The 70,877-nt window shown below is 48.5% G+C and overlaps 4 protein-coding genes and 1 pseudogene across 4 annotated transcripts in view; 3 read left to right on the forward strand and 2 right to left on the reverse strand.

Moving 5' to 3' along the window:
- Nucleotides 1-429, forward strand: part of LOC141917285 (olfactory receptor 14C36-like) — a 933-nt gene extending 504 nt beyond the window's left edge. The window contains exon 1 of the mRNA XM_074810390.1: nucleotides 1-429. This exon is cut by the window's left edge and continues 504 nt beyond it. Coding sequence (XP_074666491.1) covers nucleotides 1-429 — 429 coding nt within the window.
- A 19,096-nt stretch (nucleotides 430-19,525) lies between these two features.
- Nucleotides 19,526-20,485, reverse strand: LOC141917264 (olfactory receptor 14A16-like). Its single transcript, XM_074810368.1, has one exon. The coding sequence runs from the start codon at nucleotides 20,483-20,485 to the stop codon at nucleotides 19,526-19,528; it is 960 nt and encodes a 319-aa protein (XP_074666469.1).
- Nucleotides 20,486-23,432: 2,947 nt separating this feature from the next.
- Nucleotides 23,433-31,799, forward strand: LOC141917265 (uncharacterized). Its single transcript, XM_074810369.1, has 4 exons — nucleotides 23,433-23,544; nucleotides 23,642-23,753; nucleotides 25,819-26,593; nucleotides 31,680-31,799. Exons 1-4 carry the CDS (start codon nucleotides 23,433-23,435, stop codon nucleotides 31,797-31,799), a joined length of 1,119 nt encoding a protein of 372 aa, XP_074666470.1.
- Nucleotides 31,800-41,852: 10,053 nt separating this feature from the next.
- On the reverse strand, nucleotides 41,853-45,543 carry LOC141917286 (olfactory receptor 14A16-like). The gene is made up of 2 exons (XM_074810391.1): nucleotides 44,758-45,543; nucleotides 41,853-41,993 (listed from the first exon to the last, which is right to left on the reverse strand). The coding sequence occupies exons 1-2, from the start codon at nucleotides 45,541-45,543 to the stop codon at nucleotides 41,853-41,855; spliced, it is 927 nt and encodes a 308-aa protein (XP_074666492.1).
- Nucleotides 45,544-51,647: 6,104 nt separating this feature from the next.
- On the forward strand, nucleotides 51,648-54,218 carry LOC141917266 (olfactory receptor 6E1-like; annotated as a pseudogene).
- Nucleotides 54,219-70,877: the final 16,659 nt, after the last annotated feature.

The following is a 70,877-nucleotide window of genomic DNA, read 5'->3' on the forward strand; positions in this document are numbered from 1 at the left end:
GGCAATATCCTGGATCAGTTCTGTGAAATCCCCCCAATCCTCAAGCTCTCCTGCTCAGACTCCTACCTTAGGGAATCTGGGGTTGTTGTGGTTAGTGTTTTTGTGGAATTTGGGTGTTTTGTTTTCATTGTGGTGTCCTATGTGCAGATCTTCAGGGCTGTGCTGAGGATCTCCTCTGAGCAGGGACGGCACAAAGCCTTTTCCACGTGTCTCCCTCATCTGGCCGTGGTCTCCATATTTGTTAGCACTGCATCATTTTCCTACCTGAAGCCTCCATCCATCTCCTCCCCATCCCTTGATCTGGTGGTGTCATTTCTGTACTCGGTGGTGCCTCCATCAGTGAACCCCCTCATCTATAGCTTGAAGAACCAGGAGATCAAGGATGCTATTAGGAAACTGGTTTCATGGACACCGTTTAAGCAGCAGTAAACTCCCCATCTCTCTCCACAAATTATTCACAGGATAGTTGTGGTGGTACAATTCTACACCCCACCCCCATTACTTGCTGTGCTGCTCGGTGCTTGGTGTGATTCCAACCTTCTTTTGGGTCATACCAACCTGGGGAGGTAGAAGCCACTAATGGTCAGAAACCAGGGTGTTAAGGTGACCCTTTGATGAATCTGACTCCTGCCCTCCTTTGAAATGATTAAAACAGTCCATCACCTCCTGACAGCTTGGTACATCTGTACCCAGGATGCAGTTGAAGAAAACAATAGCAGAACTGCACATCCATCAAGTTGTTGGCCTGTGCAACTGGTGGAAAACATCAGAATATTTCATCACTCAAGCTGGGCTGGAGTGGAAAAATACCTGATGAAAGTCAGACTTTCCTCTGACACCTCTGCTGTCAGACCAACGGGAGGCCAGGACAAAGTTGATCACTCAAATCTCAATTATCGCGTATTGAGAAATGCCAATGCATTGTGAATATTTACTCCAAACTTGAGAAAAAGGAAATTTTAACTTTGAGCTAGATTCTCTTTCACCCACTTTCTCTGTCTCTACTTGCTAACGGGTTTGGGCATACACAGTTATTTTCACTAGTGTGGGTGCATACTTATTTTACTGGATCCAAGTTTTTTTTTATAGGCTTTGTGTTTGTGAATATGCATGCATTTATACATTGATTTAAAGTACCATATAGTAAGTTAGTGTGAATCTTGTCATTTTTGAATCTGTAGTTAAGTCACTATTTTAATGATAATATATGTTATTGAATTATTTTTTAAATCTTCAATTTGGTTCATGATTAAGTGCTGTTAGTCATTAATGAATCTTGATTTGGTGCTAAAATCATTACCATGTTAATCCTTTTATCCATGACAATGGTCTACACCAGTCCTGAGCTTTGTTTTGTTCTCTTTGTTATTATCTTCATTCTTATTTTTTAAATTATAATGTTCCTGCAGTAATGTTTGGATTCTTCACACTTCTACAGAAGCAGTAACCCACTATGTCTCAACTAGTGCCTCTACAATGGTGTCTAATGCTTGGTCAGAACTGAACCTCTTGCAGTATCTCAGTAATAAAATGGAATCTCCTTGGTGCCACATGCAAACACTGGTCTTTTATTACAATGATGATGTCAGGAGTAGGCTTGAGCAATCATCTCCAAAAGGACTATCGCTTAGGGTTCTGCACAGCTGCATGAGCAAAAACCTCTCAGTCACATTGTGGCCTTTTGGAGAATGAGGATTGAATTTAGGACTCACTCATCAGCATCTCGTGACAGTGGAAGCAATAGCTGGTCACTGAGTGACATACCCAAGGCGGGTAAGACATGGCAGATGTCTTTGTTCTCAAGGGGAAACTGAAACTGCCTTGAGATCTCCCAGGCTCTCCAGGGGCAGTGTGTGTCTGGGGGGGTAGTGAATGAATCCCCACAGAGTGAGAGATCACCCAAGATGGAGTAACTTGTGAGAAATGACTTGTAACTCTCTGTAACAAGGACTGAGAAAAACAGCCTGAGAGAAACAAGGGTGAGAGACAAGACTTGGTAAAGATAAGGGACAGGGGGGAGCAGAGGTCCTCCAAGCCAAGGAATGTCTCAAGCACTCACAAGTAACAAAATGTATCGGGTCTGGCTGAGCCAGAATTGGTTTTCCCCTGTAGCAGCCCTCATGGTGCTGTGTTTTATGTTGGGAGCTGGCAGGGTGTTGATAGCACACTGGTGTTGTGGCTACTGCTGAGTAGTGCTTACACAGCACCAAGGCTCTTTCTGACATTTCCCCCCCCACAGTGGCACGGGGTGGGCAAGATCTTGGGAGGGGACACAACCAGGACAGCTGACCCGAACTGACCAAAGGGATATTCCAGACCATATGACATCTGCTCAAGTATAAAGCTGGGAGAAAGGAGGAAGGGGGTGGGGGTCACCCTTGGCCCTCTGAGGCAACCACTACGCGTATTGGAGCCCTGCTTCCTGAGAAGGCCCGACATCGCCTGTTAATGGGAAGTAGAGAATAAATCTGTTTTCTTTTTTTTGCTTCTGTGCGTGGACCTTAGCTTCGCTTTGCTTTTATTAAAACTGCTGTTGTTTTACCCACAAGGGTTGTTTTGTTTTCCTATCTTATTTTCTTTCCCCTCTTTGCCCTGTTGAGAAAAAAAGGGGAAGGGGGGGAAGTGATAGAGCGACTTGGTGGATACCTAGCATTTAGCCAAGGTCAAATCACCACACAAAACTATAGCCATGGTGTGGATAATGTGGTGTCTGGAGCTGATAGGGCTGCCTGAATAACACGGGATGCAGTTGGAGGGGGGAGCCCTGTGGAGACAGGACTGTTCTGCTCTGGGGAACCTGGTCAAGTTTCAAGGGCCATCTGTCCGGTGAATGACCTTTGCTTCATTATCCACAAAATGCATATTAAGGTTAACACCCCTGCATATGCTAATGGAGATTTACAAAATCATGCTAATTACATCATCCCATGAAAGACATCACCCCTCCCCATACATGGGATATGTAGGTATGTGGGTCAAACTAGGGAACGCACCAAAGGGAAGTGTGTATAAATTGAGGGGGGCGAGGAGTGAAACACAAAAAGAAATGAAGTGAAGAAGACGGATGCATTCTTGAACCCTTGTTGATGGGACCGACGCAGGAACCCGAGCTGGTGATCTGCATTTATCTATTCTCTCTACATATCTTTCTTCTTTATTTTTTCCCTTTTTTCCTTATTACCATTAGGTAACACAAGGCATACTATATCACTTGTGGTAATTTGTTATATATTTAGTCAATTATCATGTATCCAACTCGTACATCGTGGGAAACTAATAAATGTCTTTGCATGGACTTTGAGACTTGTTTCACTGTTGTCCACTCTGCTGGGGATTTACAAATCTAAGTCACTTGTCTCCTTTGTCTGAGTGGGACGTGACATTAAAATTGGTGTCATGGACAGGATCCCCTCGGTGTTGGAAAGTCCTATGAGATATTGATTCTCCATCTGACAAACACGGAGAGGGAAGTAACCCCTCACCTATAAGCTGGGAGAGGTTTGAGCAGTGGCAAGACATGACTGCCTGGGAAATTTCAGTGCCTGACTGCTCCCCTATTCTCAAGAAATTGATGGAGTATAAGACATGTCCTACTCTGCCAGGAATGGTCTGGGCCCACAGTAATTGGTGTAATCCAGAAGCAGTGGCAAGCCATATCACTGGGGCAAAAGTTGCGGCCAGGCAAAGGAAAAGGTATAGTGTGTGCTGTATTAGGGGCAGCACTGACTGCAGCCCAAAAAGATAAACACCTGAACAGGCAAACAGAACAGGAGACAATCAAATCCTTGTGGGATCTGGTATAAACTCTCCAGGATAAATTGGCTGAGGAACTTAACGTTACTAAAAAAAAATAAGTCCTTGCAAGAGCAAATTGGATTTTTACAAAGCCAATTAGGCACTGAACGTAACACCATTCAATGATTCCACACGGCTACATCAGATGCCCTGGACTGAGAAAAAATTTTATGGTCCAAATTAGAAGAGAATGAACAAGAAACAGATCTTGATTCTGTTCTGGATAGTGAACCGGGATTTTCAAGTCTGGCAAAATTGTCTGATAGACCCTTGTATCCAACATCGGAGTTAGAAATCAGCGCAGAAATTTTTTACCCCCAAAATGAGGGGACAACCTTGAGACCATTAATTAAAATGTAGACCACTGATGACCCAGGTGGAGGAGCTCTGCAGGTCACCATTCAGATTATAGTGTTTCCTCCAACTGAGTTTTCAAAAATTCAGGAGAAATATACCAGAAAGCTCAGGAAACCGAGACTGAATAGGTATGGAGGGTATCCTTAACTGGTGGTGACCAAATCTTGTTATCAGAAGATGAGGCCCAGGAGTACTGGGGGCCAGGAGTTTTCCTAATTAGTTATGACCCAAGAAATCAGTGGTCATTAATTCAACAAACTGCCTATTGGGCAGGAGGAATGGACCCCTTGGAAAGGGGGGATCCAATATCTATTGAGACCCCAACCATAAATCATTTGACCAAAAGTCTGCGGAAGGCTGCTTGTCTCCAGTCAATGCATGACAGGTGTTTAGCTCCACAGCAGTCTTCCCTGATGCTATTAATTGCTAACTCTGATAGAATGAATCCTCTGATTCGGGGCCTGCCTGACTCTTTGAAACTATACGCAGTAAAACTACAAGATAGTTTGTGGAATGCATTAGTCCCAAGAGGAGGAAGACAGAATCAGCAGGGGGGAGCTATGACCTGGAGGGAGGTGGCCCAAGAGTTAATAAATTAAGGTAGAAGGATGGGCTTGGCAGAGGGAGCTACAAAATCAAAGACCACGATATGCAGAGTGGAACAGCAGGAAAATCACACCCCCTGTCCCGGCAGGCCTCAGGGGCAAAAAGAAACCTCCTGTGGGCTGAGGTAATCAAACAGGGGATTCCCTGAGATTTAATGAACAGTATGCTTGCTATGGCTTTCTAAAAGGTCATTCGTGCGTGGAAAGGCAAAAGGAAAGTGTGCCCCCAAACTGAACAGACCTCTTGAGACAGTAGGAGGGCAGAACCCTGATCTGGCAACATGGCAGTAATTACCTCCAAGGCACCTACTGCCCCTGAAAAGGACTTGATTGTTCTTGGGATGGGGGTTAACTCCTCAAACTGTGTCCCTGTGGGTCATAATCAGTGTGCTTTTTGCAGGAAAGAAGGGCACAGGAAACATGAATGCCCACAGAAAAAAAAATAATTCTGAATCCTCAGGAACTGAGGGGGGTTGATACTCCTCTGTTGCCTGTGGATGAAGTTAAATAATAATCATACAGTGTTTTTAGAAATGATGTCTCTAGGAAATTTTTCTACTCTGCTTATTCTGAACTTGTAAATAGAATGACAGAATCAGTTACTGTTTGACTGTTGCAGTTTAAGACTGTTGCAATCAAAAGAAGTAACCAGGAGATAAGGGAGTGAGTTACTCCAACTTTGCATAAACAACACATGCCTTGTAAACTCCTTTAACTTTGAAGAGGAGCTAGAAACGGATAAGAGGATAACATCCTGCCCCAGAAGGCACCAAAGGCTGGATGATCATCTGAGAAACATGAAGTCAGCAAAAATCTGTGGTAACTCTGGGAAAGGTAAAGGTGTCAGGGGGGAGACTGAGACCACTGACTCAATTTAAGACAAAAGGTCTTGCCCCCCCACACCTGTAAGGAGCATGAGTGCTAATTGATATAACAAGCAAGGCAGATGGAATGGTAATTATGGACCAATGAGTGTAAATTTAGATAGGCTTTTACTAATCATGTAACAAGATAGATAGGCTGTAGTTCCTTTGTGCAGTGTGCTATCTTTGTGCACATACCACCTAGCACCCATCTCTGTAAAGACATGGAATAAATAATTACCTCTGCTCTGTGTGTGAGGTTGGCTTTTTGCATACTGGGTAATCACAGAATCACAGAATCATTCAGGTTGGAAAAGGCCCTTGGGATCATCAAGTCCAACCATCAGCCCTACTCTACAAAGTTCTCCCTTACACCATATCCCCCAACAGCTCATCTAAATGACCCTTAAACACATCCAGGGATGGTGATTCCACCCCCTCCCTGGGCAGCCTATTCCACTGTCTGATCACTCTTTCTGTGAAATTTTTTTTCCTAATGTCCAGTCTGAATCTCCCCTGTTGCAGTTTAAAGCCATTCCCTGTTCTGTCACTAATTCCCTGTGAGAAGATACCAGCACCAACCTCTCTACAACGTCCTTTCAGGTAGTTGTAGAGAGTGATGAGGTCTCCCCTCAGCCTTCTTTTCCTCAAACTAAACAGTCCCAGCTCCTTCAATTGCTCCTCACAGGATTTATTCTCTAGGCCATTCACCAGCTTCGTTGCCCTCCTCTGCACTTGCTCCAGCACCTTGAGATCTCTCTCGTATTGAGGTGCCCAAAACTGGACACAACACTCCAGGTGTGGCCTCACCAGTGCAGAGCACAGGGGGACTATCACCTCCCTACTTCTGCTGGTCACACTATTTCTAATACAAGCCAGGATGCCGTTGGCTTTCTTGGCCACCTGGGCACACTGCTGGCTCATGTTCAACTACTTGTCAATTAGAACCCTCAGATCCTTCTCTTCCAGACAGCTCCAGTCACACCTCCCCAAGTCTGTAGCCATGCAGGGGGTTGTTGTAGCCCAAGTGCAGGACCTGGCACTTGGCCTTGTTGAAGCTCATCCCGTTAACGTTGGCCACCAATCCAATCTATGCACATCTCTCTGTAGAGCTTCCCTATCTTCATGCAGATCGACACTCCCACTTAACTTGGTGTCATCTGCGAACTTACTGATGATACACTCTGTGTCCTTATCAAAATCATCAATAAAGATGTTAAACAGAAATGGTCCCAACACCGAGCCCTGAGGAAAATCACTTGTGACCGGCCGCCAGCTGGATTTAGCTCAATTGACCACCACTCTCTGGGACCGTCCATCCAGCCAGCGCTTGACCCAGCAGACCGTTCGCTCATCCAGGCCATGGGCAGCCAGTTTTTCTATGAGAATTCTATGGGGAACTGTGTCGAATGCTTTTTGAAAATTCAGGTAGACAATATGCACAGCTTTCCCCTCGTCCAATAGTTGGGTCATCTTGTCATAGAAGGAGATGAGGTTTGTCAGGCAGGACCCACCTTTCATAAACCCATGCTGACTAGGCCTGATCCCCTGGTTGTGCATTATATGACTTTTAATGGCACTCGAGATGACCTGCTCCATGACCTTCCCTGGCACCGAGGTCAGACTGACAGGTCTATAGTTTCCTGGATCCTCCTTTCTGCCTCTCTTGTAGATGGGTGTCACATTTACCACCCTCCAGTCCAATGGGACCTCCCCAGTTAGCCATGATTTCCAGAAAATCATGGACAGCAGCTTGGCGAGCACATCTGCCAACTCCATCAGCACCCTTGGGTGTAACCCATCCTGTCCCACAGACTTGTGTGCATCCAAGTGGTGTAGCAGGTCTCTGACCACCTCCTCTTCAACTGTGCTGACCTCATTCTGCTTCCCCTCCCCATCTCCCAGCTCATGAGGCTGGGTGTCCAGGGAACAGCCAGTTCCACTGCTAAAGACTGAGGCAAAGTAGGCGTTGAGCTCCTCAGCCTTTCCTCATCCTTTGTTACTATGGTTCCCTCTGCATCCAATAAAGGAGGGAGATTTTCCTTAATCCTCCTTTTGTTGGTAATGATTTAACAGAAACATTTTTTTATTATCTTTAACAGCTGTAGCCAGGTTGAGCTCTAGCTGCACTTTGGCTCTCCCTGCATAGCGTCACTACATCCTTATAGTCTTCATGAGAGACCTGGCCCCTCTTCCAAAGACAATAGATTCTCCTTTTGTTCTTGAGATCCAGCCAAAGGTCCCTGTTTATCCAGGCTGGTCTCCTTCCCTGCCTGCTTGTTTTTCAGCACGTGGAACAGCCTGCTCCTGTGCCTTTATGACTTCATTCTTGAAGTATGTCCAGCTTTCCTGGACTCCCATATCCTTCAGGGAAGCCTCCCAAGGGATTTTGTTAATCAGTCTTTTGAACAGGTCAAAGTTTGCCCTCCGGAAGTCTAAGGTGGCAGTTTTACTAACCCCTCTCTTTGTTTCTCCAAGGATCGAAAACTCAATCATCTCATGATCACTGCACCCTAGACGGCCTCCGACCTTTACTTCCCCCACAAGCTCTTCCTTGTTCACAAGAAGCAGGTCCAGGAGGGCACCTTCCCTGTTCGGCTCACTCACCAGCTGTGTGAGGAAGTTATCCTCCACACATTCCAGGAACCTCCTGGATTGTTCCTTCTCTGCTGTGTTGTATTCCCAGCAGATACCAGGGAGGTTAAAGTCCCCCACAAGAACAACGACAAGTGACTGCGAGATTTCTCCCAACTGTTTATAGAAAGCTTCATCCCCCTCACTGCTTTGGTTGGGAGGTCTATAGCAGACTCCCACAGCAAGATCTGCTTTATTGGCCATTGCTCTGCAAACAACTCCCAGTGTATGACATGACAGGCCAAGCATGTGTTTCCTTCTTTATATATTATTTATTAATTTTTCCATTTGTGATGATCTGGTCTACAAACAAATTCCATTATTCTTCCCCTCCTACATCAGTATCCACCCACCTTGTGTAACCCAGGGTCATTGTTTAAAGCAGGAGCCAGGGACTCTGTGTACTTAAGCAAAATAAAAGAACCCATGACTTCTTTGACTTACATCCATCCTTACCAGGGCAGGAATGAATGGGGAATGAAAACACCTTTCTGGCTGCACCAGCTCAGAACTTTTGTGCTGGTCTGGTGAGAGGGGATGACACAGAGGGGCTGCAGACCCTTCAGGATCTGCTGGAGAGAAAAGCAGGGGACGCAGCTTGCCCTTGACCTCCTTTTCCTTGTGCCATGGGTGCCTCCCATCTCTGGGGCTGACCCCTCTCTGCCCTCAAGGAGCTGCTGTGCCCTTCAGAGGGGCTGAGGCTGTGGGGTGAGTGACCAGAGCATCCTGCAGTGGGTACTGCCTTGGGACCATCCCAGACTGTGCTTTGCTGGGGAGAGAGGAGGAGGGAGGGCAGGAGAGGTGGGAGACCTTGAAAGGAGCTGGGCAGGGCTGGAAATTACTGGGGATAGAAAACCATCAGCATATAACTCATACTGTGTGATCATGCAGGGTGAGGACTCACACCAGGGCATTTGTGGTGCAGAGCCAGGGCTTGTGGAAGGCATCAAAGATGTGCAGATGCAGGAGAGAAGAAGCTGGTCTGTGCCCTTGGTGTCATGGACAGACCAGGAAGGTGGCCCAGGGCCTTCATCACCCCCCAGCCTCTCTCACTGGCCATTTCCAGCACCTGCTGCTCACCCCAGGGTTATGGGTGAGGTTTTCTGTGAGACCATCTCCATCCTCCTGCTGGTCTTATTGCCTGGATGGGGAGAATGGCCAGCCCTGCCTGGCCTCTCTCCTGGCCCAGACCCCAACAGACCCTGAAGCAAGACTGTCTGCAAAGACCAGCATGGGACACAGCTGGGTCTGGGCAGGGGTCAGATGCTGGGGGAGATTCCAGAGCAGCATGGCCATGAGGAGAAGGGGCAATGAAGACTGTCTTGGGGGTTGAGCCAGTGAACATTTCAGCTATCACAAATCAAATGGAGGAGCTGATTGGGAAAATCCAGCACGGATTTATCCCGGGCAAATCATGCCAATCTAACCTGATCGCCTTCTTCAACAACATAAACTTCTGTCAGCATGAGGAGAGCAGTGGATGTTGTTTACCTGGACATCAGCAAAGGCTGTTTCCTACAGATTTCTCCTGGACAAATGGGCAAGATACAGATCGGAGCAGTGCTCTGTGAGGTGGGTAGGAAATTGGCTAACAGGCTGCACTCAAAGGGTGGTGATCAATCCTTTATAACTCAGGCTGGAAGCCTGTAACAAGTTGGATCCCCCATGAAATGGTACAGGCCCCCACAGTCTACAACATCTTCCTAAATTATCTGTATGACGGGTTTGAAATCACCCTCACAATGTCTGCTGATGACACCACAGAGGGTGGTGAGGTGGACACGTCAGAAGGCACAGCTATCTTACAGAGAGACCTGGACAAGCTGGAAGAATGGGCCAGCAAGAACAGGATGAATTTTAACAAAGGAGTTTAGCCTGAAGTTTAGCAAAGTCCTGCCCCTGGGTGGAAATAACCAAAGAGCTCAGTACAGGCCAGGATCTGTGTGACTGGGAGCAGCCTTGCTGAAAGGGACCTGTTCCTGGGGGACAGCAAGCTGAAGATGAGCCAGCAGTGCAACGCTGCAGCAACAACAGCCAACAGGCTCCTGGGCTGCATCCGCAGGGGCGTTACTAGCAGGCACAGGGACTGGATCATCCCACTCTGCTCAGCGCTTCTCAGGCTACACCTGGAGTACTGGGTCCAGTTCGGGTCCCCGCAATTAATGAAAGATGTAGAGAGACTGGAGTTAGTCCAAAGGACTGAGAACAGTCATTGACTGGAAGAAACTTCCCAAGGGATGTGGTAGAGTCTCCACCACTGAAGGTTTTCAAGAAACAATTGCCCAGGGTGCTAGATAATCTCATGTAGGCTCTCTTTTGCATAAAAATTTGGACCACATGACCTGTCAAGTTCAGACCCATACTGAGGGGTATGACCCCTTCCCCGTTGTGCCCTCAGCCTCATCTTCCCACCAGTGTGTTACCCATCCCTTTGTCAACCCATCCAGACTGTAATGGCCTAACTTGGGCACGAGAATATTGAGGGACAGCATGTCCAAAGTCTTCCTGATGTGGTGGTACCTGACATCCACTCTTTTCCCCTCCTGCACTCATACAATTACTTCATCAAGACAGCAATCAGGTTGGTGAGGCATGATTTACCCTTGGGAAGTCCATAGTGACTGCATTTGGACACTTTCGTCTTTTAGTTTCCCAGAAATGTCACCCAACATTCCTCACCAAAGTGAACTTGTGCAGCCTGTGGCTCCCTGGGTGGCGTTTCTGGCCTCTTCCTAAGATGGGTGCAACATTGGCTTGTCCTCACTCACGAGAGATCTCTACCAATCCCATCACCTTTCAAAAGAGATATTCCAAAAAAATATTGATCTTCCCTTGTAAATTCATTACAACTCTCTGCCTTTTATACCACACACTTAATTTCTCTGATCTTTTACATATTTGCACCTGTCCAGGATTCAATGACCATTTCTACAGTCACCTTTTCAGATGCAGACTGTCTAGGCAAAGGCCCTTTGCATTGTTCTCCAGTTTTCTTCTCCCCTTACTTTTTGTTCATTCAGATACCTCTCACCTATCCACTTGCTGCTTTGACACCACAGAGTTAAAAGTTTTCCTGTCTTTTAACAGCCTATTTGTCTCCTTAGCCAACTCTTTCATTGTGTTTATCTCTATCTTTAGGCAACATCATTAGAGGCAGCTTGTACTTAGCATATACTTGCGGAGTTTGTTTTACTGCTGATGAAACTTGCTTGCTTTACTTTTCTTAGCTTGTAATTAGGAAAAAGAATCTGTGCCTGTGTGCAGCCAGTTCTCTAAGGAAAGCAGGTGGGAGCTGGTGCAGAGGATCTGTAACCTCCAGCTGCAGACTGCGGTGGAGAAGTCTGATGTAAGGAAAAATCGCAGGAGGGCAATGAGAGAAATGGTGGCGTGGGAAGGTGAGGGGGAAGGTTGACCATTCTGTGTCAGACCTCAAGGAACTGATTTTCGACCTGTCCAGATATCCTTAGGAGAGACCCTGGATCAGTATCTATTGGAGAATGCTGCCATCACCTCTTCTCTACACTGAAAATTAATAAAATACACCCTTGAAAAGACAATATAATTTTTATTTGAAACTCTTTGAAATACTCATCCATAACTACACTAGGAAACTGCTCCAATTATCTGCACAGGTCTTGAAGACTTGGAGAAAATTACAGGAAGAGTCATGGCTCCTCTAGGGCTTGCTTTCTTTTAATGAACCCATTGTCTATTTGGTGCTGAGTCCTTGACCCTCAGGTACTGAGAGGAGCTTGCACAAACCTCTCAAAGACTCCATGTAAAAAGGAAAACCCAGAGTATCTTGAAGCTTTAATGAGTCCCACTGAGGACCATGACCCACAAAGTCTCCCCAGGGACTCGTTACAACTGATAATTGGAAGCCATGATTGCAGGTAGGCAAAAGTAAGTGCAGGCAGCTTAGATGCTGAGAAAACCCAGGGTTTTGTTTGGTGAAGCAGAAAGGCCAAGCCCTGACCCTCAGCCCCTGGGAAGGCAGATTGTGTCCTTCACATATTGCTCAAGGCTCTTTGGGGGACAGTGGGAGGTGGGGTGGGTGACGCTGAGAGAAGGACAATGGTATGACAGTCCCCAGCTCTATAAGGGTTGTGCAAGGGGGCAATGAGGCCCCCGCAGTGCCTTTGGACAACATGTCCCCTCATAGGCCTTGGTGGCAGAGATGATGTCCATACCCAAGGGGACAAAGACTTGGGTTCTCTTGGTGACTCCCAGCCTTGCCAGCGCCCTTTGCCATCTCCACCACAGGTTGTCCTACGTTGTCCCACAGCTGCTTCTGTTTCCCTGCAGGCTGCAGACACCCACCTCGCTTCCTCACCTTGCTCTGCCCCTGGCATTTCCACACCTTCACTGACGTCTGGCCACAATCACACTCTGTTCCTTGAATCAGAGACATGGACTGATCTCATCTGCCTTCTGGATGACTTCTTGTGCCACAGCACTGCCCTTGGAGTGACATTTCTTCCTCCTCATGCCCAGTCTCCACCTTCCAAGCTGCACTGTGTGACAATGTTTCTCTCTCCTGCTGTTTCCTACAACCCTCTGGGAAAGAACCCTTCAAGCAGGGAACCCAACCCATCACCATGATCTCCCTGAGCTGCTGGCCTTTCAGCTTCTCATGTAGACACAACCACCATATTATCTGGCAGAAGAGACATGACAACCCTAAGCCCCCTTTCTGGAGTGAGCCTGGGCCCTTCAGCAGAGGGGATCTCACAGTTGAGGTGCCAGCCGGCTGCCTTCTGCTGGCCTGGCAGAGGCGCTGGAAGAGGGGACCTTAAAAGCACCTCTCCCAGCCCTGAGTCAAGGGCTGACCTACCAGCTGTGATCTCACAGTCCCTTTCTCAGCCATGGTCCTGCTGTGGCCTATCATTCCATAGGCACAGGTGACCTCACAGCCCCCTTCACAGCCATTGGCTTCCTGCTGGATTAGGAGTCCACATGATGCTGTACCCAACCATCACCCAGTCACTGAGCAGATAGAAGTCAGTTTGTTTCAACAGGTTTATCTGAGGGATTTCCTACCAATAGTTGGAGTGGAGAAACATTCCTCTGAGGAACTGCTGTATTTATACTGGTGTATTTCATATCTCTATTTCTGCCTCTCTGGTCTTTCCTCTTCTTCTGTCTATTCTGTCTTCAGAGAGCTCTCCAAGGGAAAGATTCACTGAATCAAAGAGTAACGCAGGTTGAAAGAGACCCCTCAACACCTCGGTACTGGCTCTGGCTGGGATGGAATGAACTTCCCCCATAGCAGTCCCTATCCTGCTCTGCTTCATACTCATGGCTCCAACAGTGTTGATCACACCCCAATGATTTGGCTGTTACTTAGCAGTGTTCACACAGCAGGAAGGCTGTCTCTCCAACCCACCCCGGAAGCTGGTACCCTTTGGGTGGGCAAATGGCTGTGAGGGGACATAAATGGGACAGCTGACCTGAATTGACTAAAGGCATGTTCCATAGCATATGGCATCATGGTCAGCAATAAAAGCTGAGAGAAGGGAGTGCTGAGAGGAGGACGTGACCTTCGTTATTAAGATATTTTTCTTCCAAAGCATCCACTGCATGTACTGAATTCTTACCTCCCAGAAGGTCGCTGGACAGTAATCACAGAATCATCAAATTTGGAAAAGACCTTGAAGATCATCTAGTCCAACTAACATTGTCTGCTCATGGGAAGTCGAGAATAATCATATAATCATACAGTCATAGAATGTTTTGGGTTAGAAAGGACCTTTAGAAAGATTAGGTTAGAAAGATTATTGGTCGGGGACACCTTACACTAGACCAGGTTGCTCAAAGCCCCATCCAACCTGGCCTTGAACCCTTCCTGGGAGGGAGCATCCACCACTTCACTGGACAACTTGTTCCAGTTTCTCACCACACACAAAGTAAAAGATTTCTTCCTAATATCTAATCTTATTCTACTCTCTTTCAGTTTAAAACCATTACCCCTCATCCTCTCTCTACACTCTGTGATAGAGTCCCTCCCCAGCTTTTCTGTAGGCCTCCTCAAAGTACTGGAAGGCCACTATAAGGTCTCCCCAGAGCCTTCTCTTCTCCAGGCTGAACACCCCCAACTCTCTCAGTCTGTCTTCACAGGGGAGGTGTTCCAGCACCATGATCATCTTCGTGGCTTCCTCCGGACCTGCTCAAGCAGGTCTGTGTCCTTCTGATGTTGGGGACCCCCAGAGCTGGACACAGCACTGCAGGTGGTGTCACAAAAAAGTGGAGTAGATGGGGAGAATCCCCTCCCTTGACCTGCTGGCCACACTTCTCTTGATGCAGCCCAGGACATGGCTGCCTTTCTGGGCTGGGAGCGCACATTGCTGACTTACAGTCAGTTTTCCTTTGAAGTCCTTCTCCGCAGGGCTGCTCTCAATCCACTCATCATCCAGCCTGGATTTGTGCTTGGGATTGGCCCAAACCATGTGCAGGATTGGACATGTTGAACTTCATGAGTTTTGCACAGGGCCACCTCTCCAGCCTGTCCAGGTCCCTCTGGATGGCACATCCCTTCCCTCCAGCATGGCGACTGTACCACACAGCTTAGTGTTGCTGGAGAATTTGCTGAGTGTGCACTCAGTCTCGCTGTCCATGTCACCAACAAAGATCTTAAATAGGGCTGGTACCAACACTGACCCCTGAGGAATGCCACTCATGACGACTTTCCTTTTGGAAATCGAGTCACTGATCTCAACCCTTTAAGTGAGACTGTCCAGCCAATTCCTTATCCACTGAGTAGTTCATCTGTCAAATCCATTTCTCTCCAGTTTAGAGACAAGGATGTCATGCGGGAGAGTGTCAAATGCTTGGCACAAGGCCAGGTAGATGATGTCAGTTGCTCTTCCAACTGTTCTGTGGGGGGCAGTAACTGGTGAGACAGGTTTGTGTGCATGTCATGTTGGTGTGTATGTTGGTGGGTGTAACCAGTAGTGAACATCAAACCAGAGCAACCAGGGAGTAAAAGAGGCCTGGGAGCTTGGTATTTTTGAGAGCCTAAGTCTGGACTGGACGCTAGAGAGCTCACAGGATCTGCAAGTAGCTACTGTAGCAGTAAGGTGGCCAAAAGCACCTCCTGGAGAAACTGTGGAGTCTTTGGGGTCAGCTGAGAGGTGAGGGGTCAACATGAGAGGAAAGAAAAACATGGGCAAAATTGTGGTGGGCGGATGTATAGTCACAGAATCACCGAATCATCTAGGTTGGAAAACACCTTGAAGATCATCCAGTCCAACCATTCACCTTACACTGACTGTTCTCAACTACACCATATCCCTCAGCGCTATGTCAACCCAACTCTTAAACACCTCCAGGGATGGGGACTCCACCACCTCCCTGGGCAGCCCATTCCAACGCCCAACAAACCCTTCTGGAAAGAAATGCCTCCTAATATCTAGTCTAAACCTTCCCTGGCGCAACTTGAGGCCATTACGTCTTGTCCTATCGCTTACTACTTGGTTAAAGAGACTCATCCCCAGGTCTCTGCAACCTCCTTTCAGGCAGCTGTAGAGGGTGATGAGGTCTCCCCTCAGCCTCCTCTTCTCCACGCTAAACAACCCCAGTTCCCTCAGCAGCTCCTCATACAACATGTGCTCCAGACCCTTCACCAGCTATGTTGCGCTTCTTTGGACACGCTCAAGTAATCCAATGTCCTTTTTGTAGTGAGGGGCCCAAAACTGAACACAGTAATCAAGGTGCGGCCTCACCAGTGCCAAGTACAGGGGCAAGACCACTTCCCTGTCCCTGCTGGCCACGCTATTTCTGATAAAAGCCAGGATACCATTGGCCTTCTTGGCCACCTGGGCACACTGCTGGCTCATTATCAATCAACCCCCCAGGTCCCTCTCTGACTGGCAGCTCTCCAGCCACTCCTCCCCAAGCCTGTAGTGCTGCTGGGGGGTTGTTGTTGTCCAAAGTGCAGCACCCGGCATTTGGCCTTATTGAAACTCCTCCAGCTGGCCTTAGCCCATCGCTTCAGCCTGTCCAGGTGTCTCTGCAGAGCCTCCCTACCCTCGAGCAGATCAACACTCCCACCCAACTTGGTGTCATCTGCAAACTTACTGAGGGTGCAATCGATCCCCTTGTTTAGATCATCAATAAAGATGTTAAACAGGAGTGGCCCCAAAACCGAGCCCTGGGGGACCCCAATCGTGACTGGCCGCCAACTGGATTTAACTCCATTCACCACAACTCTTTGGGCCTGGCCATCCAGCCAGTTTTTTACCCAGCAAAGCATGTGCCCATCCAAGCCGCAAGCAGCCAGTTTTGCCAGGAGAATGCTGTTGGAAACGGTGTCAAAGGCCTTACTGAAATTAAGGTAGACAACATCCACAGCCTTTCCCTCATCCAATAAGCAGGTCGCCCTGTCGTAGAAGGAGATCACGTTTGTCAGGCAGGACCTGCATTTCATAAACCCATGCTGACTGGGCCTGATCATCTGGTTGTCCCGCATGTGTTGTAAGATGGTACTCAGGATGAGCTGCTCCATCAGCTTCCTGGGCACCAGATCAAGCTGACAGGCTTGTAACTTCCCGGATCAACCTTCCGACCCTTCTTATATATGGGCATCACATTGGCTAGTTTCCAACCTGTTGGGACCTCCCCGGTCAGCCAGGACTGCTGGGAAATGATGGAAAGCAGCTTGGCGAGCACCCGGCCAGCTCCTTCAGCACCCTTGGGTGTATCCCATTCGGTCCCATAGACTTGTGTATGTCTACGTGATGCAGTAGGTCACTGACTATCTCCTCCTGGATTGTGGGGGGGTCATTCTCCCAGTCTCTGTCTTCTGGCTGAGGAGGCTCGATTCCCTCAGTACAACTAGTCTTGTTATTAAAGGCAAAGAAGGCATTAAGCACCCCAGCCTTCTCCTCATCACTTGTTACCATGTTTCCTCCTGCATCTAGCAGAGGATGGAGGCTGTCCCTGGTCTTTCTTCTGTTGCTCACATACTAATAGAAACATTTCTTGTTATCCTTACTTGCTGAAGCCAGATTAATTTCCACCTCTATACCTTTCAGAATTGTCTTCCAAGGGATCCTGTCAAGCAGGTGCCTAAACAAAACAAAGTCAGCCCTTTGGAAATCCAGGATGTCCGACCTCCTGATCATGAAGAAGAAGTGGATGAGGCCTTAAGACATTTTCAAACTGGTAATTGAACAGACAGGGATCTGGCTGGCTGGGAGAAGTCCCGTGGGAAAGGTCCTGGTTGGTGGGGCAGGAGGCAGCTGTGAGCCCTGGCAGCAAGGGAGGCCAGCTACCCCCAGGGCTTGATGGCCAGGAGTGTGGCCAGGAGATCAAGAGAGGGCATTGTCCACGTTAATGCGTCCGGATTTCAGACCCCAGTACAGGAATGATGTTGGCAAGCTGGAGGGGGTTTGGTGAATGGCCCCCAAGATAGGCTGGGACTGGAACACTTTGCCTGTGAGGAGAGGCTGAGGGAGCTGGGCTTGTTCAGCCTGGAGAAGGGAGGGCTGAGGGGAATCTCAGTACAGCCTGGCAGCACCTATGAGGAGACCATAAAGAATAGAGAACTAGGCTCTGCACCATGGTGCATCTTCAGAGGATGGAAGATGAGTGCCATGATGATGGCACAAGTTTTCTTTTTTACTGGTTTTTAAGCTTTCCAGTTTGCTGTGACTAACATATACTTCACAAGGCTGGAGAGGTGGGATCTGCTGCTTTAAAACAGTGGAACGTCCACAGGCATTTCCCTTGTTTAATCACTCACTTGTGGAGCTTATTAACACCCTTTTCCTCCTTAATATATTTGTTAGCTCAGGCTGCATGATTAATTGGATTCTGTGCAATTCCCATATGTGGTGGTTTAGGTCCTGACGTGACCCAAGACCACGTTGCCACTGCCCCTCCCCGACCCTCCAACTGGAACGGGGCAGGGAGTGAAATAAAAACCCCAGGGTTGAGATAAGGAGAGTTTTAATACAACAGTGCAACAGCAACAAAACAAACAACAACAATAACAATAACAGTAATAACAATAAACAGAACAAAAGATATACCGCACGGATACAGCAGTGAGAGGAGTGACTGCACACACCACACGTTCTACCAAACTTCCCGTGCTTGGGCGCCCCGGACGTGACGTCAGCAGGGTATTGAGTAACCTGGCTAGAGCTCCATCTCCACTGCTGGGGAAACTTAACCCCGTCCTAGCTGAACCAGGACATAATCCACCCCTTTATTCTATACCATCTGCGTCACGTCCAGCTGCCATCTAGCAATTAACAATAACAAAAAATCCCAATTAACAAAAGCACAATATAATTCACGGTGTGTTTTCACCCAAAATCAAATCCCCTTGTGGTACGCATTGGACCTCTCCATCTTTCTGCATCACCCAACAGGTGCACTCAGAGTTCAGTTGGTTCTGAGCATCCCGAGAGCCAGACCAAAAGATGCACTGCGGAACATTTCAGTTACCACCCTCACCCACAAACCTTCCACTTTTACTGCAGGGTTTGTCTCACAGTTTATGGACTACGGAATGAAAGTGGGATGAGGCTGTTCCTTAGGACAGCTTCCCAGACAAAATGCTGTTTGAGTCCAGCCAAGGGTGTGTCAGGGACCTTTCCAGTTTTCTCATTTTGTGGGGCTCCAGTCACTGACCACCTCAGGAACACACAGTCCTGCAGATCCCCTGGGCTCTCCAGGCAGTTCCAGACTCCCCTCCTTAAGGACATCAACTACATGTCATGTGTGGGACAGCTCTGAATATGGACCTCATGTATCCACCTGAGGTAGACTCACCTCATGGTAAATGGTCAATTCACAGTCTACACTCCCACTAGAAACCAAGTTAGTCTTAAATCTAACCCTTTGTGCCAAATAGGTCAATGTGACATTATTGTCTTCTTTTCTACAGGATCCATGGAGAAAGAGGACCTTGTGGGGAGCAGCTGCTCATGCGGTTCTTGGCATTGGCTTTGGGAAAGAAACCCACATCTCAGGCACTGCACTGGGGAGATACTGCATTATTCCAGAGGAGTCAGAATGAACCAAGAGTTAGAGGAACGTGTATAAAGGAAGAACGAGGGTCTGAGGAGGAAAATTTCTCACAACTACTGAGTTGAATCTAAACTTTTAGGTAGAAACATAACCACCACAGATTACCCCAAAACTATAATGACATTGACAATAATGATAATGATAAAGAAAAAGTTCATGATGACATAATAATAACAACAATTACTACTACTACTACTACTACTACTATAGTCTTGAAATGGAATGTTCTGAAAATTATATGCAAAGAATGATGGGAAGATTGTCATTACGGAGAAACAGCCATGAAATAAGTTTCCATAAGGCATCCTTGATCTCCTGGTTCCTCATGCTGTAGATGAGGGGGTTCACTGCTGGAGGCACCACTGAGTACAGAAATGACACCACCAGGTCCAGGGATGGGGAGGAGATGGAGGGGGGCTTCAGGTGGGCAAACATTATAGTGCTGACAAACAGAGAGACCACGGCCAGGTGAGGGAGGCACGTGGAAAAGGCTTTGTGCCGTCCCTGCTCATATGGGATCCTCAGCACGGCCCTGAAGATCTGCACATAGGACACCACAATGAAAACAAAACATCCAAAAGCTAAACAGGCACTAACAAGAAGAAGCCCAACTTCCCTGAGGTGGGAGTCTGAGCAGGAGAGCTTGAGGATGTGGGGGATTTCACAGAAGAACTGGTGCAGAGCATTGCCTTGGCAGAGGGGTAGTGAAAATGTGTTGGCCGTGTGCAGAACAGCCCAGAGAAAACCAGTGGCCCAGGCAGCTGCTGCCATGTGGACACAAGCTCTGCTGCCCAGGAGATTCCCATGTTGCAGGGGTTTGCAGATGGCAATGTAGCGGTCGTAGGACATGATGGTGAGAAAATAATATTCTGCTCCAATCAAGAAGAGAAAGAAAAAGACCTGGGCAGCACATCCCATGTATGAGATGTCCCTGTTGTCCCAGAGGGAATTGGCCATGGCTTTGGGGAGAGTGGTGGAGATGGAGCCCAGGTCAAGGACGGAGAGGTTGAGGAGGAAGAAGTACATGGGGGTGTGCAGGTGGTGGTCACAGGCGATGACGGTGATGATGAGGCCATTGCCCAGGAGGGCAGCCAGGTAGATGCCCAGGAAGAGCCAGAAGTGCAAGAGCTGCAGCTCCCGTCTGTCTGCGAATGCCAGGAGGAGGAACTCAGTGATGGAGCTGCTGTTGGGCATTTGCTGCCTCTGGATCTGGCGGACTGTTACAGGACGAAAAGGCAGAGGTAAGTGTGAAGAGAGTTCTCTGAGCAAAACCTGTGCCATTTCTTCATAGACCCTCCCGCTACTCCACACACAACTCTTCTTTTTGCCTCTGGGGGAACCTTTCATTCAGACTCCTGACTTGAGCTTCATTTTCTGCAGCTAATGCTGTGATTTCATGCTCTGATGGGCAGGGCCTCTGCCCATGGGTTCTGGAGAAGTCAGCCCTGCCCAACATCAGTGGGTACATGGGAAAGTGGCAGGGGGAGGAGGGACTAGGTTTGATATTTAGAATTAGTGATATGAAATCACTCCTCATTTAGAAGTGTTTGTCAGAATCCACACTCCTAGTTCTAAGGAATATGTGTGGCAGAAAGTAATTATAGTCAATCTTTTTTTTTCTGACCTCCCCCATCATGCCATTTGAGTGTTCTCTGAAACCAGAAATCATGAGAATTTCTGCTGCACTCAGAGACAATAGCTGTGAGACTGGAGAAGCAACAGGTTTCCCTGTGGCTTAGTGAAGAGTGAAGGGAGCTGGTTGAGCCTGTTCCCAGCTGCCTTGTGCTTGTACCTTCCTGAGGTGGAGGGCAATCGCCCTCCCATGTATCTCTGAAAAGACACCAGACACTGCTAAGAGCAGAGGGATCCACTGCAGATCACTCAATGTCTCACTCTTTCTCAAGGTCTCAGCATCCCACTTCTAGCCCAGGACACACACACGGCTCATTTCACCAACCCAAGAGCATTTCCTCAGTTGCAGTATCTCTGCGTTTCTCTATGGGGCTTTAAGATAAACCAGAGGTGCTCTGAGATAGGTTTGCATCCTTGAGGGCAGCTCACAGCTTGGAAGGACACCTCAAGGGGATAGCCAAGTGTCCTAATGGTGGTGCCTCTGCAAGTAAGAGTTAGTTCATAGCCCAGCCCCAGAGATTGTATTGACCAGATCTCCACAGGTGAGAGGAAAGCTGGGACACTTGTTGCCACGGTCACAGCTGCGTGAAAGGGCCCACAAGATCAGTGTGTGACTCTGCAGCTGAAACTCCCATCCCCAGAGAGCCTGACAGCAAGAACAAAATAACAACAGCAATAACACAGACAAGTAGAGAAACAATCTAAATGCAGTGAGGGTCTGTCTGAGAGAGGCCAGGGCGGGGGCAGCCTCAGGACAGCCTTACCCTTCCCCAGCTGTGTTCGCCACCTCCCAGACACCAACATTGCTGGGCGGTTGCTCCCAGCCCCTGTGCTCTGCAGAAGTAACTGGGCACAGGGCTGGAGAACTGCACCATGGCTCTGCTGCAGCTCGGGCTGCAGAGGAGGAGGTTCATGTCTTGGACTCCACTGGAGTGAGGTCAGGGGATATGCTGGGTGGGAGAGAAGGAGGCAAAGGGGTTTTCTCAGAGGAAGGGATCTGCACTGGAGGGGATGATATGGAGAATTCTGGATTCTCCCTCCCACATTTCTGGGTTTTGTTTCCTCTCATTCCCTGATCATATCCCTGCTGTCTGGAGACTTTCCTCCCGGGATGTGTTTCCCTCTCCCATGTCTTTTCCCTGTCATCACTCATAGACCCCATCCTAACCTCTGTGCACTCACTTTGGCCATATAGAAACCTGCCTTTTTGCAGGGCACTGGCTGGGTGCATCTTCCTGTTTGCAGATGGAAAAAGACAGCTCAGAATAAGCCTGGTGAGTCCAGCAAAGATGATGCTGGGGCTGTCCATACGCAAAGAAGTAGCTTAAGGCACTTTAGGAGGCTACTAAGAGATCTACTGACCACTCCAAGTTACATCTCAGGAGTCTCAGTGACTTGTCCAAACGTGAAATGTCCTTATCTACTCCCCTTTCCTTCCCTCATGCCCCATCCTGTCTCTTGACCTCAGAGTAGGAAACAGAATACACAGACTCAGGAAATTATCTTTATAGTAAACCCTGTTTAGATCTTCCTCTTGAAACGTCCCCTTGGAAGTTTCCTAGTGGTGATCTGGAACTGTGAGGAGCCCTCAACCACGCAGAACCCTCTCCACAGCAGAAGGACCCTGCCCTGCCAGGGGTCTCTCCTTTCCCCCACAGCTTCTCCCCACAGCGCCGTGGGGAGCTCCCCGGGCAGGCTGAGTGCTGACCCTGGCAGGCAGTAGAGTCCCTGCCCCAGCACACAACCCCTGTGCTGCAGGGACCCTGCTCGGAAGGACAGCCCTGGGCACCCCTGGCTGCACATGTGGCTGCACACCCCTGCAGCCATCCCCGGGAGAAGGCAGCCGCCATGACCTGTCCCTCTGACAGTGCAGCAGGGAAGCCCTGCTCTGGAGCACGTCCTCCTCCTCCAGACAGGAGGGAGATTCCTGGCGGCTGTGCCGGCTTCACCAGATCCCTCCACCAACTGCAGCTGCATTGCCCTGCACCCACAGACTTACTGTGTCAAGGGCTGTGGAGATTTCTCCTCCAGTGAGCTCTCAGCATCCTCCACTCCTGTCTGCCTTTCCCCTCTCTGTGCCCGGCTCCTCTGCCCTCGGTGCCTGCAGGCAGTGCCCTCAGCCCTGCTGGGTTTTGCAGAGGAGCTGCTCCTGGGCAGAGCTGTCTCTCTGCAGCGCTGCCCACTTGCCCTGAGCTCCCTGCATTCCAGGAAAGCAGCCCAGCTCTGCAGCAGACGACCAGCCCCAAGGCATTTTAATGTCCCCTCAGGTGGTTTTGGTGCCGAGTTCATGAACCTCAGACACTGAGAAGCTAATGAAGAAACCTCTGAGGAAGTCAAAGTTAGATTCAAACTCCAAAGTTTCTTGTGGCTGTAATGGGTCCCACTGAGGGACACTGTTGACAAAGCCTCCCCAGGCTCCAGTTAGAGCAGAAATGTGGAGGCAGTGATGGCAGATAGGGAAAAGCAAAGGAAAGGTGGCTCTGATGCTGACGAAACTTACATGTGTTTCATGAATCCAAAGGGCCAAACCCTGGCCCCATTAAGCAAAGGGCCAAGCCGTGACCCCCAGCCCCTGGAAAGGGAGATCCTGTCCCTCACACATTCCTCAGGGTTCTTCCTGGGTCAGTGGGCGATGGAGATGTGCACCTGCCAGGCTCCTGAGTAGGGACAAGGGGGCAATGAGGCCCCAGTGCTGCAGGGGACTGTGCCTCCTCATAGGCATCAGTGGCAGAAACACCAGCCACAGCCAAAGTCAGGAAGAGGCTGACTTTGTTGGGGGTCTTCATCTTTTCCACGACCCTCTGTCATCTCCACCACATGTTGTCCTATGGTGATACTGTCTCACCTTGCCCTCACCTGAGCATCTTCCTTCCTTTACTGATACTTGCCATCCTCTCTATTTCTCCATTTAAAAGAAGACTTGATCTGATCCAGACACCCTTTGGTTGATGAATTTCACTACAGCACTGCCCTTGGAGGGAATTTTTTTCCCTTTTGTCCAATGTGGGCCTCCCCAACTGCACTTTGTGGCATAAATTCTTTCTCATCATGGATCTTAGTACAAAGAAAACCTCCATCATCTCTGAAATAACCCTTCAAGCACTCGCAGGCAACTCCTATACAACCTGAGCCTCCACATCAGTGGGCCAAAGAACTCCAGGTCCCTCAGCCACCCCACACAGCTTATGGGCACTAGGTCCCAAACCCCACCTTGGCAGACCTTCACTCAATGCTCTCCAGTTCCTCCCTACTTCTCCAAAATGGGGAGCCGCACCCTGGGACACACCCATGTGTGTGGGGCTGCATCAGTGCTGAGTGGAGGGTGTGAGAGACGAGAAACCAGGCCTGTGAGAAACTAAGAAAAACAGCCTGAGAAAGCAAAAGTTGAGGCTGATCGAAGAAATGCCTCAAACACTCGCAAGACAAAACTATGAGTCACAGGGTGCATTCTGTGGAGGTCGAAGCTGATAAGGCTGCCCGAATAACACAAGATGGGACTGGAGGAGGGAGCCCTGTGAAGACAGGACGGCTCTGCTCTGGTGCACCTGGCCAAAACTTCAAGGGCCATCTGTCCGGTGAATGACCTTTGCTTCATTATCCACGAAATGCATATTAAAGTTAACACCCCTCAATATGCTAACGAGGGCTAACATGATCATGCTAATTACATCATCCCATGAAACACCTCACCCCTCCCCGTACATGGGATACGTAGGTATGTGGGTCGACCTAGGGGATGGACCCAAGGAAAGCGGGTATAAATCAAGAAGGGGGGTGGGGGGGGTGGCGCGGCCCCGAGGAGAGAAAGTGCAGTGAAGCGAAGAAGACGGATGCCAGCGAAAAAGACGGATGTCTCCCGTGCCTCCCGGAACCCTCGTCGGCAGGAGCTGCGCAGAAACCCAGACCGGTGATCTGTATTTCCCCATTCCCTCTATCTCCCTCTTTTCCCTTTCCTGTTAAGCAATGCAAGGCATATTATATTGCTCGCCACAACTTGCTATATACTTAGCCAACTATCGTGTGTTCAATTAGTACATTGTGAGTAGTTAATAAATGTTTAGACTTGGAGACTTGTTGTCCGCTCCATTGGGGATTTGCGAATCTGAGTCACTTGTCCCCCTCGTCTGAGCGGGACGTGACATTAAAATTGGCGTAGTCGGCAGGATCCCCTTCGGTGTCGGAAAGTCTTATGAGATACTGGTTCTCTATCCGACCAACTCGGACAGGGAGAACTGGGAATTGGCCCCTCAGCTATACGCTGGGAAAGGGTCGGAGGGATACCGATTCTCTATCCGATAAGGACAGGGAGAATCGGGAAGTGACCTCTCAGCTCTAAGCCAGGAGAGGTTCGAGCAGTGGCAAGCCATGACTGGCCAGGAAATGTCGGTGCTTGACTGCTCCCCTATTTTTGAGAAATTGAAGGAGTATAAGGCTTGTCCTCCTCATTTAGTAGAGGTTTGGGCCCACGATAATTGGCATAATCCAGAAGCAGTGGCAAGCTATATCAGTGCACTTGCGGGGCTGCAAGGGTCGCGACCAGGCAAAGGAAAAGCTGTAGTGTGCGCTGTATTAGGGGCAGCACTGACTGCAGCCCAAAAAGATAAACATGTTAAGAAACAATTAGAAAGGGAAATGATCAAATCCTTACAAGATCTGGTAAAAGCTCTCCAGGATCAATTGGTTGAGGAACGTAAAATTACTGAACAAAAAGCTAAACTCTGGCAAGAGCAAACTGAAGTTCTGAAAAGCCAATTAGCTGATGAGCGTAACACCTCTCAGCGATTTCACATGGCTCTGTTAGATGCCTTGGACCGAGAAAAAATCTCACGGTCTGAAAAAGAGAGGAATGAACAAGAAACCTGCAACCGGACAGATCTCGGCTCTGTTCCGGATAGTGAACAGGGAGTTACGAGTTTGGCAAAAGCAGCAGCCAGACCCTTGTATCCAACAAAGGATTTAGAGATAAGCCGAGAAATTTTTTACCCCGAAAATGAGGGGGCAAATTTAAGACCATTAATTAAAACGGAGACCACCGAGGGTCAGGGTGGAAGAGCTCCACAGGTCACCATTCGAACTACACCATATCCAGCGACTGAGCTTGCAAAAATTCAGGAGAAATATACCAGACAAGCTCAGGAAACTGAGACTGAATACGTGTGGAGGGTGTCTTTGACTGGTGGCGACCGAATTTTGTTATCAGAAGATGAGGCCCAGGGATACTGGGGGCCAGGGGTTTTCTTAGTTACTGATGACCAGAGAGAGCCGTGGTCGTTAACTCAACGAGCTGCTTATTGGGCTGGGGGTCTGGACCCCTTGGAAAGGGGGGATCCAGTATGTATTGAGACCCCAACCGTAAATCATTTGACTGAAAGTCTGCAGAAGGCTGCTTGTCTCCAATTAATGTATGACAGGCGTTTGGTTCCGCAGCAGCCTTCCCCAATGCTATTAATTGCTAACCCTGATCAAATGACTCCCCTGATTCGGGGTTTGCCGGACTCTTTGAAATCACATGCAGTACAATTACAAGATCGTTTGCGGAATGCATTAGCCCCGCGAGGGGGGAGAAGGGCGGGGGGAGAAGCCATGACCTGGGGAGAGATAGCTCAGGACTTAATAAATTATGGCCGGAGAATGGGCCTTACCAGGGGAACGGGTAAACCTAAGCCCTCGGTACGCAGAGTGGAACAGCAGGAAAATCCGCCTCCTTCCCCTCCGCAAGTTTTAAGAGCAAAGAGAAACCTTTTGTGGACTGAGGGAATTGGACAGGGGATTCCCCGAGAGTTAATGGATGGTATGCGTACTACAGTTTTAGAAAAGCTCATTCGAGCCTGGAAAGACAAAAGAAAGCTGCCCCCCCCAACCGAGCGAACCTTTCGAGCAAAGGGAGGGACAGAGCTGGAAACTAACGAGATGGTGGTAATTGCTTCTCAAACACCAACTGCCCCTGAAGAAGACTTGATTGATTTAGGGTCGGGAAACTGGATGCGCCATCCCCAGTAAGTGAGCCGGGGGATGGCGGGTGGGTCCACTTAAGGAGGCTCACAGAGAATACTAAAGGAGACTTGTTGATTACCTTTCCGCTCGGTCCCTTTAAAACTCCAGTTACGTTTCTAGTAGATACGGGTGCTCAGATTTCAGCACTCCAAACTGAGGTTGCCAAGCGGAATGGCATAATTGCTGACAAAAAGCAGATCTGGGTTACAGATGTTTTCGGGGACTCTAAGCCACAGCCGACTGCTCGGGTGAAATGCTGGTTACCTGGGAATGAAACTGCAACAGAGGCTATGATGATCCTGGGAAATTTCCCCACAAATATCCTGGGACTTGACCTATTGAAGGGACAAGCCTGGGTGGATTCAAAAGGAAGGGAATGGAAATTTGGGTCCCCAACTGCCTCTATAAGACTTCTACAGCAAGCGCCTGCGCTTCCTCCTTCTAAAACTGTTAATGTGAAACCTTACGCCTTACCGTTAGGTGCAAGGGAGGGGATCACTCCGGTAATAGCAGAGCTGCAGGAGCAAGGGATAATCGTTCCAACTCACTCACCCTATAATTCCCCAGTGTGGCCAGTCCATAAACCTAACGGAAAGTGGCGTCTGACAATTAACTATCGGCGATTAAATGCCAATACAGATCCTCTAACAGCTGCAGTGCCTAACATAGCTGAACTGATTGCAACCATACAGGAACAAGCCCACCAGATCTTAGCAACTATTGATGTGAAAGATATGTTCTTTATGGTCCCAGAAAATACGGTGAAGGGGTTAAAACGTTGGTTTAGCTACTTGCCTAAGCCCAAATCGATCCAATCAGACAACGGTAATCACTTTACTGCTGGGGTGGTTCAGGAGTGGGCTCAAGATGAAGGAATTCAGTGGATTTTCCATACTCCATACTATCCCCAAGCAAATGGAATTGTGGAACGCACCAATGGACTGTTAAAGCAGGCCCTAAAACCCCTCGAACCAGGATGGCCACAACGGGTGTCAGACGCAGTAATGAAGATAAACAGCCGGTGGGGAATTAATGGGTGCCCACGACTTACCGCGTTCTGTCCTAAGCCTCTGTCCATACTCGCCAGGAAAAAAGAGACTAAAGACCCTGCAAACCCGCTCCATTATCCTGGACAACCTGTTCTAGTAGACTTGCCCACCGTGGGGCAAGTACCCCTAACCCTAAAAACTCCCATCAATATTTGTTCATGGGTGGCTACTGATGCCCATGGGAAAGAATACCGCATCAATACCAGGTGGATTGTCCCTTCTTTCTAACCATCATTGTTTTGTCATGTATATATGTGTTTTACAGAGCATTGATCCTGGACAACAGGAGACCTATGTTACTTTTAGCACTTTCAATGGTTGTAGGCATTATTGGCTAGTTATTATTTGTAATCTGCTTACATTATTATATAATTTGTGGAATCATACCTGCTGAGTGTGGAATAAATCATTGCCAATCAATTACAATCAACGATCCAGGAAATTTTACAGGTACATTTAATGAGTTCACTTATTAGAAGGTTAACCTGGAGTTGTGCCTTAAGTTACCTTATTGGGAATCACCTCCAAAATAAAGGAAGCCTGTGAGCCACCTGTGACTGCAAACTGGTGCTTGCAAATACCAAACAGATCACAGTGCCAGCTCATATAACTGTATGTGGTCCTTACAACACCACATCCATCAACAGCAAGATGCAGTCATCAAAGACTAGTTGAAGGGGTCTGATCCCACAAATTAAGCATTAATGAATTGTTCCTGAATGTTAAATTGTATTCCCATTTAAATCCCTATAGACCTGATAATGTCATTGTGTAACCTCAAATAGTTTTAGAAAATTTAACTTAGCAATTATATGTACTAACAAGATATGCCTTTAAGGAATTAAAGGTGCAGACCCAACAAGCATCTAAGATGACGTTGCAGAATCTGGCTAGCATTGCTGAAGGAACATGGACTGTGCAGTGTGCTGAATCTAACTGAGGGAGAATGCTATATCATCATCCACAATGCCACCACCTCTATAGAGGAGACCGTGCCATGATGAAGATGATCAACAACGGGAAGTGAGAACCTTTTTATTGACTGATGGACTAGTTTGATGGATGGAACCCTGGGTCATGGGTCACATCACTGGGATCCTCAGGACTCACGGGGTGGGGAGGATGGCTTGTAAATATTAGTATTGTGATATTATGCAAATTTTTGCTTTTAATAGTATGCCTTGCAGCAATTAGCTATATGCTCTCTCACCTTCTGTCTTCCTTTTCCCTATACTTTTTTTGGGATCACAATGGTCAAAGAAGAACTTGGAGTGTTTGAGTCACGGGGTGGGATGTGAGAGACGAGAAACCAGGCCTGTGAGAAACTAAGAAAAACAGCCTGAGAAAGCAAAAGTTGAGGCTGATCGAAGAAATGCCTCAAACACTCGCAAGACAAAACTATGAGTCACAGGGTGCATTCTGTGGAGGTCGAAGCTGATAAGGCTGCCCGAATAACACAAGATGGGACTGGAGGAGGGAGCCCTGTGAAGACAGGACGGCTCTGCTCTCGTGCACCTGGCCAAAACTTCAAGGGCCATCTGTCCGGTGAATGACCTTTGCTTCATTATCCACGAAATGCATATTAAAGTTAACACCCCTCAATATGCTAACGAGGGCTAACATGATCATGCTAATTACATCATCCCATGAAACACCTCACCCCTCCCCGTACATGGGATACGTAGGTATGTGGGTCGACCTAGGGGATGGACCCAAGGAAAGCGGGTATAAATCAAGAAGGGGGGTGGGGGGGGTGGCGCGGCCCCGAGGAGAGAAAGTGCAGTGAAGCGAAGAAGACGGATGCCAGCGAAAAAGACGGATGTCTCCCGTGCCTCCCGGAACCCTCGTCGGCAGGAGCTGCGCAGAAACCCAGACCGGTGATCTGTATTTCCCCATTCCCTCTATCTCCCTCTTTTCCCTTTCCTGTTAAGCAATGCAAGGCATATTATATTGCTCGCCACAACTTGCTATATACTTAGCCAACTATCGTGTGTTCAATTAGTACATTGTGAGTAGTTAATAAATGTTTAGACTTGGAGACTTGTTGTCCGCTCCATTGGGGATTTGCGAATCTGAGTCACTTGTCCCCCTCGTCTGAGCGGGACGTGACAGAGGGAGATGGCAAATCAGGGTGTCTGGGTGGCTCATGCTCCTCCAAATGAAGCCCTGTATCAGCTGCCCTCGTTGCACACAAGTCTGTGGGACTGGATGGGTTACACCCAAGGGTGCTGAAACAGTTGGCAGATGTGTTCGCCAGGCCGCTTTCCATGATTTTCTGGAAATCATGGCTAACTGGGGAGGTCCCATTGGACTGGAGGGTGGCAAATGTGACACCCATCTACAAGAGAGGCAGAAAGGAAGATCCAGGAAACTATAGAGCTGTCAGTCTGACCTCGGTGCCAGGGAAGGTCATGGAGCAGGTCATCTCGAGTGCCATTAAAAGTCATATAATGGACAACCAGGGGATCAGGCCTAGTCAGCATGGGTTTATGAAAGGCAGGTACTGCCTGACAAACCTGATCTCCTTCTACGACAGGGCGACCTGCTTATTGGATGAGGGAAAGGCTGTGGATGTTGTTTAGCTTGACTTCATTAAGGCCTTTGACATCGTTTCCAACAGCATTCTCCTGGCGAAACTGACTGCTTGCGGCTTGGATGGGCACATGCTTTGCTGGGTAAAAAACTGGCTGGATGGCCAGGCCCAAAGAGTTGTGGTGAATGGAGTTAAATCCAGTTGGCGGCAGGTCACGATTGGGGTCACCCAGGGCTCGGTTTTGGGGCCACTCCTGTTTAACATCTTTATTGATGATCTAAACAAGGGGATCGAGTGCACCCTCAGTCAGTTTGCAGATGACACCAAGTTGGGTGGGAGTGTTGATCTGCTCGAGGGTAGGGAGGCTCTGCAGAGACACCTGGACAGGCTGGAATGATGGGCTAAGGCCAACTGGAAGAGTTTCAATAAGGCCAAATGCCGGGTGCTGCACTTTGGACAACAACAACCCCCCAGCAGCACTAAAGGCTTGGGGAGGAGTGGCTGGAGAGCTGCCAGTCAGAGAGGGACCTGGGGGGTTGATTGACAGCCAGCTGAACATGAGCCAGCAGTGTGCCCAGGTGGCCAAGAAGGCCAATGGCATCCTGGCTTGTGTCAGAAATGGCGTGGCCAGCAGGGACAGGGAAGTGGTCTTGCCCCTGTACTTGGCACTGGTGAGGCCGCACCTTGATTACTGTGTTCAGTTTTGGGCCCCTCACTACAAAAAGGACATTGGATTACTTGAGCGTGTCCAAAGAAGTGCAACATAGCTGGTGAAGGGTCTGGAGCATATGTCGTACAAGGAGCGGCTGAGGGAACTGGGGTTGTTTAGTGTGGGGAAGAGGAGGCTGAGGGGAGACCTCATCACCCTCTACAGCTGCCTGAAAGGAGGTTGCAGAGACCTGGGGATGAGTCTCTTTAACCAAGTAGTAAGCGATAGGACAAGACGTAATGGCCTCAAGTTGCGCCAGGGAAGGTTTAGACTAGATATTAGGAGGCATTTCTTTCCAGAAGGGTTTGTTGGGCGTTGGAATGGGCTGCCCAGGGAGGTGGTGGAGTCCCCATCCCTGGAGGTGTTTAAGAGTTGGGTTGACATATTGCTGAGGGATATGGTGTAGTTGGGAACTGTCAATGTTAGGCTACTGGTTGGACTGGATAATCTTCAAGGTCCTTTCCAACCTAGATGATTCGATGGTTCTCTAATAGTGTCCATCCTTTCCTGGTTCGTAGGGCATCCCTTGTAGTGCCCAGGCCCATCTCCTCAGAGTCGCTGCTCAGCCGGTCAGGTCCCAGCCTGTCCTGATGTATGAGGCTATTCACCCCCCACCCATGCAGGCCTGGTCACTTCTCCCTGTAAATCTTCAAGTGACTTCCATTTGAAACATCCCAGAGTTCCTCAAGGTCCCCACAGACTGAAGCCTCATTTGCATGTGAGACACCAATCAGGCTGTCTCTCTCAAGAGAACAGCATGAGGAGTTGCAGGGCACTACAGATCCCTCTCCTGGAGAAACTGTGGGGTCCTGGGGGCCTGGTACTAATAAGGCCATGGGGCTGGAACTGGAGGGGAAGTTGCCTTTTTTGGAAGAGAGCAGTAGGAACATGTGGAGCTCTGCCTGGAGGATTCATGACAAGTCAGCTGAGACACGAAGGGTCATGGGAAACACTGTTATAAAGAGCACTAGATTTAAATGTAGTAGACATAGAATGTTTGAAGGTTGTGTGATGTGACTCAATCGTAGAAACTAGATGAGCTTTAGGAACCAAATTTGTTGGTTACAATATTTGGTTAGGTCTTAACATAACTAAGGAAACTTGTTATGCATGAACAATCTGCTTGAAATCCCCTTACCTTTATCATCTTGATTTAAGGATCAAGAAATCAAATGAATAAAAGTGATTAATGATAGTAATGAAGAGAGGTATTGATAGTTATATATATAATCAAATCAGACTGATCAATACAGTGAAATAAGGGGTCTTTATAAAAAATTTTAAAAGTAAAAATTGTAGTTTAACAATCTTCTATATGTAGTGGTTAGTGGGAAATTTAAATCATGAAATACTTGTAAGAGATTAACTCAGTGGTTAAGAAGAGAAAAATAAATCTTAATGACAGGTGCTGGCTAAGGTGACCTGCAAGAAGAAAGAATTGTTCTGGACAGAACTGGTACCAGTTAAGCAAGAAGATTGGAATTAGCCAAGTAGAAATAGAGCATGTGCAAGGATAAGGGTCAACCAGCGAACACTGTGATGAAGACTATCAGAGACCACAAGAGGACCCCTGAAGACACCTAAGAACTTAAGTGCACATACGAGAAGGACATTTACATATATTTATGAGCTCAAGGGAAAGTGATGAATATGTTAATAATTTATCAGAATAATGTTTAGTATGGATGACTGGCTATTATACAAGTTTTATTTTGGAGATGATCGGTGCACACACTTCAGGAGAAGCTCTCCCCTGTGCATCCGGCGCCAAAATAAAGAGTGCCTGCTTTCTGAAACTCACATTGAGTCTTAGAGGGTTTTCTCATACCAGCTTTATGGCAACAACATTGTGATGGGTGAGTGTCTGCTGTGCACCCCCTGATGAGGAAGAGGAAGTAGATGAAGAAACTTCATTCAACTGGAACTCCTCATGGGAGACCTAAACGATCCAGTATTTGCTGAAAGGGCAATATAGCAAAGTGAAAGCCATCCAGGAGGGGTTTGGAGTTAATTGACAACATCTTCCTGACAAGGGTGACTGAGGAGGGAGCGAAGGGAGTTGTCCTGCAGGAAATCATACTTAGAAACAAGGAAGAGCTGGTCAGGGATGTAACAGTCAGGGGTGAGAAGGTAGAGTTGAGGCTCCTGTGAGGAGGGAAGAAGACAAAGAGCAGGAATTCAGGAGAGCAGGCTCTGGCCTTCTGAGGAACCTGCTTGGAAGAATCCCATGGGATATGACACTGAAGAGAAGAGGGAAGAGCGGTTTGATGGTAAAGGGTCTCCTCTTCAAACTGCAGAAGAGTCATCCATACATGCATGAAGTCAAGCAACATGGCAAGCAGCTGGTTTGGATGAGAATGTAGGTCCTGAGAAAAATCAAGCATGAAGAGGCAGCACAGAGAAGTTAGGAGCTGGCTGCCTTCCAGCCTCAGTGGTTCTGTGACTGTGCTGGAGATAGTCATTGATGTGTGTGTGTACTTGTGTTTGTCTGTGTGTGTTTGTCTGTGTCGGGGGGTACTGGAGGGATGAGGAGATCCCAGGGCCAGCTCCTGGACAGGTGGAGAGTCTAAGATCAGCTCCTGGAGAGATCACTACTGGATGCGTGTCTATAGAGGCCTAAGTTTTCCAGTCCCACAGCCCAGCATACAAACAGCCCAAACCTCGTTTCTCCTTTCTCCACTGACAGTGGTTGTGCTTTCCCAGTACAAACTGGGTCCCTTTGACCCCCTGCCAGTACAGAGTGGGCCCTGCCCCGGGACAAACTGAATGTCTTGATCTCCTCCCAGTCTAGAATATGGTGGGTCCCAGTCCATGCTGATACCTTCCCAGTACAGACTGGGTACTGCCCCAGTACAAAGTGGAACTTCTTATCCTGTCCCAGTACAGACTGGGCCAGGTCCTAGTACAAACTGGATCCCTTTAACCCCTCCCAATACAGAGTGGGCCCTGCCCCAGGACAAACTGGATCCATTTAACACCTACAGGTACAGACTCTGCCCTGTCCCAGTACAAACTGCTTTCCTTGGACCAGTCCCACTACAGACTAGGACACTTCCTGGTCAGAACTGGATTCCCTGGCCCTCTCCCAGTACAAACTGGACCCTTGATTGTCTCCCAGTGCAGAATGGGCCTTGTCCCAGTATTGACTGGGACCTTTTTTTAGTACAAACTGGTTCTCCTGGCCCCTCCCAGTAGAGACTGAGCCCATTCCCAGTACAAAGTGGAACCTCTCATCCCCTCCAAGTCCAGAATGTGGTGAATACCAGTCCAAACTGGATGCCCTGACCCCCTCCCAGTATAGCCTGGGCACAGTCCCAGACCAAACCGGTTACCTTTATCCCCCCACAGGTAAGACTGGGCCTCATCCCAGTACAAACTGAAACCCCTGACACCACCCCCAGTAGCACCTGGGATCTGTCCCAGTACACACTGGTCCCTTTCACCCCTGCCAGGACACATCGAGCCCCTTCCCAGTCCAAACTGGATGCCCACATGTCCTCCCAGTCCAGACTATGGTGGGTCCCAGTCCACCCTGATACCTTCCCAGTACAGACTGGGACCCTTCTCAGTCCTAACAGAATCCCTGGATCTTGTCCCAGTCCAGACTTGGCCACTCCCAGTACAAACTGGATCATCTGCCCCCCTCCCCAGTACAGACCAGGCCTCTTCCCAGTACCAACCAGATCTCCTGGTCCCTTCCAGTACAGACTGGGCCCTCTCCCAGTACAACTGGATCCCCCAGTGCCTCCCAGTACAAACTGGAGTCCATGCCTGTAGCCCTGGCCTCCCAGCACGGCCATCTTGGAAACCCAGTTGAAAGGGAATTCAAGGGCAGTATCATCAGATTTTACTATTTTGGGAATAAATAGAAAATAAAGATAATGGGTGGTCCCAGCTGGGTTTATTAAAGGAGTTGCAGATAAAACTGAGATATTTCACATCCTTTTTGCCTCATATTTTACCAATTCTCCTTAATTTTTCCTCAAGGCAGGAAAAACAGCCAAAGGACTCAAATCAGAGGCTACTTGAGCAAAATCAAATGTTACTGCTCAAAATGAACGAGATTTATAAATTTGTATATCTATGGGGGAGGGGGGTGAAAAAGTGTCATCAGCTTCTTTGTCCATGTCTACAGCCTCTGAAAAAATTTACATTTTACAGACCAGAGTGAAAGTGAAAATGAAATTTTCTTACACACTGGTTACACATTTGCTTTTCTGCAGATATTTCAACATTTGGCCAAAATGTTTATTCAGGGGTTTTGTGGTTTGAGCCCAGGGAAAAATTGAGCCTCACGCAGCCGCTTACTTCCCCCTTCCCCGCCAGCACTGGGAAGGAGAAAAATGAATCAAAAAAAGGCTCAGGAATGAAGATAAGGAGAGGGAGGGGTCACTCACCCATTATGGTCACAGGTAAAAAGATGGGAATGTTAGGGGAAGAAAAAAGTCACTTTAATTCAAAATTCTAGTGATAACGACATTTAACATCAATGTGAAGTGTTACAGTATCTTAAAAACACCTCCACTCCCTTCTTCCCCACAAGAAAGAACTTCAAAATATTTATACACTTCAAACTACATGATTATGTAATTACTACAGTGATTATTGATTAGTTACTTATCACTTCTACCCCTCATTGGTCAGTAACATGCTCACTTCAATTTAAAGTTTACACTGAGTTTTTAATTTTCTGTGCACGCTCCAAGGGCTGAGGGTTTTATTTGGGCAGGGGTCTGCGAAGCACCGAGTGGGATTTTTACTATTAAGATAGTTCTTCCAAAGGACACTACAATCTCCAATTAAACTAATTTACGTTCAACTATTTTAAAGAGCTTCCCTGTACCAAGATGTTTCTCTTCTTCAAGGACTGTAGCTCCTGAATAGAAGTTTCTTTCTAATTATCATTGATGGTTTGAAGAACAGACTGAGTGAGCTGATGTGGCTAATCTGTCCTTGGGTTTGATGAGAAACACTTGTAAGGAAAATAATATGTACTACGTGCCTTTGGGTGTGATGAGAAACAGTTGTGAGCTCTACAATGTGTGAGGGAAACTGTTGTGAAGTGTGTAATGTGCAATGAGAAACAGTTGTGCAGCCTACAGAGGCACTACCACCATCGCTAATTGGCTCGGCCTTCACCGAGGGTCCAACTTGGAGCTGGGAGAGCTTTGAGAAGCTTCTCACAGGGACCATCAAGTAACCTCCCCCCCCTCCCCCTGACCAAAACCCCACCACACACACAAACCCAGCACAAGGGGTTGATGCAGATGCCCACAAAATGGTGTCCATTGCTTCTGAGATACACGGGGGGACCTGAAGCCCCGACATGGGACTGGGAAATGTGACCCTGCGCTGGTGGGAGAATTTGTGGAGCAGGAGCTGGTGGACAGGCAGGGTGGGCAAAAGCATCTTGGATGAGACAACACGTTTCCCTTGAGTAGAAAAGTCTGGAGAATTGCACCCAAACTGTCCAGCGCTGGAGGAGGATGAGGAATGAGTGGGTCTAGGTGCTGCAGAGCCTGCTTGGAGATACTCCTATAACCCAGAAACACTGGGATTAGTGCAGAATTCATTCTTTATAGAAGAGCATTTAATTTATTTTGTCTCTTTTCTTCCCTCTGTGAATCGAGGCAGCTTGTGACATCGGGGTGTGAGTGAATATGGACAGAGTCTGGGTCAGGGGGTGCTTTCATGGTTCTTGGGATCTTGACAACAGTGCTTTGGTCTAAAGACATCTCCAGTGTGGAAAGTGGCCTTCAGAGGAGGAAAGGTGAACTTAATAACAGCAGAGGAGTATATTTTATTGTTTATTGAAACTTGCTTTCCACTGATTTAGCTTTTCGGCAATTAAACATCATTCTGCGTCTGTGTGCAGCTCGATTTCCAAGTACAGCAGGTGGGAGTTGGTGTCAATGGGCAGAGAGATGCAGTTACAGCTTGTCATGGCAAAAGTTCACATTGAAAAAAGGTGCTGGAAGTCCCAGGGGATTAATGAGAGAGATGTGGAGTTGGAGGTAGGGACAAAGATTGCCCACAGAGTGTCTGACATAGAGGGTCTTGGCTTCCCGACATATTCAGCCTCTATCAGGAGATGCTCAGGATCAATATCCATTGGAGTTTGCTGATGTCACTTAATGTGTGAGCAGGAAAATACGGAGTAGTGGAAAAAGAAGAAATTGATTCTTATTGACATGTAGTACTGAAAAATTTTCATTTTGACTGCACACCTGAAACCTCTCAAATTAACCACTTCAGAAGTGAGGAATTAATTTCTGCCCAGAGACTTGGCTTGTCAGGGGATTTGTGTGTTAATGAGCCCTCTGGTGCCGAGTTCCTGAACTGCAGGTCCAGAAAAGGGATTGAAGTGGCCTCTACAGAAGTGATAGCAGCAAACCTCCAAGTTTCTGAGGGTGTTAGTGATCCCCAGAGAGGGCCATGACTGAAGAGGCCAGAGAGGGAATGAGGAGAGAAGGTTCCTGTCCCTGGGGGCTGGGGAAGCAGGAAGTCAGAGGCACTGCTTACGGGTTGAAAATCAAATGTTCAGGGGACTGTGAAAGGCCTTGATGTGTTTCATCAACAGGATGGTCAAGCCCTGACACCCATAGCCTGGGAATGGGGATATTTCCCTCCTGGGATGCTCAGGGCTCTTTCTGGGGTCAGTGAGATGCAGGGGGGTGTGATGCAGTAGGACTGCAGTAGGACTCCCCCCAGGCTCTGTGGAGGGTGGGGAGGAGGCAACGAAGCACTGTGGCTGTAGGAACTGGTGTCCTCTCAGGGTCCTCACTGGAAGAGACAGCAGCCATAGTCGAAAGGACAAGGACTTCAGTTCTGTTGGGGGGATGAGCCTCAGCCAAGAGGCCATCCCCACCACAGGCTGTCCCACACTTTCCTATGCCTCTGCCTGTTTCTCTGCAGATTTTAACCACCACCCCTGATTCCCCACCTAATTCTGACCCCATGCTGTCCCAACATTTACTGATGACTGTGTCCTCACTATTTCTTCAAACACAAAACTGTCATTTTCTGTGGTCTAACAATGTCTTTTAGATCCCCATAACCCGTGCAGCTTCTTCCAAAGGCCTGTTAATGCTCCTCAGTAGCCTATAGATGTCCCAGTCCCAGCCTCACTTGAATCCTCTATTGAACCCAATGTCCCATCACTGAACTGCACATTCTCCTTCTTCTGCTCCACCAAAATCAAAACTCAACATATTTCACCTCACTGTGAGGCACTCCCACCCCCTACTACTTCCCATCTTCTTCTGGTCTTTTACACACACACTGCCACACACCCACCTCTCTCTCCCTGCACTCCCATGTGTCCCACAAACCCTTCTGCTTCCCCTGCAGTGATGGGACCACAGCACAGGAGGTTTGTGCATCCTCCAGGCTCATGGATGTTTTCTGAAGTCCATCCAAGTGTGGGGAACAAAGGAAGAAATGAGAGGTTGTCAGCCTCCCCATCAGCCCCATGGCTGAGGGCCAGCCATGGCGTGAGGAGCCAGAGGCCAGTGTCTCCCTGTTTCCCCTGCTCCTGTCTCCGAGGCAACCTTATTGTCCACACCCAGCAAGCCCCTCTGTGCCAGCCCCCCTCTCCCAGGAAAATACTCCTGTCCCAGATGCTCCTCAGGCTTCTCCAGCTGCCCCAGCAATGGAGAAACTTTCCCCGAGCTGGTGCATTCAGAAATAGGTTTCTCTTGGTCATTTATTTCCCACTGGAAGCACTGAGTTTCTTTTTTGGTCTTCTCCGGGGATATCCTTGCCCCCAGAGAGCCTTCCATCAAGGAAGAGTGTCCAAGCTGACCTGACCTTAAGGAAGAAAAGTTTTAGGGTGACGGTGCTGAGACAGTGGAACAGGTTGCCTAGAGAATTCCAGGGAGGGGGCATACACAACTTCTCCGGGCAATGTCTATCAGTGCCTCCCCACACACAGACTAAAGAATTTTTTCCTTATATCTAATCTAAAGCTCTCCTACTGCAGTTTAAAACCTTTACCCCTTGTCCTGTCCCTACACTCCCTGATAAAGAGTCCCTCCCCAGCTTTCCTTTAGGCCCCCTTTAAGCACTGGAAGGTCTCCCCAGAGCCTTCTCTTCTCTGGGCTGAACAACCCCAGCTCTCTCAGCCTGTCCTCACAGGGGAGGTGCTCCAGCTCCCAATCATCCTCGTGGTCTCCTCTAAAAATGCTTGAACATATCTATGTACTTCTAATACTGGTGCCTCCTGAGCTGGACACGGCACTGCAGATGGGGTCTCATGAAAGCAGAATAGAGGGGGAGAATCCCCTCCCTCTACCTGCTGACCACACTTCTCTTGATGCAGCCCAGAACACAGTTGGCTTTCAGGTCTGTGAGACTGCACACTGCTGGATCATAGTCAGTTTTCCATCCACTAGTACCCCCAAGTCCTTCTCTGCAGGGCTGCTCCCAATCCACTCATTGCACAGCCTGTATTTGTACATGTCATTGTCCTGTCCCATATACAGGACGATGCAGTTGGCCTTGTTAAACTTCATGACAGGTTCAGAGGGTCCAGAGGGTCTGCAAGTAGCTACTGGAGGAGTAAGGTGGCCCAAATCACTTTTTGGAGAAACTGTGGGGTCTTGGGCATCTGGTTCTGATATAGCCATAGGTCTTGACCCAGAGATGAAATTGTCCTTTATGGAAGAGAGCATTAACAATGCCTGGAGCTGTGTCTGGAGATGGATGAGGAGTCAGGTGAGAGCTGAGTGGTCAACATGAGAGGGAAGAACAACATGGGCAATGCTGTGGTGGGTGGATGTCTGCTCCAGACCTCCTGATCAGGAAGAGGAAGTAGATGAGACCTTCTTCAGACAACTGGAAGAAGCCTCATGTTTGCAGGCCCTGGCACTCACGGAAGACTTACACTATCCCCATATCTGCCGAAGGGGAACAGAGCAAGGTGCAAGCCACACAGGCTGCTTTTGGAGATTAGCAGTGCCATAGTGCCAGCCCTCAGGAAAGTGGGCCTTCCCAGTAGAACCTATGGATCTTGACTAAGACTTACTCTTGAGTTCTGACACTGCAGGGAATGCATTGTATTTATTGTCACTTCTGTTAGTGACTATATGCTGCTCTGTTAGAAACTGAGCTGCTGTTCCTGCTTTCTCGAGCTCATTTTCTACAACCTTTAGTTTCGTTTCTAAATCTTTTACTTCTCCAAATTCCACCTCCAGCTATTTAGTTTGTAACCAGAATCTGTATCTGTCGACCCTAAGGTCTTTCTCTTTTGATCAATATGGTTCTCTTAATTTGGGAAATTCCTTCTCCTTCAATTTCTGGATGTCGTTTTGCACATGCTTTACCTTCTCATCTGTTTCTCTCAGGAGATCCTGTGAATGACATCAGGCACACCACAGGGTTCCAATGGCACAAGCTTCCTTTTTTACTGGCTTTTTTGTTTTCCCATTTGCAATGACTAACATACACATCACAGGCTGGAGAGGTGGGATCAGCTAATTTAAAAGAGTGGAACCTCCAAGGGCATTTCCCTTGTTTAATCACTCACTGGTGGAGCTTTTTAACACCCTTTTCCTCCTTAACATATTTGTTATCTCAAGCTGCATGGTCTATTATATTCCCTGCACTTCCCATACTGCCTTTACACAGGGAAACACTAACAATAATTTTGTTGCTTCAATCGGCAAAGTAAGAAAGTGTTTTAAATGTGTTTTCTGTAATCAAGCCCAGATTTACTTTCCTTCAGAGTTCAGTTGGTTCTGAGCATTGCAAGAGCCAGACCAAAATATGCACTGCAGGTCATTTCAGTTACCACCCTCACTCACAAACCTTCCACTTTTACTGCAGGGTTTGTCTCACAGTTTATGGACCATGGAATGAAGCTGGGATGAGGCTGTTCCTTAGGACAAAATGCTGTTTAAGTCCAGCCAAGGGTGTGTCAGGGACCTTTCCAGTTTTCTCATTTTGTGGGGCTCCAGTCACTGACCACCTCAGGAACACACAGTCCCTGCAGATCCCCTGGGCTCTCCAGGCAGGTCCAGACTCCCCTCCTTAAGGACATCAACTACATGTCACGTGTGGGACAGCTCTGGATATGGACCTCATGTATCCACCTGAGGTAGACTCACCTCATGGTGAATGGTCAATTCACAATCTAAACTCTCATTAGAACACAGTTAGTCTTAAATCCAACCCTTGGTGCCAAATAGGCCACAGTGTGACATCACTGACTTCTTTTCTCTTGGATTCATGGAGGAAGGGGACCTTGTTGGGAGCAGTTGTTCATGCAGTTCTTGGCATCAGCTTTGGGAAAGGAACCCAGCTCTGGGGCACTGCATTGGGGAGATACTGTATTATTCCAGAGATGGGGTGAGGGAAACTAGACCCAGAGTTAGTGGAACATGTGTACAGGCACCACGTGAGACCGAGGAGGTAAATTCTTCACTAGCAGTGAGTTGAATGCAAATTTTTGGGTAGAAACAAAATAACAACAGATTACCACAAAATTGTAAGGACACCGATGATAATGATAATTATAATGAGAAGAAAATACTAATGAATATACAATAATAATAACAATAGCAACAACAACAACTATAAACTTGAAATAAGATGCCCTGACAGCCATTTGCAGAGAGTGATTGAAAGCTTATTGAGGAACAGCCATTAAATCAGTTTCCTCAGGGCATCTTTGAGGTCCTGGTTCCTCATGCTATAGATGAGGGGGTTCAATGCTGGAGGCACTACTGCGTACAGAAATGACACCACCAGGCCCAGGGTTGGGGAGGAGGTAGAGGGGGGCTTCAGCTAGACAAAAGATAAGTGCTGACAAACAGAGAGACCATGGCCAGGTGAGGGAGGCATGTGAAAAAGGCTTTGTGCCGTCCCTGCTCAGAGGGAATACTCAGCACGGCCCTGAAGATCTGCACATAGGACACCACAATGAAAACAAAATATCCAAAAGCTAAAGAGACAATAACCATGATAATCCCAACGTCCCTGAGGTAGGAGTGTGAGCAGGAGAGCTTGAGGATCTGGGGGATTTCGCAGAAGAACTGGTGCAGAACATTGCCTTGGCAGAGTGGTAGTGAAAATGTATTGGCCGTGTGCATGAGCGTGAGAGACAACTTGTAAAAACAGGTCCTGAAAGAAACAGGCCTGTGAAAAACAAAGAGTGAGAAAAACAGCCTGAGAAAGAGATAAAGGATAGCGGGGGGAGTGGAGGCCCTGCGAGCTAAGGAATGTCTTGAACAGTCGAAGTAACGAAACTATAGTCACAGGGTGGATGGTGTGGAGGTCGAAGCTGATAAGGCTGCCCCAATAACACAAGATGCATCTGGAGGGGGGAGCCCTGTGGAGACAGGATGGCTCTGCTCTGGGGCACCTGGTCAAGTTTCAAGGGTCATCTGTCTGGTGAATGAACTTTATTTTATTATCCCTGAAATGCATATTAAAATTAACACCCCTCAATATGCTAATGAAGACTAACGAGATCATGCTAATTGCATCATCCCATGAAACATCTTACCCCTCCCCATACATGGGATACGTAGGTATGTGGGTCGACCTAGGGGACAGAGCCAAGGAGAGTGGGTATAAATTGGGGGGAGGGCAAAAGTTGGGGAGGGGTCTGGAGAGTGAAATGAAGAAGATGGATGCCTCCTGGAACCCTCACTGGTGGGATTGATGCAGGAACCCAGACTGGCGATCTCTATTTCTCTGTTCTCTCCATCTCCCTCCTTTCCTTTTTCCCCTTTTCCTTCCCTACCATTAAGCAATGCAAGGCATACTGTATTGCTTGCCATATATATATTCGTTATATACTTAGGCAATTATTGTGTATCCAATTAGTACATTGTGGGACATTACTAAATGTCTGGACTTTGAGAATTGTCTCACCGTTGTCTGCTCCATTGGGGATTTACAAATCTGAGTCACTTGTCTCCCTCGTCTGAGCGGGACGTGACAAAGAGACCACACTGCTTATTATCCTTTTCCAAGTCTAAGCTATTTCTACCACAAATAAAACATTTTAACTAGTTGGTTGGTGTCATTTCAGGATAGTTTAACCCGAGGGGATCACAGAACACTTACAAATCTCTGGGTCCCCAGTCTGGGTCATGACATCATGCAGCAAAGGTCACTCATCAGGGTTGGGGTGCATGGCCAGAGATGGAAATGGCCGTGTGTGGGGCTGATCTGGGACAAATTTTTCAGGGCAGTTTCCCCAGAGTATCCAGGGAACGTGGCACAGACAGACCCCCTTTCTTCTGCACCTTTCGTGCCTTGCTTCCTTCCTTGTGTCACCTGGCTCTGCATTGTGAGCATCCTGACGTGTGCCCTTACCCTGCACACTCACACAGCTTTGCTCTACCCTGGCATTTCCTCTTCTAGGACTTTTCCAACCCAGCCCAGCCCCAGCCCCTGACCTTCCCACCTCCCCTGGCACCACAGCAGTGCCCACCACAGGGTGCAGCAGCACTCTAGGCACTCAACCACAGCTCCAGCTCCTCTGAAGGGCACAGCAGCTCCTGGAGGTCAGACAGGGGGGGTCAGACTTCCTGCCGGTGCCAGGGCTGGTGCTGGCCAAAACGGCAAGAGGAAACAGAGGTCAGTCAATCTCTAGATCTGCTGCATTCATATCATAGGTTGTCCCTAACTCTGACAGCATTTACACCCTTCTCTTCCTCCACCAGCTCTACTCCCCATAACAGCACGAGAGTCCTGGCCCTGGTTTTCCTCAGGCTGCTCCTGCATCTCTCCAGTCTCCCTTTCCCATGAGCACTGGGTCCACACTGACTTGTCATTGTCATTGCAGAGTCCTTGCTTGTATATACCTTGATTCAGTGCTTGGCTTTTTGGGGGACCTCAACTCTGGGGGTGTTTCACTTTGTGTGTCTTCATTCACTCCCACCCCAGGGGAACCTGGTGAATCCTCATCCTCTCCTGACCAAATTCATTTCCATAAAGACGGCTATATTGCATGAGTCCAGACATACGTGAAGCAGCCTGAGGACATAGTGGGGAGCTCATGCACCATCTTACACCAAGAAGAGAGACTTTAAAGAGAACTTTTTGTCCAGTGGAACACAATGGTACTGTGAGCTTAACCGCATACACAGGGAGAACATAAGCAGAAAAGACTTATTAAAAGACCAATTCCTTAGACATTATATTGGCAACCAAACTGGAGGAAGAGCCTAGCCTTCAGGCAATGCACCCAGGAGATCCCCTGTCATTGAAGAGCTGGGTGGGTCCCATCTGACACAGTGCAGTTTAAGAGGCAGACACAACCAGATAAAGCTTCAAGAGAAGTTATATAAGTGAAGAAAATTCTCTATATGTAGGATTATTAAAAGGGAAAAAAGCATATCCCCGACCTAAGATAAACCCTAGGAAATGTGAAGTGATGGCAGGCAGGTTCCTGTCAGTGAAACTAAATCCATTGGGTCAGTTTTCTCAGGGCATCCTTGATCTCCTGGTTCCTCATGCTGTAGATGAGGGGGTTCAAAGCTGGAGGCACAATTGAGTACAGAAATGACATAACCAGGTGAAGGGTTGCAGAGGAGACAGAGGGGGGCATCAGGTGGGCAAACATGGCAGTGCTGACAAAGAGGGAGACAACGGCCAGGTGAGGGAGGCACGTGGAAAAGGCTTTGTGCTGTCTCTGCTCAGAGGGGATCCTCAGCACGGCCCTGAAGATCTGCACATAGGACACCACAATGAAAACAAAACATCCAAAAAATAAACAGGCACTAACCGTGATAAACCCAACTTCCCTGAGGTAGGAGTGTGAGTGGGAGAGCTTGAGGATGTGGGGGATTTCACAGAAGAACTGGCCAATAACATTGCCCTTGCAGAGTGGTAGTGAAAATGTACTGGCAGTGTGCAGGAGAGAATTGAGCAACCCAGTGCCCCAGGCAGCTGCTGCCATGTGGACACAAGCTCTGCTGCCCAGGAGGGTCCCATAGTGCAGGGGTTTGCAGATGGCAACATAGCGGTCATAGGACATGATGGTGAGGAGACAAAACTCTGCTGTAGCACAGAAATAGAAAAAAAAGAGTTGTGTGGCACATCCCAAGTAGGAGATGTCCCTGGTATCCCAGAGGGAATTGGCCATGGCTTTGGGGAGAGTGGTGGAGATGGAGCACAGGTCGAGGACGGAGAGGTTGAGGAGGAAGAAGTACATGGGGGTGTGCAGGTGGTGGTCACAGGCGATGGCGGTGATGATGAGGCCGTTGCCCAGGAGGGCAGCCAGGTAGATGCCCAGGAAGAGCCAGAAGTGAAAGAGCTGAAGCTCCCGTGTGTCTGCAAACATCAGAAGGAGGAACTCAGTGATGGAGCTGCTGTTGGACATCTAATTCCTCTGGGAATGGGGCCTGTCCAAGGAGAAAAACACAGTTCAGGGTTAGGACTGACTTTACTGTGCAGAACTTGCTCCATATCTGACAGAACCCCCATCCCCAAGACTCTGTCCTTCCATAAAGACCTTCATGCAGCTCCTGGGCTGGAGCTCTGGTGTTTGCTGGCTGAGGGGGCAGTGGGGGGAAAGGGATTCTGCTGTGGGCTCTGCAGGAGTCAGTCCTGCGGTGCCCCAACAGGCAGAGAGGAACCCGCAGTGATCGCTGTTTAACTCCACTCCTGAAATCCAAGAGATTTCAGCCTTGTCCCTCCCAGTGTCCCCAGCTGCAGAGCAGAGCTGTGGGGCTTTGCTCTTCTTACTTTTGCTCCTGTTGCCCTGTCCTACCTGAGGAGTGCGTTCTGAAGGCAGACAGCCTGGATATTTCTGCTGCGCTACAAGTGCTCCATGGAGAGTGTGGGGGTGAAAACGGGCAGAGCCTTAGTGCAGAGTGAGGAGAGCCAGGCTGTCCATCAGACTTGCTCTCAGCTGCCCTGTGCTTGCACCTCTGGAGTCTGCAGCAGGGTCACACCCAGCTGTTCCCTTGACAGGAAAGTTGATGCTGCTGAGAGCAGAAGAATCCAGTTGAAAACTCCCTTTCCCAGTAAAGATCTCTGAGCTTTTTGATTCCTTGAAGATGGGGTGTCTGGCAAAAGGACCCAGCTTTATCCCCAGCCCATGGGCAGCATTGCCCAGAGACCCAGAGGGTAGCAGGGCGCTTGGGCACCTTGCTCCCATGGACACATCTGCATGGCAGGACCTGCAGAGCCAGTTGCTGAGCTGCAGCTGAAAGCCCCATCCCCAGAGAGCCTGAAAACAGGAGCAGCAGCAGCAGGGGCAGGTGGAGAACCAAGGAGCAATGCCCCAGTGCTTCTGCCAAGGGAGGCAATGCCAGGGAGGGACTGATGGGCACTCGGGAGAGTCTCCTCTGCTGCAGCTCTGACTGCAGAGGAGGTATCTCCTGCCCTGGACCCTGGGGCCTGGAGGACAGAGGTTCTGCTGGGTGGGGGACGAGACTAGGGGGGCTAGTTAAGTAAAAAGCACCTTCACTGAAGGGCTAATAGTTCAGTGACCAAACATCACCCTGCCCAGCTGGTGCTGTCAGCCTGTTTCATTCCATGCCAATGCATCTGGTGCCTGGAGTTGTCCCTGCCTGGAGCTGTTTCTTTTTCCCCTTATCTCCTCTCTGTCAGTGCTCACAGCCCCCATTCCATTCGCTGTGTGCTCAGCTCTGCCCTGCACACCCCTCCTGGCAGCAGGGCTCTACACAGAGGCATCTCCGTGTGGACAAGTCTAAGGAGCAGGTCAGGAAAACACTGAGAAGAGGATTGAGCTTTCTGTAGGCAAATAAAAGCTTGAAGGAAAATTATCAAGGTCCTAAAATACCTATTGCTCTGTAAGGGTAATGCTGTAGGAGTGTCCTTGTGTTGTCCAAACCTGACACCTGCATTACAATACCCCACAACCACAGCAGGAAACTGAAAGCACAGACTTCAGAAAGCACCTTGCCTTCATGTGCTTCTTGAACAGCTGCCTCTGCCAGTGTCCTGGGGATGATCTGGAGCTGTGAGCTGCCCTGACCCACACAGCACCCTCTCCACAGCAGAAGGACCCTGCCCTGCCAGCGGTCTCTCCTTTCCCCCACAGCTTCTCCCCACTGTGCTGTGAGCAGCTCCCCAGGCAGGCTGAGTGCTGACCCTGGCAGGCAGCAGAGTCCCTGCCCCAGCACACAGCCCCTGGGCTGTAGGGACCCTGCTCTGAAGGACAGCCCTGGACACCCCTGGCTGCACCCGTGGCTGCACACCCCTGCAGCCGTCCCCGGGAGAAGGCAGCCGCCATGGCCTGTCCCTCTGACAGTGCAGCAGGGAAGCCCTGCTCTGGAGCATGTCCTCCTCCTCTAGACAGGAGGGAGATTCCTGGCGGCTGTGCCGGCTTCACCAGATCCCTCCATGACCCGCAGTTGCATTGCCCTTCACCCAGAGACTTACTGTGTCAAGGGCTGGGAAGATTTCTCCTCTAGTGAGCTCTCAGCATCCTCCCACTCCCATCTGCCTTTCCCCTCTCTCTGTCCCAATCCTCTGCCCTCAGTGCCTGCAGGCAGTGCCCTCAGCCCTGCTGCGCTTTGCAGAGGAGCTGCTCCTGGGCAGAGCTGTCTCTCTGCAGCGCTGCCCACTTGTCGTGAATTACCCCCATCCTAGGAGCCCAGCCTAGCTCCACAACAGAGGACTAGCCCACGACATCTTAATGACCCCTCGGGTGGGTTTGTTGACAAATCCATGAACACCAGACACTGAGAAGCTGCAGAAGAAACCTCTGAGGAAGTCAAAGTTAGATTCAAACTCCAAAGTTTCTTGTGGCTGTAATGGGTCCCACTGAGGGACACTGTTGACAAAGCCTCCCCAGGCTCCAGTTAGAGCAGAAATGTGGAGGCAGTGATGGCAGGTAGGGAAAAGCAAAGGAAAGGTGGCTCTGATGTTGACGAAGCTTACATGTGTTTCATGAATCCAAAGGGCCAAGCCCTGACCCCATGAAGCAAAGGGCCAAGCCGTGACCCCCAGCCCCTGGGAAGGGAGATCCTGTCCCTCACACATTCCTCAGGGTTCTTCCTGGGTCAGTGGGCGATGGAGATGTGCACCTGCCAGGCTCCTGAGTAGGGACAAGGGGGCAATGAGGCCCCAGTGCTGCAGGGGACTGTGCCTCCTCATAGGCATCAGTGGCAGAGACACCAGCCATGGCTGAAGTCAGGAAGAGGGTGCCTTTTTTGGGGGCTTTCATCTTTTCCACAACCCTCTGTCACCTCCACCACATGTTGTCCTATGGTGTTTCATGACCTTTCCCTGCAGGCTGTACTCACCCACCCAGCTGTCTCAACTTGCTGTCACCTGAGCATCTTCCTTCCTTTACTGATAATTGTCATCCTCCCTTGTTCTCCCTTTAAAAAGAAGCCTTGATCTGATCCAGACTCCCTCTGGGTGATGAATTTCACCACACCACTGCCCTTGGACTGATTTTTTTTTTTTTCCTTTTGTCCATTCTGAGCCACCCCAGCTGCACATTTTGGCATTAGTTCTTTCTCAAGATATATCTTAGAATCATAGAATCATTCAGGTTGGAAAAGACCCTTGGGATCATCAAGTCCAACCATCAGCCCTATTCTAAAAAGTTCTCCCCTACACCATATCCCCTAACATCTCATCCAAACAGCCCTTAAACACATCCAGGGATGGTGACTCCACCACCTCCCTGGGCAGCCTATTCCACTGTCTAACCACTCCTTCTGTGAAAAATTTTTTCCTAATGTCCAGTCTAAACCTCCCCTATTGGAGTTTAAAGCCATGATCTTACTAGAAAGAAAAGCTCCATCATCTCTGAAATCACCCCTCAGTCACTCTCAGGCTACTCCTATAGTGCCTGGAGCCTCCACACCACTGGGCCAAGGAACTCCAGGTCCCTCAGCCACCCCACACAGGTCATGGGCACTTGGTCCCAAACCTCACCTTGGCAGACCTTTACTCAAGACTCTCCAGGTCCTCCCTACCTCTCTAAAATTTGGAGCCACAACCTGGGACACACCCATGTGTGTGGGGCCACACCAGTGCTGAGCGGAGGTGGATGGTAACTCAGGTTGTCGGGGTGGCCCACACTCCTCTGAATGCAGCCCTGTAGGCAGCTGCCTTTGTTCATTGTGTCCATCCTCTCCTGTCTCGTAGGACATCCCTCGTAGTGCCAAGGCCCTTCTCCTCAGAGTCGCTCCTCAGCCGGTCAGGTATAGCCTGTCATGTATGGGGCTATTCACCCCCCACCCATTCAGATCTGGTCACTTCTCCCTGTAAAACTTCAAGTGACTTCCATTTGCCCAATTCCAGAGTTTCACAAGGTCCCCACGGACTGAAGCTCCTTTTGATCAGCTTTTCATGATTGCGTGCTGCTGGCTTACCCTGACTGGGGTGTCTCTCACAAGCGAACAGCATGAGGAGTTGCAGGGAACTACAAATCCCCTCTCCTGGAGAAACTCTGGGGTGCTGGGGGTCTGGTACTGATAAGGCCGTGGGGCTGCACCTGGAGGGGAAGTTGCCCTTTTCGGAAGAGAACGGTGAGAACATGTGGAGCTCTGCCAGGGATAGATGATGAGTCAGCTGAGAGCTAAAGGGTCAGGGGCAACACTGTTATAAGAAGCACTAGCTTTAAATGTAGTAGAAATAGAATGTTAGAATATTGTGTGATGTGAAATTCAATCATAGAAACTAGATGAGCTTTAGGAACCATCTTTGTTGGTTATAATATTTGGTTAGGTCTTATGTAACTAAAGAAACTTGTTATGCCCCAACAATGCTGCTTGAAATCCCCCTACCTTTACCATCCTCATTTAAGGATCAAGAAATGGAATGAATAAAAGTTATTAATGATAAAAATGCAGATAGGTATTGTTAGATATATATATAATCAAATCAGACTGATCAATACATAGAATAAATAAAAGGTCTTTATAAAAAATTGTTAAAGTACAATGGTAATATCATGACCTTTTATATGTACTGGTTAGTGGAAAATTTAAGTTACAAAATACTTGTAATAGATTAACTCGGTGGTTAAGAAGAGAAGAGAAAAATAAATCTTAATGGCAGGTACTGGCTAAGGTGACTTGCGAGAAGAAAGAATTGTTCTGGACAGAACTGGTACCAGTTAATCAAGAAGATGGGAATTAACCAAGTAGAAATAGAGCATGTGCAAGGGTAAGGGTCAACCAGCGAGCACCGTGACGAAGAATATCAGAGACCACCAGAGGACCCCTGATACCACCTAAGAACTTAAGTGCGCATGCGAGAAGAACATTTACATATATTGATGAGTTCCAGGAAAAGTGTTGAATACGTTAATAATTTCTCAGAATAATGTTGAATATGGATGATTGGCTACTATATAAGTTTTTACTTTTGAGACGATCGGTGCACACACTTCAGAGGGAGCTCTCCCCTGTGTGCCCAGCACCAAAATAAAGAGTGCCTGCTTTCTAAAACTCACTTTGAGTCTTAGAGGGTTTTCTAATACCAGCTTTATGGCAACAACACTGTGATGGGTGGGTGTCTGCTGTGGACCCCCTGATGAGGAAGAGGAAGTAGATGAAGAAGCTTCATTCAACTGAAAGAAGTCCTGGTCCTCATGGCAGACCTAAACTACCCCAATATTTGCTGAAGGGGCAATATAGCCAAGTGAAAGCCATCCAGGAATTTTTGGAGTTTATTGACAACATCTTCCTGACAAGGGTGACTGAGGAGGCAGAGAGGGGAGTTGTCCTGCAGGAAAACATACATAGAAACAAGTAAGAGCTGGTCAGGGATGTAACAGTCAGGGGTGAGAAAGTAGAGTTGAGGCTCCTGTGAGAAGGGAAGAAGGAAAAGAGCGGACTTCAGGAGAGCAGGATTTGGCCTTCTGAGGAAGCAGCTTGGAAGAATCCCATGGGATATGACACTGAAGAAAAGAGGGGAGAGCTGTTTGATGGTCAAGGGTGTCCTCTTCAAGCTGCAGTAAAGTCCATCCATACATGTAGGAAGTCAAGCAACATGGCAGGCAGCTGGTTTGGATGACAATGAAGGTCCTGAGAAAAATCAAGCATGAAGAGGCAGCACAGAGAAGGTTGAAACTGGCTGCCTTCCAGCCTCAGTGGTTCTGTGACTGTGTTGGAGATAGTCATTGGTGTGTGCGTGTACTTTTTGTAGCATTTGTGTGTGTGTGGTTGTGTTTGTCTGTGTGTGTTTTTCTGTTTCGGGGAATCTTGGAGGGATGAGGGGATCCCAGGGCCAGCTCCTGGACAGGTGGAGAGTCTAAGATCAGCTCCTGGAGAGATCACTATTGGATGCGTGTCTATAGAGTCCTATGTTTTCCACTCCCACAGCCCAGCATACAAACAGCCCAAACCTCGTTTCTCCTTTCTCCGCTGACAGTGGTTTTGCTTGGCCTACAGACCTACTGAGGTCCCTTCCAGGTTGAGTAGCAGTGCATTTCCTTCCACCACATGTATTTCCTTGATGATGACAGGGAGAGCACTCACGTTCCCCATGACCATGGAAGTAAGCGAACATAAGTTTGGAGCAAGCAGCTGTTAAATTTTGTCCCACTGGAGTCATTGACTGCTAAGCAGGAAACCTCTGATGCAGGTTTCATCATGTCTGAGCTTAACCTTTGATTTTCTTTTTCCTTCTTTTCCCTCCCAAATTCTTCTCTTTGATCATTCTCATGCATTCCTCTACAAACAGCCCAGCTCTCCTCTTTCCCCACTGCCCCTGCCTTTGCTTGCTTCTTGCCCTCCTAGAGTATTTCTAAGAGGCTTGTCATGTTGATTCCTCCCTCGGTCAGTACAAAACCAGCAACTCCTTTTATCAGCTGTGATGTCCTGCAGATTCTTATACTGTGATCTGGTGTTGATAGCTCCCCACAATCAGGGTGAACCACCTGCACACAAACATTGACAGCTCGCAGAATGTTGTTTCAGTCCAGGAGGCCTTTGAGAAACTCTGGGACTCGGCCAACAGAAACTTCTCAAGTTTTAGAATGAGAAGTGGTCAGTCCTGCATTGGGGGGAACAATAAACTTTATCGATTCCCAGGTGTATGAAATCAGGAAAAGAAGACACGAGACTGGCATGGCTGACTGGAGACCTGCTGGTCAAAGTAAAGGTCAAGAAGGAAATGCACAGGCAGTGGCAGCAGGGACAGTTACCCTCAGATGAGCAGAAGGACACTGCCCGGTTGTGTAGGGATGGGGTCGGGAAGGCCCAGGCACGGCTGGAGCTGAAATTGGCAAAGGGATGTCACGAATAAGAAGAAGGGCTTCTACAGGTATATCAGCCTGAAAAGGAAGGTCAAAGAAAATGCATCACCCTGATGAGCAAAACTGGCAAACTAGTAACTGTGGAGAAGGAGAAGTCTGAGGTACTGAACAATATTTTTGTCTTAGTCTTCACTGGCTACCTGTGGTGGTTTGACCTTGGCTAAATGCCAGGTACCCACCAAGTCGCTCTATCACTTCCCCCCCTTCCCCTTTTTTTCTCAACAAGGCAAAGAGGGGAAAGAAAATAGGATAGGAAAAAAAACCAACCCTTGTGGGTAAAACAAAAGCAGTTTTAATGTAAGCAAAGTGAAGCAAAGGTCCGCGTGAGGAAGCAAAAAAAAAGAAAACAGATTTTTTCTGTACTTCCCATTAACAAGTGATGTCGGGCCTTCTCAGGAAGCAGGGCTCCAATACGCGTAGTAGTTGCCTCGGAGGACCAAGGGTGACCCCCCTCCCTTCCTCCTTTTTCCCAGCTTTATACTTGAGCAGACGTCATATGGACTGGAATATCCCTTTGGTCAATTCGGGTCAGCTGTCCTGGTTGTGTCCCCTTCCAAGATCTTGCCCACCCCATCCCACTGGGGGGGGGAAATGTCAGAAAGAGCCTTGGTGTTGTGTAAGCACTACTCAGCAGTAGCCACGACACCAGTGTGCTATCAACACCCTGCCAGCTCCTAACATAAAACACAGCACCATGAGGGCTGCTACAGGGGAAAACCAATTCTGACTCAGCCAGACCCAGTACACTACCTCTATTGACACACCTCTCAACTGGATGGACGGCAAGGCAGGGACTGGGAGAGCAAAGACCCTCCCACTGTAAGAGAAGATCAGGTTCATGATCAGCTGAGGAACAGAACATACATAAGTCTGTGGGACCTGATGAGATGCATCCCAGAGTCCTGAGGGAATTGGCTGATGTAGTTTTCAAGCCACTCTCCGGGATATTTGAAAAGTCATGGCAGTCAGGGGAAGTCCTTGATGCCTGGAATAAGGGAACCACTGCATCCATTTTTAAAAAGGGTTGAAAGGAGGACCCTGGGAACTAGCAGCCTGTTAGCCTCACCTCTGTGCCTGGGCATATCATAGAAGATATCTAGCAGAAGCAAATCAGCTGCTTTGCTCAATCTTATTTTTATTTTGTCCTGGGCAGTACAGAGTTCGTTCTCCTTGTTGTCATGTCCTTTGACCGCTGTGTTGCTGTCTGCCAGCCTTTGTGTAACGCTGCCATCATGAAGCCTCAGCTCTGCATCCACCTGGCTGCTGCTGCTTGGGTCATGGGCGTCACACTCTCGAGTTACCGTCTGGTCCTCCTCTACCAGCTGACTTTCTGTGGCTCAAACAAGATCCACCATTTCTTTTGTGACCACTCCCCCTTATTCAAGTTGTCCTGCTCTGACAGCAGCCTGCTTTGGAAAATAGACTCTGGTTTAATATCAGTTGGCCTACTGGCTTCCTTATGTTTAACTCTGGCATTTTACATGGGCATCCTTTTCTGTATTCTACACCTTCCAGCAGCCTCTGGGAGGAAAAAAGCTTTTCCTACGTGTTCTTCCCATCTCACCACCTTGGCCATTGCATATGGGAGCTGCATTGCTCTCTGTGTGCGTCCTTGAGAAGATGTTTCCTTGGAGACAAACAGATTTGTAGCTTTGCTGAACACTGCCCTGTACCCATTCTTAAATCTGTTCATCTACAGTCTTAGAAACAAGACTGTGATCCTGGCCCTGAATGAAGCCATTGCCCGTGTGACACTACAGTTTTTCCCCTAATCATGGTGCATTTCTGGACAGCAATTCCAGTGATCTGCTCTCATCTGTTAAATAATACCAGTGCATAGGTGTGTCACCTCCAAATACAGATGCCTCAGGAGATTTCTGTTCTTGTTGGGTTGTGTCAGGTGAAGTAAAAAGCTCACCTGCACACACAAAGGCGGCACCAACAATGGCAGGAGGAGTAACTCAGTTAACACCCTGCCCCAGCTGCTCCCAGGCACATAACAGCAGAGCCAGCAGCTCATCAGGAGCCCATCTGCACAAACTGAGAAGAGCCCAGAGGCACAGTGGCAGGTGGGATCCCAATTTATAGGATCCTGAGGAATGAACATCTTGTCCCAGCTCCTTCCAGGGCTGCCCTGGGAGACCCACCAGCCCTCTTGTCCAGGTGTGACACTCGCCAAGATGAGCCACTGAGAGCAGCTCTGGATCAGCATTTGGACTAAGGGCATTGTTGCCTAGGGGTGTAGGACATATGATGGGATGCAGGGGAAGAGCATTTTTGGATTGTACAGGACTTATTAGAGGATGTTTAGGGGAGGACCCCGACCAAGGTAGTCTGTCCTGTTTTCTCCTTAAACTTAATTTCTAACTCCTTTCTCTGCGACGTATCTCTCTTCTGTGTGAACGTGTGATCATGGAGGTGTGAGTGCAGCAACTGGAGCAGGAGGAGGGGAGGGGTGTTAGACAGACCACATGTCATTAGTGCCAGCAGCTGAGAGACTGGAGTGAGTGAACTTAAGAGTTTGTGCGTGACTGGAGTGGTTTGTACCAGCATCTGGAATAGGGCTGCGGCCTCGAGGGCTTGTATGTCCAGGTGCCTGCAACTGGGGAGGCTGGTATCCAGGGGCAGCTACTGAGAAGAGTGAGTGTCTGAGTCCAGCTGCTGGAGGGATCCACCCTGTACAGGAATATAGACTAGACTGGAATAGACTAGACTAGACTAGACTAGACTAGACTAGACTAGACTAGAATAGAATAGAATAGAATAGTTCAGTTGGAAGGGACCTAAAATGACCATCTAGTCTAAACACCTGACCAGTTCAGGGTGGACCAAAAGATAAATCCTGTTATTAAGGGCATTGTCCAAATGCCTCTTAAACACTGACAAGCTTGGGGTGTCAACCATCTCTCTAGGAAGCCTGTTCCAGTGTTCCACTGACCTCTTGGTAAAGAAATCTTTCCTAATGTCAAGTGTGTACTTCCCCTGATGCAGCTTTGAACCATTCCCATGCGTGCTGTCACTGGATACCATGACAAGAGCTCAGCACCTCCATCTCCACATGCCCTCCTCAGGAAGCTGCAGAGAGCCATGAGGTCACTCCTAAACATCCTTCTCTCCAAACTAGACAAACACCAAGTCCTCCGTCGCTCCTCATGTGACATTCCTTACAGCTCTTTCAGCAGTTTTGTTGCCCCCCCTCTGGATTCATTCAAGGACCTTCAAATCCTTCTGCAATTGTGGGCCCCAGCACTGCACACAGTACTCAAGGTGAGGCCATATCAGTGCTAACTACAGCGGGATGATCACCTCTCTTGACTGGCCTCTTGGCTGCCAGGGCACACTGCTGACTCCTCTTGAGCTCACTGTCGACCAGCACCACCAGATCCCTTTCTGCCCTCCCAGTCTATACTTGTGTCCAGCATTATTACACCCTGGTGCAGAATCCAGCATTTGTTCTTGTTGAACATGGTGACTCCTCTGGGTCATAGATACAGGTGTTAAAGTGAACAGGGCTCAGGAGATTTCCCTGTGCTGCCCCACTTATGTCCCAGTACGTACCCTTGGGAAGTCCATGGTGACTGCATTTGGACACATTCTTCTCTTTTAGGTGCCCAGAAATGTCACCCAAGAGGACTCTAACTGATGGCACGCTCCTCACCAAAGTGACCTTGTGCAGTTGGTGGCTCCCTGGGTGGCACATTCGCTCTCTTTCAAGTATGGATGCAACATTGGCTTGTCCTTGCTCTCAAGAGGACTCTACCAATTCCTTCACATTTCAAAAGGGATATTCCAAAGAAATGTAGATCTTCCCCTGGAACTTCATTACCGTTATGCTGCCTGTTATACAGTGTACTTAATTTCTTTAATCTTTCATACATTTTCACCTGCCCTGGTAAAATGACCATTTCTAGAGTCACCTTTTCAGATGTTGCCTGCCTAGGCAAAGGCCTTTTCCGTTATTCTCCAGTTTTCTCCCTCCATTACTCTTTGTTCATTCAGACACCTCTCACTTATGCTACTGCTTTGAGCTTCAGGGACTAAAACCTTGCCTGTCTTTCAATAGTCTGATTGTCTCTTTAGCCAAATCTTTCATTATGTTTATATCTACCTTTTTGTATCTATGTAGCTAAAATATTTCTCATAAGATTATCCCTTGTCGAAAGACAACCTCATTAGAGATATCGTGTACTTAGTATATGGTTGAGGAGTGTGCTTTATTGTTTATGAAACTTGATTATGCTTCATTTTTCTTTGCTTGCAAATAGGAGAAATCCTTCTGTGCCTGTGTGTAACCAGTTCTCTAAGGAGAGTGGGTGGGAGATGGTGCAATGGGGCTGTAACCTCCTGCTGCAGACTGCAGTGAAAGAAATCTGAAGTAAGGAAAAGTGATGTAAATCCCAGCTGGCCAGCGACAGAAATGGTGAGACTGGGGAAGTGAGGAGCAAGGTTGTCCATACAGTGCCAGACCTCAAGGGTTGTTTTTCCTAGCTGTGCAGACCTCCTGAGGTGACCATCTGGATCAATATCAATTGCAGAAGGCTTTTATCACCTTTTCTCTAATCTGAAAAGTAAATAAAAATAACCATTAAAATAAAAATAATTTTTATTAGATCCTCTTTGAAATCTTCCGTCTTAACTACACTATGGAATTACTCCAATTAGCTGTACAAGCCTTGAAGACTTCAAGAAAACTAAAGAAAGAGAAATAGCTTGTTAGGGCTTTCTCTGTTTTAATGAGCTCCATGGTGTATTTGGCCCTGAGTCCATGAATTGCAGATACTGAGAGGAAATTGAAGAAAATACTCAAGAAGTCAAAGTCAGAAGCAATCCCAGAGTACCCAGAAGCACTGATTGGCCCCACTGAGGCCACTACTGACAAAGCCTCTCCAAGGACTTGTTAGAGCAGATAATTGGAGGCTGTGATTGCAGGTAGGTAAAGGCACTGTGCAGGTGGCTGAAGTGCTGCAAAACACCTTGGTTTGTTTTATGAAGAACAAAGACCAAACCCTGACCCTCAGGCCCTGGGAAGGAGATGCTGACCCTCATGTGTGGCTCAGGGCTCTTCCTGAGGGCAGTGGGGTGAGCAATGTCAAGTGTAGGAAAACTGCACAACAACTCCCGTCTTCCCCAAGCAATGGTGAAGAAGAAACGGAGACCAGAGCCTTTAAAATAAAGTTTTGCCTGATAGGCCTCAGTTGCAGGGGCAACTGCCATAGCCAAGGGGAGAAAGACCTTGGTCCTGTTGGGCTTTTTTGCCTTGCCAGAGCCCTTGACCATCTCAAATGCAGGCTGTCCTACACTGTCCCATGCCTGCAATGCTTTCCCTCCAGGCTGCAGACACCCATCTTGCATTTCCACCTAGCTCCTACCTCAGCATTTCCATATCTTCACTGATATCTCTCCACCCTCACTGGCTGTTCCTTGAAAGACAAAGCCATGGGCTGATCCTGACTCCCTCTGGGTGATCTCTTGCACCACAATGCTACCATTTGAGTGAGATTGCTTTTTCTTCAAATGCAGTCTGAATCTTCCAAGATAAACTTTGTTGAGATTTCCTTCTCTTCTGACTACTAAGAAATACTCCATCATCTCGGAAACCCCCCTTCAAGCAGTTTCAGGCTATTTGTACAGTGCCCTGAGGCTCCACCTCACCAGGCTAAAGAAGCCCAGGTTTCTCAGCTCTCCACAAAGGCCCCAAAACCTGTCCTGGCAGAGCTGCTCTGGAACCTCTCCAGTTCCTCCTCGTTCCTTCAGAACAGGGAGCCCCACTCCCAGACACACTAGTCATGATGCCACAACAGTGCTGATGATCACTCCCTTGTCTGAGTTGGCCACATGCCCCCTAACACAGCCCCACAGGCAGCTGGCCTTACTCACGGTGACATGCACCTCTGCCTTGTATGGCATCCCTAGTGATGCCCAGGCCCTTCTCATTGGGGTCACTCTGTCAGTCAGGTCCTAGTGTACCCTCATCTATGGGGTTATTCCGTCCCCAAATGCAGGACTGGCCACTTGGCCTTGTAAAGCTTCATGAGGTTTCTGCTGACTGAACCCCAGAGATTTTCAGGGTCCCCCAGGAATGAAGATCCATTGGGCCAGCTGTTAATGTGTGCGTGCAGATGGCTCACCCTGACATGTGATGACTCTGACAAGATAACAGCATGAGGAATTTCAGGACACAACAGATAATAAAAGGAGGCACCTCTTCAATGATATTGTTCACCAAGGTACACATTCCCATGGTGACAAGTTCAGAAACACCAAATGAAATTACAAAGGGAGCTAAACTAAGACCAGAGAGGAAAAGGCAAATAGAGATGGGCTATTTGCATGGGAGGGTGCAAGGAAGGTCAAGGGGAAGAAATTTTGAGCAGGAAAAGACAAGAAAAGGTGAAGCAATGGAAATGATCAGGGCTGTTGGAGGTACCTGCCAAGAAGCCCTGCATCAAGAAATTCACAGATCATCTGATCAAACTTACTCAGTGACTTCTGTGGCCACCAGGAACCTGAGTGATTTCCCTCCCATCATGAAGGAAAGATCCATGGTGGATCAAAATGCAGAATCATTCATGCTGGAAGGGATCTGAGGAGATTTCTAGGCCAATCTCCTGCTCACAGCATAGTCACCTATGGGGTCACAGCAGGTTGCTCAGGGCTCCATTCATTTTCACCTTGAAAACCTCCAAGGATGGAGATGACTGTGGTGGTTTAGTCCCTGCCGGGGTCTGAGACCACGCAGCCGCTGCCACTCCCCCACAAAGGGAGTGAAATACAAAGCCTCAAGACTGAAATAAGGAAAGGTTTAATACAATAATGCAATAGCAACACAACAAACAACAACAATAACAATAACAGTAATAGTGATAGCAATGAACAGAGCAAAATAGCTACCAAATGCAGCAGTTTGAAGCACGATGTACAAAACCACGAGTGCACTGCGCTCCCGCGCCAGGAAAAATGTGACCTGCCAGGATGTGACGTCCGCATGGTATCTGAATAACCCGGCTAGAGCTCCCCCCCACTGCTGGGGAAACTTAACCCTATCCTGGTTAAACCAGGACAATGACACAAGCTCTCTGGGAAATCTGCTCATCTGCTCCAGTGCTTGACCGTCTTGATGAGGAGAAAGTTTTTCCTCCCTTGTTTCAGCTGATGTCCATTGGCCCTCATCCTCTCATCATGCACAATAGTGAAGAGCCTGGCTGAATTTTCATGGTGACACCCAAGAAGATATGGGAAGGCTGTTATTAGGTCTCCCCAAAGCTGTCTCTTCTCCAGGTTTTGCACCTTTGCAGCAAAGGTGGCCAATGGCTTTCTGGGCTGCATTAGGAAGAGCTCTGCCAGCAGGTTGGTGGAGGTGATCCTTCTTCTCTACTCAGTACTGCTACAATTTCTCTTGCTCACTTCCCTCAGGGTTTTCAACCCTGCCACCTTCACTTGCACTGTAGCCACAGATGCCCTCCACATCTCCCACCAGTCCCGCCCTGTCTTCTTGTGAAAAACAAGTCCAGGAGAGCATTCCCCCATGTTGAGACAGGGATCACTTTCCACCTTCCCTTCAATCAAGGGCTTTTAGCAGAGGTCCATGGTCTTCAAAGTCCTCAATGATTACCAGGGCCTAAATTTGTGTCCCTTCTTTCAGTTGTCTAAAGGAGACTTCATCCTCCTGCTATCCTTCATCAGGAGGTTCGTTGATCCTGACCAGAAGATTATCATGCATTGAGGAGTCACTGATCCTCATAACAGTAAACCTGAGTAGACCCAGGTCTGGTCTGGGCTGGGCTGTGCTCCATGTACAGCTTGGGCTTCAGGCCCTGTTGGGCTGAGTGTATCCCTCGGTCGCAAGTTAAACTTGTTTGTAAAAGAGAAGAGTGCAGGAAGCTCTCATCTGCCACTGGCGATCAGGCCATCTGAATGTCCTTACCTTTATACAAAACTGCAGCAACAAATGCCCATGTGAAGATCCTCTTTTTGGGGCAGTAGAAGTGATGACTACAATTGTTTTCCTTGTAAGAAAACACTGAAAGATCTCACAGGAGCAACACAAAATAACACTTCAAGGGGTGAGATCTGCATGGCTTGCTGCACCAGGATCAAAAGCACGGGTGATGGGGTCAGAGTGTGGGAACGAGGGCTTTGGAGGGTTAGGTGGTAAAACCCAGGGTTTTACTGGGGCACACTGGGATGCCCTGGAGTGTCATGGCCATGGGAGTGGAGGGTCTGAGGCCAGCAGAACTCATGGTACCTACCTTCTTAAATACACCCTGTTGTGTTTTGAACTCAGCTGGTAGCCAATGGCCATGTGGACAGTTGTTTACTTCCCCCACCCTCCCCCCAGTGAAATAGGGGAAGGACAAAAGAAGAAATTTGTAGGTTGAATAAATAAATAATTTAGTAATAGCAACAAAACCAACGGTAACAATAGTAAGTCCAAAACAGGTAAAATACAGCAGTGGCTTACTGAGTGTGGCGACAGGTACACAGCCCACCCCCCCACAGCAGCGATCTGACTGCACCACAAAATCCCACCACACTGACCTGGAAACATGAGGCATGAGAGAACATGTGTCCACCTATATACTGAGTATAACGTCACATGATGTGGAATACTCCAAGGATCAATCCAGACCTGGCCCTCCAGCTGTGCTCCCTCTCAGCCCAAGGAAAGTTAACTCTATCCAGGCCAAAACCAGGACACACCCTGTTAGAGAGACCGTGAGACCTCACTGCTCACTGGGATGTCCCCAGTACCAGCAAGGGATGGGAGGACCAAAGTGCCCTCCAGTTCCTCAGACTAGATGCCTCCAAGTCCACCCCACAACTTACCAGCACGCCATAACCTCCACTTGCTTCAAAGAATGTCTAGGGAAGAAGAACAAAGGGGTGGTTTGGATTGAATCTTGGTGGGGCTGGGGGTGGGGCACAGGTGTCTCCAGTCCCCCCAGGCCCAAGGCTTCCCCCTGGTCTGAGCAGGAAAATCCCTTCTGCTCTGCCCGGCCCCGTTCCTCCAAGTGTCAGCTGCAATACCTGTCCATGCAAGGACCAGGGGTGGGGATGGAGACAAGGAGAGTGTGGGGAATTAGGGTCCTCCAAAGAAGATGGGGTTGAAGTGGAGGGAGACCCAAAGACAGGGAACTGGGGTTAATTAGTGGACCCCAAGGGACTGGGCTGAGTGTGTTGAAGGGATGGGACTGTGTGGGATGAAAGTGAGGGGAAAGGAATTCAAGTGGAGAGGACATGGTAACTTCAAGCACAATGGCTGGTAGGGAGAGAAGGAAGAGGACTTCAGAGGACAAAAAGATTGGGAGAGCATTTGGGAGTGGGAGTTCAAAGCAGGTGATCTGGGGACACTACTGCAGTGAACAGGATGAAAAGCAAAGGACTGAGGGGAAAGATTGAAAGAAAGGCATTGGGAGGGATCAAAGGGCATTTGGGGACCCTAGATAGGACATGAAAGAGATCCTGGGCATGAGATGTATGAGGGGACAAAAACAATGGGATGGGGCTGCACAAAAGAGAGGGATGTGGTGGCATCAGGACAAGAAATCTGTGGCGGCACTCCCTGGGAAGAGACGGGTCCAACCATTCTGACAGGAACTCAGGCTCTGGGCACAAGAATATTAATTGTGGGGGAAGCAGGGGGAAGAGATGGAATTGTGGAGGGGAGAAAGCTGCGTTGCCAGGGGCTGGAGGTGCAGGGGAGCCTGCAGGAGCCCCTTGCTTGGGAAAGGGAGAGGCCAAGCCAAGGGGTTTCATGCTCCCCACTATGATTTCATTCTGCAGGAGAGCTGATGTCATGCAGCCAGGACCCATCCCCAGCCTTGAGCCCCTCCCCGTGGCACTGGGGACTCACTTGAGCATCTTCTAGGGCATGTAGGAGGTTGGGGAAGAGCAGGGCCATGGTAGCACAGTGACCTTGATCTTCTTCTGCAGTGTGGTGAGTGCTGGGTAAAGCTGGAAAAGGTGAAGGGCATTTTTATCCCTCTCAGGACTCCTCCTCGCACACCCCCAGCACCCACACCTAGAGCCCCCAGGGCAAAGCCAGGTTTCCCAGAGACACCAGCCCTGGCAACAGAGTCACCCCCACATCCGGTGTGGATTCAACCACCTTGCTTGGCATCAGTCCAGCTTCCTGCATGGGGCAGCTGCACATGGAAGGGCCCAGGCACCTTGGGGTTGTGAGAGGGGGTGGACAGAGTACCTCTGACAGCTGGACATGTTGTGGGGAACTGTGCCAAATGCTGTACACAGATGACATCACCCAGATGACATCACACAGATGACATCTGTAGCTCTTCCCTCATCCACTGAGTCACTTTCTTCATAGATGACCTCTAGGGTGGTCAGGCAATACTTGCCCTTGATGACACCACGTTGTCTGTCTTGAATCACCTCCCTGTCCTCCATGTGCCTCAGCACAGCTTCGAGGAGTGTCTGTTCCATGATCTTCCCAGGCACAGAGGTGAGGCTGGCAGTCGCTAGTTCCCAGGGTCCTCCTTTCTGCCCTTTTTAAAATGGTTTCTGTGGTTCCCTTTTTCCAGGCACCGGGGACTTCCCCTGACTGCTATGACTTTTCAAAACTTATGGAGAGTGTCTTGGCAACTACATCAGCCAATACCCTCGGGACTCTAGGGATGGAGCTTGTCAGGTCCCACAGACTTAAGTATGTTCGGTTCCCCAGGTGGTCCTGAACCTGATCTTCTCTTACAGTGGGAGGGTCTTTGCTCCCCCAGTCCATGCCTTGCAGTCCGTCCACTCAAGAGGTGTGGGAAAAGAGGTTACCAGTGAAGACTGAGGCAAAAATCTTGTTGAGTACATCAGCCTTCTCTTCATCTGTTGTTACTAGTTTGCCAGTCCTGTTCATCATGAGGGTACACTTTCTTTTGCCTTCCTTTTCAGGCTGACGTACCTATAGAAGCCCTTCTTATGCCTTGCGTCCCTTCCCAAGTTCAGCTCCAGCCAAGCCTTGGCCTTTCTGACCCCATCCGTACACAGCCGGGCCGTGTCCTTCTGCTCGTCCCAGGGTAACTGTCCCTGCTGTCACTGCCTGTGCATTTCCTTCTTGCCCTTTACTTTGACCAGCAGGTCTCCACTCTGTCATGCCAGTCTCTTGCATTCCTTTCCTGAATTCTTACACCTGAGGATCAATAGAAGTTATTGTTCCCCCCAATGCAGGACTGACTACTTCTCCGGAGAACTCAACAGATGAACTTCTGGCTCCAAGTTTGGTGTTACCGTCAGGGCTTTGGATTTTTCAATCCTGGGTTGGTATACAGGGCACCAGAACTTTTGGCATTAGATGGAATGCACCTGTCCCAGAGGGGGAAGAGGATCTTGGGGCAGGAGTTAGCTGGGCTCATTGACTGAGCTTTAAACTAGATCTGAAGGGGGAAGGGGGCAAAACATCAGCCCATCTGAAGTGCATGTATACCAACGCACACAACATGGGTAACAAACAGGAGGAGCTTGAAGCCATGATGAAACAGGAAAATTATGATGTTGTGGCTATTACAGAAACATGGTGGGATGTCTCCCATGACTGGAGTGTGCCTGTTGAGGGCTACAAGCTCTTTAGGAGGGACAGACAAGGAAGGAGAGGTGGTGGGGTGGTGCTGTATGTTAGGGACTGTTATGATTGCTTTGAGCACAAGTGTAGTGAAGACGGGGTAGAATGTCTTTGCGTTAGAATCAGGGGGAAGGCCAACAGGGCAGATGTTGTAGTAGGAGTCTGCTATAGGCCACCCACCCAGGACAGAGAGGTGGATGAAATATTCTATAGGTATTTAGGAGAAATCTCACGATCGCTTGCCCTTGTTCTTGTGGGAGACTTTAAATTCCCAGACATCTGCTGGAAATACAACACAGCACAGCGGGACCAGTCCCGGAGATTCCTGGAATGTGAGGGAGACAACTTTCTGACGCAACTGGTGAGAGAACCAACCAGAGAAGGTGTCCTGCTGGATCTCCTCTTTGTGAACAGAGAAGGACTGGTGGATGATGTGGCGGTCGGAAGACAACTAGGACACAGTGATCATGAAATAACAGAGTTCTCTATTCTTAGAGAGGCTAGGAGAGGGCTAAGCAGAACTGACATCTTGCACTTCAAAAGGGCTGACTTTGACTTGTTTAGGCACCTGCTTGAAAGGATCCCTTGGGAGACGATCCTAAAGGGTCCAGGAAGGCTGGGCACTCTTTAAGAAGGAAGTGTTAATGGCTCAGGAACAGGTGGTCCCCAGGTGCTGTAAGAGAAGCCAGCAGAAAAGACCACCCTGGCTGAACAGGGAGCTTTGACTGAAACTCAGGGAGAAAAGGAAACTTTACAGACTTTGGAAGAAGGGGCTAGCCACTCACAGTGATTAGAAAGATGCTGTGAGGTTATGCAGGGCAGAAATCAGGAGGTCTAAAGCCCAGCTGGAAATTACCCTGGCTTCAGCAATCAAGGATAACAAGAAATGTTTCTGTAAGTATATCTGTCAGTAGCAAAAGAAAGGCCAGGGAGAGTATGCATCCCCAGCTAGATGCAGGAGGAAACATGGTAACAAGTGATGAGGAGAAAGCTGAGGTCCTTAATGCCTTCTTTGCCTCAGTCTTTAATAACAAGACTAGTTGTATTGAGGGAATCCAGCCTCCTCAGCCAGAAGACAGAGACTGGGAGAACGACTCCCCCCACAATCCAGGAGACAGTCAGTGACCTACTGCATCACATAGACACACACAAGTCTGTGGGACTGGATGGGATACACCCGAGGGTGCTGAAGGAGCTGGCTGGGGTGCTCGCCAAGCCACTTTCCACCATTTACCAGCAGTCCTGGCTGACCGGGGAGGTCCCAACAGATTGGAAACTGGCCAATGTGACGCCCATCTATAAGAAGGGTCTGAAGGATGATCCAGGAAATTACAGGCCTATCAGCTTGATGTTGATGCCTGGGAAGCTGATGGAGCAGCTCATCCAGAGTACAATCACACAACACGTGTGGGACAACCAGATGATCAGGCCCAGTCAGCATGGGTTTATGAAAGGCAGGTCCTGCTTGACAAACCTGATCTCCTTCTACGACAGGGTGACCCGCTTATTGGATGAGGGAAAGGCTGTGGATGTTGTCTACCTTGACTTAAGTAAGGCCTTTGACACTGCTTCCCACAACATTCTCCTGGCAAAACTGGCTGCTCGAGGTTTGGATGATCGCACGCTTTGATGGGTAAAAATCTGTCTGGATGGCCAGGCCCAAAGAGTGGTGGTGAACGGAGTTAAATCCAGTTGGCGGCTGGTCACGAGTGGTGTCCCCCAGGGCTCGGTTTTGGGGCCACTCCTGTTTAACATCTTTATTGATGATCTAGACAAGGGGATCGATTGCACCCTCAGTAAGTTTGCAGATGACACCCAGTTGGGTGGGAGTGTTGATCTGCTTGAGGGTAGGGAGGCTCTGCAGAGAGACCTGGACAGGCTGGAGCGATGGGCTGAGGCTAACTGGAGGAGTTTCAATAAGGCCATATGCCGGGTGCTGCACTTGGACCACAACAACCCCCAGCAGAGAGAAAGGGGAAATGAGATTTGGGCTGTTTGTATGCTGGGCTGTGGGAGTAGAAAACACAGGCCTATATAGACATGCATACAGTCGTGATCTCTCCAGGAGCTGATCTTACACTCTCTACCTTTCTAGGAGCTGGCCCTGGGAACCCCTCATCCCTCCAGTACCACCACACACAGACAAACACACACACACACACACACACACACACACAAACATCTCTCCAGCACAGAGTCATGGAACATTGGAGGCTGGAAGGCAGCCAGCTTCCACCTTGTCTGTGCTGCCTCTTCATGCTTGATTTTTGTCAGGAACTTCTTCCTTATCCATTGGGCCAGCAAGAACAGGATGAAGTTTAACAAAGGGATTTAGCCTGAAGTTTAGAAAAGTCCTGCCCCTGGATGGGAATAACCAAAAAGCCCAGTACAGGCCAGGATCTGTGTGGCTGGGAGCAGCCTTGCTCTGAAAGGGACCTGTTCCTGGTGGACAGCAAGCTGAAGATGAGCCAGCAGTGCAACGCTGCAGCAACAATGGCCAACAGGCTCCTGGGCTGCATCCGCAGGGGTGTTACTAGCAGGCACAGGGACTGGATCATCCCACTCTGCTCAGCGCTTGTCAGGCTACACCTGCAGTACTGTGTACAGTTCTGGTTCCCAAAATAAAAGAAAGACTCAGATGGACTGGAGCTAGTCCAAAGGAGTGAGAACAGTCATTGACTGGAAGAAACCCCCCAAGGGACATTATGGAGTCCTCACCACTCAAGGTTTTCAAGAAGCAATTTACCAGGGTGCTAGATAGTCTCATGTAGGATCCCTTTTGCACAAAAGCTTGGACTAGATGACCTGTCGAGGTCCCTTCCAATCCGGGCTGGTCTATGAGTCTAGGATTGTCTGAATAACTCCATGAATTAATAGTGTTAAACTGCTGAGTTCCCAGAAGAGTCCTCTGTGCTGCCCCATCATGCCCCAGTATGTCCCACTGCCCTCCAGGTAGGGTATGATCCCTTCACCACTGTGGCCTCCTCCCCATCATCCAACTGGTGTTCTACCCATCTCTTTGTCAACCCATCCAGACTGAATGGCCTAACTTGGGTACAAGAGTATTGAGGGAGACCATGTCCAAAGTCTTCCTGAAGTGGAGGTACATGACACGCACTGTTCTCCCCTCATGCACAAAAGCAGTTACTTCATCAAGAAGGCAATCAGGTTGGTGAGGCATGATTTACCCTTGGGAAGTCCCTGCTGAATGCATTTGGACACTTCCTCTCTTTTAGGTGCCCAGAAATTTCACCCAAGTGGACTGTTATACCATACACTTAATTTCTCTGTTCTTTCATATGTTTGCAACTGTCCGTGATACAAAGACCATTTCTAAAAAGTCACCTTTTCAGATGACAACTATCTTAGGAAACACCCTTTCCACGATTCTCTGTTTTTCTCCTCCCCGTACTCTTTGTTCATTCAGATACCACTCACCTATCCAGTTGCTGCTTTGACACCAGGGAGTTAAAACTTTGCCTGGTTTTCAATAGTCTAATTGCCTCCTTAGCCAACTCTTTAATTTTGTGTATATCTATCTTTTTCAATCTAGCTACCTAAAACATTTCTGATAAGATTTTCCCTTGTCAAAAGGCAAACTCATTAGAGATACTTGTACTTAGCATATGATTCTGGAATTAGTTTTACTGCTGATGAAACTTTAGCTTGCTTTACTTTTCTTAGCTTGTAATTAGGAAAAAGAATCTGTGCCTGTGTGCAGCCAGTTCTCTAAGGAAAGCAAGTGGGAGCTGGTGCAAAGGAGCTGTAATTCCAGCTGCAGAGAGCAGTGGAGAAGTCTGATGTAAGGAAAACTCCCAGGAGGACAATGAGAGAAATGGTGGCATTGGCAAAGTGAGGGGGAAGGTTGTCAATTCTGTGTCAGACCTCAAGGAACTGATTTTCCACCTGTCCAGACGTCCTTAGGAGAGACCGTGGATCAGTATCTATTGGAGAATGCTGCCATCACCTCTTCTCTACACTGAAAATTAATAAAATACACCCTTGCAAAGCCAATATAATTTTTATTCGAAACTCTTTGAAATACTCATCCATAACTACACTAGGAAACTGCTCTAATTATCTGTACAAGACTTGAAGAAAATTACAGGAAGAAGAGACATGGCTTCTTAGGGCTTGCTTTCTTTTAATGAGCCCATTGTGTATTTGGTGCTGAGTCCTTGACCCTCAGGTACTGAGAGAAGATTACTCAAACCTCTCAAAGACTCCATGTAAAAAGCAAAACCCAAAGTACCTTGAAGCATTAGTGAGTCGCACTGAGGACCATGGCCAGTAAAGCGTCCCAACAGTTTCTGTAAATCATTTAAAGTCTTAACATCAGTTTTAAGTTTAACCTGTTGCACGACAATGGTCTCTTCACAAATTCTCCACCCCAGGTACTGCCACGGTGATGGTCGCTGTACCTTTTCAGGTGCTATTTGTCACCCCATTTGAGATACTGAGTCTTTGGTTAAAGCAAGAGCCTTTTCCATCATCTCCTGTGTTTCTGCTGCTATAAGGATGTCATCCATATAATGATATATAACAGCCTGGGGGACCTGCGTTCTAACAGGGCTCAAAGCCTTTGCAACAAATCACTGACACATCGTGGGACTATTTTTCATGCCTTGTGGCAAAACAACCCAGTGGTACCGTCTTGCAGGTTCACTAACATTAATACTGGGAACAGAGAAGGCAAATTTAGGTGCATCATCTGGATGCAAGGGAATGGTAAAAAACCAATCCTTTAGATCAATTATTACAAGATGCCAGTTTTGGGGAATCATTGTTGGGGAAGGCATTCCTGGCTGTAACGTACCCATATCCTCCATGGCATCATTAATGTGTCGGAGATCATGTAAAAGTCGCCATTTACCACTTTTCTTTAAAATAACAAACATCAGGGAGTTCCAAGGACTGGTGGTAGGTACGATATTTCCTGCACTTAATTGTTCCTGAACTAAGTCATTAAGGTGGCACAACTTTTCCATTGGCAAGGGTCACTGATCCACCCACACAGGTGATTCTGTTTTCCAGGTTAGTTTCAGGGTGGGTTTCAGGGTGGGTTGTGCTGCAGTGGCGATTAAGACAAATTTGATCCAATTTGAGTTCCCCATGGAGCCATACAGTCACAACCCCAGGATGTAATAGGGGTTTCTAATATAAATCGACAAATATTTGCTACCCAGTTTTCTGGGCCCCTTACACTAATGAGATCTTTGCTTTGAAACATTACAGCATGACCACCAACCACGAAAAGCGCTTGAGTTACCCGAGCTAACAGCCAATCTGCTCACAGATATTACAGTCACATCCACACCAGTATCTAAAATGCCTGTCAGTTCAACAGATTCTTCTGCTTTAGTGAGAGCACATTTTACCAGAGGTCGACCTTGTGTCACTCTCTGAGCCCAAAATATTTGAGGACTACCTGCTGATCCAAATCCTGAGTCACCCTGGCTTCTCGGCATACTATTAGGGGGAGCAGTAAGATAAACAAGCTGAGCAATTTTTGACCCTTTTGTTACTGAACACGGGGTTACAGGGGTCCAGGCCATAATTCTGATTTCCCCTTCATAATCGGCATCTATGACCTGTGGTAAAATGAACAACCCCCGTAAGGTTGTAGATGATCTTCCCAGTAATAATGTACTTTTTCCATTTCCCAACGGTCTATATACTCCTGTTGGTATCAAGGATACTGTGGTATCTAATGATGTTACTGACTCGGAGGCTGCTAGGTCCACGCCTGATCGGTATTGACTAAATTATTATAAACCACCACTGACTGCAATATTTGATTAGTGTCTTTTTATTCACACTTGCGCCTGGAGGTCCCCCTATCTTCTTCCAGTGTTTTAAAATACAGCCTAGGGGACTCTTTTTGACTATTCCCCCACTCTGGCCACTTCCCATCTCGTCTACTTTACCTTAAAACACTACCAAAGTAAGTTGACAATACCCCCGCAGGCAGATGGTGCAAGGGTGCACTCTCCCCACAGGGTATGCACCTAAATTCAAGACCACAATGAACACAGAATTACTGCCTCCCGCTAGAGGAGAGATATTTCACCTATGACACTTAAAACACTGAGCACGAACAAACAGGCAGCACCAGTGACCCAGCGGGCGGGCACTAGGGCGCTCTGTACTAAGGAATGTTAACTCACCCTGCACCACCCCCCGCACTGTTACAGAGTCTGCTCTATGCTTCGTTCCTCTCCGGCCGCTTCCCTCGCGGGATAACGGAACTGTGGGTCAGAGAACTCCGCACTCCGCAGCTGCAGCTGGGCTGCGTCTCACACACACAGAACAATCACACAACCACACAAAGGGGCCCCTTACACTTATTACTCACACAACATAAAATGACAAATACTACAAACATCAAAACACCATTAAGAATATATAAAGCCATTGCTAGTTGATTATGTGGTACGTCCAGAAAATTCCCCCTTCTTTGTTTTTAAATCAAGGCCTTTAGTGTACTGACCATCAGAAAGGTTTAAAGTTAGTCCTTTTAGAATGGACAAGGGACTCCGCATCACAGTGTCAGAACCTTCTGTAAAAACTGCCGCTTTTGGTGTTTGGGGGAGGCGGGAGAGATGATCGCGCGGTGCCAGATGGCCGCAGGAAGTTGCTCCGCGGCGGCGGGGCTCGGGGAGGCCCAGGGCCGCCACCGCCAAGTCCGCACTTATAAGAGTGTCTGAAACCATCTTCCAAGTGGTCGCTAGCTCACTGGCATGCTGATCCCCCTTGGAAAAAGCATCCCACAACTGTTCACCCATTTCAGCCCATTTTGCTGGTTCAAAGGCTGTGAGGGTATGGGCAGGATAGTCGTGGTTTCTGCACCATTTAAGTAACCTTTGTACAGAAGTTTCATTATAAGTTATCCCTCTCT

The sequence above is a fragment of the Strix aluco genome, chromosome 36 (genome assembly GCF_031877795.1).
Source record: "Strix aluco isolate bStrAlu1 chromosome 36, bStrAlu1.hap1, whole genome shotgun sequence".
NCBI lineage: Eukaryota > Metazoa > Chordata > Aves > Strigiformes > Strigidae > Strix > Strix aluco.

Bases quoted from the DNA above. Each gene is read 5' to 3' on its own strand.
- LOC141917264 (XM_074810368.1), bottom strand. From the start codon at position 20,485: ATGCCCAACAGCAGCTCCATCACTGAGTTCCTCCTCCTGGCATTCGCA.
- LOC141917286 (XM_074810391.1), bottom strand. From the start codon at position 45,543: ATGTCCAACAGCAGCTCCATCACTGAGTTCCTCCTTCTGATGTTTGCA. The intron at 41,994-44,757 runs GTCTCCTCTGCA...TCTTTTGTCTAG, and splicing joins CCCACCTGATGCCCCCCTCT to CTGAAGCCCCCCTCTACCTC.
- LOC141917265 (XM_074810369.1), top strand. From the start codon at position 23,433: ATGAATCCAAAGGGCCAAACCCTGGCCCCATTAAGCAAAGGGCCAAGC. The intron at 23,754-25,818 runs GTGATACTGTCT...TGTTCCGGATAG, and splicing joins CCACCACATGTTGTCCTATG to TGAACAGGGAGTTACGAGTT. The intron at 26,594-31,679 runs GTACGCAGAGTG...TTTCCAACCTAG, and splicing joins CGGGTAAACCTAAGCCCTCG to ATGATTCGATGGTTCTCTAA.